The sequence below is a fragment of the Pipistrellus kuhlii genome, unplaced genomic scaffold (assembly GCF_014108245.1).
Source record: "Pipistrellus kuhlii isolate mPipKuh1 unplaced genomic scaffold, mPipKuh1.p scaffold_m20_p_16, whole genome shotgun sequence".
Classification (NCBI taxonomy): Eukaryota; Metazoa; Chordata; class Mammalia; order Chiroptera; family Vespertilionidae; genus Pipistrellus; species Pipistrellus kuhlii.
The window spans coordinates 23,692,144-23,764,232 of NW_023425471.1; the positions used below are offsets into that span (position 1 = coordinate 23,692,144).

At 37.0% G+C, this 72,089-nt stretch overlaps 2 protein-coding genes across 2 annotated transcripts; one reads left to right on the top strand and one right to left on the bottom strand.

The window, feature by feature from the left end:
• Positions 1 to 24,736: 24,736 nt before the first annotated feature.
• On the top strand, positions 24,737 to 26,884 carry LOC118719942 (F-box/LRR-repeat protein 20-like). The gene is given in 4 exon segments (XM_036439824.2): positions 24,737 to 25,127; positions 25,218 to 25,410; positions 25,412 to 25,625; positions 25,627 to 26,884. Coding segments are annotated over 4 exon segments (1,203 nt in total). The 3' UTR covers positions 26,032 to 26,884.
• A 14,001-nt stretch (positions 26,885 to 40,885) lies between these two features.
• On the bottom strand, positions 40,886 to 44,384 carry POU3F4 (POU class 3 homeobox 4). The gene has a single exon (XM_036439825.2). It carries the CDS (start codon positions 44,323 to 44,325, stop codon positions 43,240 to 43,242), a length of 1,086 nt encoding a protein of 361 aa, XP_036295718.1. The 5' UTR covers positions 44,326 to 44,384; the 3' UTR covers positions 40,886 to 43,239.
• Between the last annotated feature and the right edge of the window lie 27,705 nt (positions 44,385 to 72,089).

A 72,089-nucleotide genomic window follows, 5' to 3' on the forward strand; every position in this document is an offset into this window, starting at 1 on the left:
ATGTACCACATCTTCTACTGGGGGGAATATAAACTGGTATAGCCCTACTGTAAAACAATATGGGGGTTCTTCAAACAATTAAGAATAAATTTACAATATGACCCAGAAATGTCTCTTCTATATATTTACCTGAAAAAATTGAAAGCACTTATTCTTAAAGGTATCTGTATTCCTACATTTATTGGCATTGTTTACAACAGCTAAATGTTGTTCCTCTGATGATTGGATAAAAAAGATGCAGTTCATTAATTTCTAGTTTCTGTTACTCTCAATGTAAGTATACTGCCTATTTTTAAAAATTCATAGGTAATATGTTTTTCTCTCTGATTCTTATCAAGATCCTATTATTATATTTGATGTGCATTTCTATATGATGTATTTCAATATAAAGGTTTTAAATGTGGCTATATTTATTCTTCATGGTTTTAACTCATATTTCTGAGTATGTGTGTCTTAAAACAATTCTGGAAAGCCATAAGCCATTCTATGAATATTGCTCCTCCTCTGTAACTCACATTCCATACATGTTGAAATTTAGAATTTTACTTTCTATGTATCTGAACCTCTCTATTATATTTCTTCCCTTTATTTCTTTGTTTTTCACTATAACTTTCTTAGAATTATCATCCAGATCAACAATTTTCTCTTCAGAGACTGTCATACAAGAGACAAGATTATATGACAGGGGCTTCTATTGTAAATCTGTCTTAACAATATAACACAGTCTTTTAATATGAAAACTCCCAGAACTCTGTTTATAGAGGCCTGATTCATGAAATTTGTGCATGGGGGTGTATGTGTTCCTCAGCCCAGGCTGCACCCACTCCAAACTAGGACCCCTTTAGGGATGTCCAACTGCATGTTTAGGTGGGACCAGGCCTAAAAGGGCAGTTGGACACCCCTCTCACAACCCAGGAATGCTGGCTCCCAACCACTTGCCTGCCTGATTTCCCCTAACCACTTCTTCCTGCCAGCTTGATCACCCCTAACCACTCCCCTGCCAGCCTGATCAACACCTAATGGCTCCCCTGTTGGCCCAGTTGCCCCTAACTGCCCTCCTCTTTTGCAGGCCTGGTCACCCTCAACTGCCCTACCCTGATGGTCTTGTCCCTACCAACTGCCCTTCCCTGCAGGCCCGGTCCCCCCAAACTGCCCTCCCCTGCAAGCCTGATTGTCCACAACTGCCCTCCCTTGCTGTCCATCTTGTGGTGGCCATCTTTGACCACATGGGGGTGGCCATCTTGTGTGTTGGAGTGATTGTCCATTTGCATATTACCTCTTTATTATATAGGATGATTATAAATATATAAGTGATTTTGTTTTGATTTCTTCTTCCTCCATATCTTCTTCCTTCCCCCTCATTATTTAATTTTTTAATAGTTTTTGATACAAAAATGAACATAAGTTTGGGTGAAAAACATTGCATCATATATGTCAGTTTTCAGATTTCAAATACATTTGAAATTCAAATTTTTTTTAAAGAAAAGATAGCATTAATTTGTGAAAATGACTCTGACACCTCAGTCTGAGTTCATTTGACAAATAGCTTACTGGGATCAGAAATTTCCCCTTTTTATAGTAATTAGTTTGCATTCAAATCCAGCATGGACCTGTGCTTCCTTCCACCAAACAGACCTCATTGACACCAAGTTCCACAGATTCTGGGCACTTCTTGTATACACCTGAAACCCTAAATCCAGACTATCTAATGTCTAACAGTTTATGTAGTTCTCTGCAGACAATACTTTTTCAAGTGGCCTTATAGAGAGGTTAAATTACAGGTGAAATATGTTCCTTTATTGAGTCATAGGCCACACTCTGAAGTATTATGCTTAAGTCCTGGTGAGGCCAAATCAAGAGGACCCATACATCTCTAGGCCTTTTCTTCTCTTATATATGTAAATTACATTGGTTTATATAAGTTCTCTTAATAAAACCTATCCCTTAACTCATATAGTGTGACATTAAGCTTGTCCCAAATTCTGGTGTAGGTCAGACAAATTTGAGTTGTTTAAATGTTGTTTTCTGGAAATATGTTTTACTTGAAATTGTAGGTTCTAGAGAAGTGGTTCTCAAACTTGTCCATGCATCAAAATCATCTGGAGGGCTTTTTAATACACAGATTATTAGATACCAACCCAAAGTTTGATTTAGTAGATTTTTATTGGGGCTCAAGTATATTTATTTATAACAAGCTCCAAGCTAGTACTGCTGATTCCTGGAACACATATTGCGAATCAGCAATCTCTATAAATCCTCTTGGTAAATTGGGAGTGTGTTGTTTCAGTGAGGTTTAGGTTGCTTCTGCCAAAGAAATGCAGAGATATTAACAGCATAAGGCTGCTTTTATGTTAACTTATTGGTAGTACTTTGCAGATAATCTAAATTCACAATCCCAAATCATGTGGAGGCAGACTTATTGTTAAAAATTTTTGGAGAAAGTTACTGATTTGTGACTTGGTGCAGTAAATAAAACAACAAAACTTCCTTGTTACCTTTGATTATACTGGTGAATAGAATTTTATAGTTTATGCTTTCATTGAGGTTGATGCCCTATATGATTTCTGGCTTTAGGTAGAAATCTTAATTTCAATTATTCACATTCTGTCAGCCTAAGATCATTAAAACTCACACACCTTGATTACTAGGAGCAATCAATTTCCCCCATGGCAGCTGCAGCTTCAACTCATATTTACTGTACTGGCTTTGAGTTTCCTTTTAATTTGGGGCCTAAAGACATTTCTTTATCATATGGGATTTTATATGGAGGACTATATATTATACCCATATTTCTAAATGTATGGTAGAGAACAGATTTTCAAGTTATTTAGCTTGTATATCGCTGGAAAATTAATCATAGGTTTATTATTCAAAGATAAACAATCTTGTCAAATGCAAAACAGTGTTTATAGCAACATTTTTCCTGTAGATTAATCCAAGTAAATGTAAAAGTGCAGTAGTATAGATCAGGCATACAGATTACTATATATATAACTTCCATAATCACACACAATAGGGCTTTCTTCATTAATTACCGGCTCTGAGTATTATTTATTCAGTGGCATAGATATGACAACTAATGTGGAAAAGGAAAGTAGGTTTCAACTGGAGAACCACTCCCAAAAGATTTGTTCTGGCTCTGGACAGAAATTTTGAGATTAAATTTAGGATCACATATTTGAATGTTTATAATGTGCTATTCTAAAAAGTACTTTATATATATTATAATACTTAATCTTTACAATAGCTCTGTGAGATTAGTACTATAATTACTCCCATTTCACACATGAGGAAATTGAAGGTTACAAAAGGTAAAGTAACTTTTCCAAGGTCACACAACTAACGAGTGTAAAACAATGATTAGAACACTATATAACTGTAGAAACCAAAGTATTAATTGCCATACCAAGTCTTTTCAAACTTCATAAATGGTCTCTTTCAAAAGCCAATATTATTGACCAAAACATATATTTAAATGATTTTTCATATTACATTAGTTCTTAATACAGTATATATTCCTTATTATAACTTTTACATGAATATTATAAAAATTATAAAACAAATATTTTTCTAGAATATTTGCTTATTTCAATTAGCCAATTTAAATTAGCCTGAAAACTTGACAACTATTTTACTGTCAAATTTCATACTCTAACAACAATCTTATTTTGCCCTGTAAATATTAGTAGAAAGGATTATTTGCCTTCTTGAGTAGGCCCTGAGCATTCCTGGTGGTAGGCTAGATTTTAGATATCAAAAACTCACTTCCCCACACCATGGGTACAAGACAACTCAAACAAGTCTTGTTGCAGTGAGAGGGCAGCTGCTGTTGGCTAAGTCTCTGTCTGTTACCTAGGTCCTGATTTGAGCTGGGCATGGAAAGTTAAGCAGCCATGGGGGCAGGAGACTTCCCTCAGAAGGGGTGAAGGTTCAGGCCCCTGCAAAGTTGGGGGGATGAGGGTCTGTGCCCCACCTCTGTTGATCCCCAAGTTCTCTCCTGATGGCCCATCTGCAATTATGCCTGTCTTAGGTTGTTCGTTGCCTGAGGAATCTTACCCATCTCTGGCTAACCAGACATTTTCTGGGTGATGTGAGGTTCAGTTCTGTCTCCTTGGTACCCTATGCCCCCATGGCCTCCATGCCCAGCACCTGCTTTGGGATTTCCTCGCCTGCTGGTGGGGCCCCAGCACTGATCACATATTTTGGGGGACCCGGGTTTCTTCTCCAGAGAGGGCCTAGCTCGCCCCACTGGGCAAGAGACAGATCCATGGTACCAGTCATCACAAGGCTTCAACCTCAGCATGGACAGAAAGCTCAGGCAACAGTTGTGGACAATTGGATTGTGAGAAGAGGGTCCCTCTTGGCCAAAAGGGCAAGAGGGACCAATATAGAATGTTCAGGTGCCTCCCTAGGGGGCCTTCTACACAATGGCAGAGATTAAATTCATGTCCTTTTGAAATTGCTGCCAGACATTCAAAGAATTGGTTTGTAAGTTTGCTTGGGATAATTGTATATTATGCTGTTGTAATTCTAAAATATCAAGAGATGTGTTACCTTTGTCTCCAAGGACCAAAAAGATGACTTTTTATTGATTCCCAAGGGTGCGAGGTACTATTATAGATAATGGGGGTAACACAAATATGGGAAAATTTTTAATGACATTGTAGAATAATATCATGTAAGGATATTCTTTGCTCTAGGTCATGGCAATTCCATTTCAAACTGGCTGTCCATTTCTTTTTGTATAGACTGATCTTAGTTACATTTTCTGCACCTCTCCCAGGGGCCAATACCATTAATTTAATGTGATAGATAATGCATTTTGCTTAAGCTAAATAAGAAACTTGTATCTTTTTTAAAAAAAAATCCTCACTCAAGGATATTATTCCATTATTTATTTATTTATTTATTTATTTATTTATTTATTTTAAAATATATTTTATTGATTTTTTAAAGAAAGGAAGGGAGAGGGATAGAGAGTTAGAAACATCCATGAGAGAGAAACAGCCACAGTGACCATCAGTAGAATTGATTAAACAAGTTGAAGTAAGACTTTTTTTATACACAAGTAATAAACTCACAGAAATAGAAACTAAAAAAAACAATCCCATTTACCATTGTAACAAAAAAATGGCAGCTTGTATGGTGGTGGGGGCTGTGGCCTGCACCCCTGGTGGAGGCCAGGGCGGGGAGGTGGAGGGTCTGGGTTGGCCCCGCCACCAAGCCCAGTGCCGCCCAGTGGCCTGAACACCAGGCTTGACTGCCTCTCTGGTTTGGCCCAAACATCTAAAGTTCGAATTAGTTGCCAATTTAAGAAATTAGAACGTTCATGTAAAATCAGGATTCTCCACTTCTCTTTCCAAGGTGGCCGATTGGGCTTCCAACCAAGGGATTGTTGAGGCAAGTATGGGTTTCAGCCATAGAGGCTGGATTTCTTGTACATCTAGAAGGAACTAAGCTGCCTGGTTGTGGATGAGTCAATGCGGCAGCCTCTTCAGGGGCATCTATGCCCTGTGAAACCTTCTATTCAATTTTGTCATTGCCAGCTTCCATGGAACTCATGATTTGATTCCTGGTCAGGGCACATGCCCAGGTTGTCGGCTTGATCTCCAGTGGAGAGTGAGCAGGAGGCAACCGATCAATGATTCTCTCTCATCGTTGATTTTTCTATTTCTTTCTCCCTCTGGCTTCCTCTATGAAATCAATAAAAATATATTTAAAAAAAATCTTGTCACTATATCTTAAATCCTTTCTTTATGAATCCCCAAAATGCTTTTCTCATAACTTCACACGAACCCATTTCTAGATCAGTCCAACAGACTAGCCTTGGTCCTGGTCTAAGTCAAACAAAACTGATAACTATTTTACAAGGGAAGAGATCAGAATAAGGTCAATTAGTTATAAGTATGATGATTTTGACTGGCTCAGGCTACACACACTGTAAAGTGAGAGACAACTGTCAAAATAATTCAAGGTAAAAAAAATTGCTTTAATTATCTGACTATTTCAAATGAATGTGTTTTGAATGGAGTTACCTAATTGCTTCAATTTTTCACTACACTTTGGGTGGAGTGCCAAATTTGCTAGGGTATTGAGCTGATGAATATGCCTACTCAAATCTATTTTTTCCTTTACCAACTTTACACTAGCCTGCCTTTCCAAGAATCAAGTCCTCAGCAGGAATTTTAGGTTGTGCCAGACTTAGAGATTTGAATTCCAATGTGATCTTCAGTGGTTAATGCTATTGTTACAGGATTTCAGGGCAGGAGGAATAGGGAAAACTGAGATAGGAAAGTCAAAACAAGACCAAACAGTGTGGGCAATTTGCAGCCAGCTTGTAATTTACAATCCATTATCCTCCTCAGCCCAGGACACGGAGGGAAAATGATTAAAAACCTCCCTAATGAAAGAATGGGGAAAAAGAAAAGGAAAAAAGGGCAGTTTTACTTCCTAAGCAAGAAGCCAGCAGTCTCAAGGCTTGGCAAAATAAAGCTGTCAGGTGTTTTTCATGAATTCTGGGAAGGCCACAACAAAGTAAAAAAGAGACCTACAGAATTAATCTGTACCAAAATAATTAAAAGAGGGATTTTGAGACCTATAGACAGGGGGCTATACAACACCTTGGACCCCTACCCAACCTGCTCTTCAGATTATCTGTGACCCCATCTGTGTTTCATAAGCCAGATTTACTTGTTTTACTTTTTCAATAAAGGTGCATGCTTTAATAAATTGGCTTTTCACAACACAGTCAAGGTGTTTTGTATAAATTCTTTTCTATGAGAAAACAAGAATTGAGGTTGAGGACAACCCTCTACTACTGACTCAGGGGGCTGCCCGGTAACAACTCTCTGGTGTCAGTGAGAGGTGCGTCTAACTAACAGTACTTTTCAGAATCCGCTGGAAATTTTAATAATCTCATAGGACTCTTTCAGCTCTTATATTCTGTTAATGTTTTTGTCTCGTCAAACTAGGATAAGAGATGTCTGAACAAACAGTAAAGCTTGGTCACTTATATCCATATAGCCAACATCCATGCAAATGCTGCTGGACACTGGCAGTCTTTGGTGGGGTCTTCATGTCCATAGCTTCAATCCCAGAAACAATCTCTATTTTGCTACACAGCCTTCTAACTATGCCCAATTCTGAAAATTTGGCTGGGAAACCACCATAATTTTTGAGAGCAAAATATATCTTGTGTTTGACCATATATACATTAAATTGTCTGATGCTGGTTCTCCTGTAAAATATTTCCTCTCCACAGCAATGACAGGCAAAGGAGATTGGCCACAAGGAACAAGAAGAAAGTGAAAGCTGAAAGAATCTGGTGGAATTGCCTATAAATGTCTAATACTTATTAAATGAAACCATTAGCTGATTTTCAAAGGGCTTTGTTTCAGAGACCTGTTAATGAGTTGAATTCGTTTTCCATGCCAATTACTTGGAATCCACATTTCTACAGTAGCCTGCTTTTAGCCTCTCATGTAAACACTATCAACTACTTTTGTAGTTCCTCTTACAGAACCAAGCAGACTTAAAGCTGAACTAGGTTTCACTTGCAAATGGAAGACTATTGGTAGTTTTTTCACCCTTGGTCTGGGAAAGTTAGTCATCAAACAATCTCTGTCTTCCTTTTAGGTTTAACTTGTCCAGCTAATATGTTAACAAACCTTCTTGATGAGCTATAATCATATTGGTAGAATTTCCAGAACTGAGTTGACAGCCATATCTCTAAGTATTGTCTTAGCTATTAAAATCATTTGAATGTGGAGGGAAAATTAATGGAACATCCCCAGCCTTCATCAAATGATTTATGATGCTACACAGATGGTTGAATATATGATCACTTTTTCCAAACTTCTTGTTTTATTTATAATTTTCTCTAGGTTTAAATGTCAGATTTATAAAAAAGAAAAAGAAAAAAATACAAATTCTCTTATTTTCTGCCCTATTTTCAGACCATGAGACCCAAAGTTTAAAATACTTTTTCTTATTACAAATTAGGGGCCCAGTGCACGAATTCATGCATCTTGAAAGGAACTTTGGGCCATGAGGCTGTGGTGGGCACAGGGATGGGTCTTGGCCTATCCTCCCCTCCCCAGCCTGGCCCCTCGCTTCTCATCTTCCTCATCCCCTTTCTGCCAACAGCCCAGCTCCTGCTGAGGCCACTACCACGTGCTGACAGTGCAGGCCATAGGCAGCAGATGCTAGCAGCAGTTTCAATGCCTGCAGCAGAGGTGCAAACGGGGCCAGCACCGGTGGTGGATGCAAGCAATGGTTCCAGCACCAGCAGCAGTGCGAGTGGGGGCCACAGCCAACAATGGGTAGAAGAGGTAGCTTCTGGCCCCAATCACCCCTCAGGAGCAGGAGGAGGTGGAGAAACCCTGAGGGGCGATCAGGGCTGGCAGTTGTCACTTGCACCCACTGATGGCACTGAGTGATTGGGGCTGCACCAGGTTCCAGCAGCAGTGTGAGAGGGCTCAGCACCTGCAGCAGGTACGAATGCTGGGCAGGACCTAAGTGTGTGGGAGCAAAGTATTTTCAGTAACCACCAGAGGCTCGCCCCAATGACAGTGACCGGCACCCCACCTTGGTCTAATCCTCCCACTCACCTGCTTTACTATCCCACCATGGCCACCATCAGTCACTGTGGAAAAGAGAGATGCCTTGCTCAACTTTTTTTCTACTTCTAGAAGGGCTTGGTATATTTATCCAGTGGTTGGCAGGAGGAAGAACATAGCAGATGATGGACATGCATGAAGTAGTGGGCAGGCGTCTGGCTTGTAGTTAGCAAACAAGTGTCTTCATCCCTGAGTGATTACATTATTATAAGTAAAATAAAATGCACTATGACAGGTCAAGAGCGACTGTGAAAAGGAAGGAAAAAAGCTTTACAATACTTTTTTGGCTTTTAGAATGGAGGTCTTACATTTCAATTTTGTACTTCAACCTACAAATATGCAGCCAGTCCTGATAGGGGGTTAGTCAATTAACCAATTTTAGGTGGCAATCCAAGTGGCTTACTGGAAAACTAAGACACTGTTAAAAGGATTTCCTAATTTGAGCATGCTGTGATAGCTCAAACCATATGTAGAGTTCAAGAAATTTGGATATGAGATAACTGTCAATTACTTCACTCTTTGATTGTAAAGAAGTCTCCATATTTTCTGATCCTCAATTTCTTCATTACTAAATTGAGAAAATTATATTCTGTGTTTTTATTTCCCTTTCAATGTTAAAATTTTGTGTTTTCTGTGATGTTATTAGAAATATTTTTTTTACTTTCAGATAGTACAGTAATTATATTACTTCTATATCAATGGTTTTCAACAGGGACAATTTTGCTTCCAATGGAATATTTGACAATATTTTGCTTGTCACATTGGGGCAGGGGTTACTACTGCCATCAGCAGATAGAAGTGGGAATGCTGGTAAATATATTGAAATGCACAAGTCAGACCCCCACACCCTATGTCAAATAGTTTTCCAGCTTAAAATGTCAATAATGGAAAGGTTGAAAATTTTAGTAAGACATACTATCACTTTGGATTCAGATTAATTAATTTCCCATTTTTTTCTTAACAATGGGTTAAGGCTTGCTAATGATAGAATTATGACACAATAACCAAATCAAAACTGAAGAGATGTTGATTAAGTTATTGGAGCCTGATGTCTAGAAATGGGAACATATGTCTTCTGTAATCTTTTGTTTGCCAAGGTAGGAAAAGAATGAATAAAAGTAGTTATAAAAGTCTTTTACACATAACATACAGAAGCATAAAAAGTTAGGGCTTCATTCTTGGACTAATTATTGAGCAATTTTTTGACTGGTCAACTTTATTGTATTGGTGGAATATTGAAGGTGATGATTTTCAGCTACCATATTTTTACACAGGAAATAAGCAGAGAGCTTTTTATCAAAGCTAGTCATCACTATCATTAATAAACTGTGGAAATACAATAAAGATGCTACTAGTTAACTATAAGATTTATTTATCCATTAATTAATGCATTCAATATTTTTATTAAATTATCATCATTTTCCATTCTTTTAAATAATAATTATTAATAATTATTTTTTTAAAGCCTAGATAGACACTCATTTGCATTCTAATAGTTGTAGTAAGACGTACACAAATAACTAAACCAAAATTTAATAATATGTAGCCACAAAGTAGTATGGAATAAGTGCCATAGGTTGTAAGAGGAGAGAGAGAGAGAGAGAGAGAGAGAGAGAGAGAGAGAGAGAGAGAGAGAGAGAGAGAGAGATCTTTAGAAGTTAAGGGAAGAGAAAGGCTGTTTTGGACTAAAGTGGTCAGGAAGTCTTTGTGCACTAGGTGATTATTGACCTGAATTTTACTCATATAGTAGAATTTGGATAACTGTATTATCTTTATTATAGTGAATACCCAAGTGAAGAAGATACAAAAGGAAAATCCATTATTAGAATCAAAATTCTGTAATGAGATGATATATACACAGGGATTTGGGGAATGTAAGTATTGGAACCTCAATTCAAAGTACTTTGACCCAAAAGAGCAGTTTATATTTAGAGTCCTGGGTATTTCATAGAAACCAAAGATGGAAATTAAAGAAAGAAATAAAAATGAGGCATGATAGCAGAAAAAAGCAGAGACTAGAGGAGTGTTCTGATTTAATTTCAGGCTGTTTCCAGTGGTTCCTGAAACCCAACTAAATTTTCTCTGAATACCCAAAACTGATTGGGGCATTACTTGGTTTTGTGCTCACCCTAAATTAATCAACTGTAACTAGAGGTGGCTATGCACATGGTACTCCCAGCACTCTCAGTTCTTATGAATGGAGTTAGAGTGGGGTGGAAAAGTCCAGAATGAAAGAATTCTGCAGGAATAGGGAGAAATATACTTGGAAAAGGGGGCCCATCAGTTATATTTCATTCTAAGACATTCTTTTAAAAAATATATATATTTCATTGATTTTTTTTTTTACAGAGAGGAAGGGAGAGGGATAGAGAGTTAAAACATTTATGAGAGAGAAACACAGATCAGCTGCCTCCTGCACATCCCCTATTGGGGGTGTGCCAGCAACCATGGTACATGCCTTTGACTGGAATCAAACCTGGGACCCTTCAATCTGCAGGCCGACACTCTATCCACTGAGCCAAAACAGCTAGGGCCTAAAACATTCTTATAGTCTCATGTAATCCCCTTAATAATTAAATAACATACTTTATATTTGTAGAGTGATATATGCCAACCAGTGTGTACACCTATGAATTGTCTCACCTGAACTTCAACATAGTCTTATGAGGAATATTATTATTTAATTGCCACAATAATTGTAGATGAATAAATTCAGTCTTAAAAAGATAAAAATAACTTGATCAAGGTACTATACAAATATGATGTCAAGGGACCAAGATAAAAATGGTTACTCTGACTCAATGACTGCACAATAATTTTGCCTCAAACATTTTTGTGACATGGTTATAAGGCCAACTTCATGGGCATATACCAGTACATTAACTCAAGGCCATATGCTAAAAAAAAAGTTCCCCCATGCTTGGGGTTTAATGGTTTGAGGTCCTTGTCTTAAAATTTTTAACATATTTATCCTTGAGTATATGTTTTCTAAGTGATCTCCAATGGAGAAAGGGAACATGTGCTAGGGGCTTGCAGTTTTGGCTCACATGCGACCCAACCTCATCCCATCTATCTGCTTTCCTATGAATATCTTTATGCCTGAGAGACTGTATCATTCAATAGCAAATAAAAAATAACATGTCAGTCTGTGGAAGAGACTGCAGAAGAAAAGAAAAAGGGTTTTATTTTATTATCTTTAACAGCACTTTCCCCCTACCTCTTGAACAAGGGGCCATGCACTTTTTTATTTTTGCATTGGGCACTGAAAATTACTAGTATGTAGTTAGCCCAGAATAGTTAAGAATATGTCAATGACCAAATAGAGTTTCTGTGGTCCAAAGCTAAATTCCTAATAAAAGGAGAAATGAACTATATATAGTCTAAAATCTCAGATCTCTATTCAAGAAAAAAAGTAAATAATACCAACAGATATAATTAAAGCAGGTGTATTGCATCCAATTACATAACTCTCCAGAAGCATCACAGCATAATATATTGAGGGCATATTTTAGAACCAAATACCTTAGTTCACATCCTATCTTATTATTTTATGTGTGTCCTTGAGCAACTTTGTTAACATCTCTGTTGTCACTTCCTTATCTATAAGAAGGACAAAGGTGATAATAACACATATTTATAGGACTATTATTAGAATTAATTGAGTAGATGTACTATGTAAATATATGTACTTCATGTAAAATATGCTTTGAATATTGCCTGGTACTTAAATAAATAATAAATGTTGTTATTCTGAGTAGCTATGGAGTCAACATATGAGGGCAATTCTATCACATAATGAATGTTATCATAGAGCTTGTGTCCAAAAAATACTATTGACCTCAAATTTGAAGTTTATATATCTCATTTCTAAAAGCTTACTAAAAATGCTATTTTCCCAGAAAATGTTTCTAATGTTTTAATAAGTCATAGAATACACTGTTCCAAAATAATAAAAATTTAATTAGTGAAGTAGTTAATAACGAAGGATCTGTGTGGAGCATGTTCAATTTTGAAAACTTTTTGGACTCCAAGGGAAAATATTTAAATTAGATTGAACTTTAGTATCAGGCTCAGCACATAGGGCTTTAATGATTGTATTTATCCTTGCAGCCCAAGATGCCATGACTATAAATGTACACAGGAAATATCATTGTTTAAATAAAATTACACATGTTAAACATTTAGCATAGTTTCTGGTATAAATTAGATGCTCAATAAATTATAACTATTATCATACTATATAATAAAAGGGTAATATACAAATTAATACTAAGGGCAGAATGACCAGGAAGAACTGATTGCTATGAAACACACTGACCACCAGGGGACAGATGCTCAATGCAGGAGCTTCCTCCTGGTGGTCAGTGAACCCCCACAGGGAGCTCCTGATGGCTGAGTGCAGTGGTGGTGGTGGGAGCATCTCTCGCCTCCTCAGCAGTAAGAATGTCCAAATGCAGGGAATGGGTCTAAGCCATTAGTCAGACATCCCCCAAGGGCTCCTAGGCTGCCAGAGGAATGACTGACTGCCAGCTTAGGCCCAATACACCAGGGAGCAAGCCTAAGCTGGCAGGTGGACATCCCCTGAGGGGTCCTGGACTGTGAGAGGGTACAGGCCGGGCTGAAGGACCCCTCTGAATGCACAAATTTCATGCGCCAGGCCTCTAGTTAGTATTGAAGTCTGCTGAAACCTCAGTAACTAGGATGTAATTCAGCTCTCTGACCACTGGGCATCTCTTGAGAGTGATTGAAACTGAAACTGAAACTCTTTTAAAGGATTCCAGATCATCCATTATCATGCTACATTTTATGGCTGAATAAGTCAGTGGTTATTACCTTTTGGGGAAGAATGTAAAGAAAGGAATGTTATGAGAAAGGTCATAGATGTGAATTTTATGAACAGTTTTATGAAAATACCATTAGGTGGCAACATTAGTTCACAAAGTTGTTCTGCTATTTAATACTATTACCTACATGTGCTAACTTGCAGTGTAAAATCATAGAAACATAGACTCCCAGAGCTTCAGGAACCTGTGAAAACATACAACACAATGTAAGGCAGACAGAAGCTACTCAATAACTGCTAGAATCCTTGTCCCTTTCCTTTGAGATTGTATAGTTCAACCCACAATTTTGCAAATGGAAAAAATGAGAGATGACTTGCTAAGCTTATACAGGTAATTTTATGATTAAGTAGGAACTGAGATGTCTGCAAAATGTCTCAAATCACTCAGCTTATGTTCTTCACCGTTTTGGGGAAAAAACAAAAAACAAACAATTGAATCTGGAGGTTAGAGCTTTGAATATATAACAGCATGAACAATGAGATGTCGTTTTTCTCTTAATAGCAAAACAACCAAAAGCAACATGTAAAAAAAAGCCTCTGCCCCAACATATCTATCCCACTTCTCTCCAGTCTGCTAAACAATATTCCATGCAAGGAAATATCTAAAATAATCATACACACTGCTAGTGCTAGAAGAATTTTGTCCAAACTTTTCCACAAAACAAGAATTCTGTTTTAACCATCCCTAATGGGTTTTATGTTCTACAAGCTAAAATTTCCAGCTCTTTCAGAAATTTTTTTAATGATCATTTTCTAAAACTTCCAAAGGCACTGTAATTAACCAAACAGTGTCGATGTACCCAATTATAACAGATTGGATTATTGGTCATGACGTTTCACTTACTTTTTAATAGAATTATACATGCATACACTTTGACAGGTACATTTTGTAGTCTCTTCCCAATATGGGTGTTATATACTTGCCCTTGTGATTTGCTTTGGTCAATAAAATGATATTAGAAACAATGCCCGGAGTTGTTTAAAATATATGGGCATTGACAGTAAAGCAACAAGCAGACTGTCAAATTATAGCGGGGAGGGTAGGGAGTTCTGGGGGAGATAAGAGATCAACCGAAGGACTTGTATACATGCATATAAGTACAACCAATGGACACAAAACTCTGGGAAGGGAGGGCATGTATTGGGGGAGGGCAATGGTAAGATATGTATATAGATAATAATTTAATTAAAAAATAGGGAAAAGGAGAAACCAAGATGGCGGCATAGGGTAGACACCCGAATGCAGCCTACCACAACAAATTTGAATTTAGAACTGAAAAACAGGGGAAGCATTGCCCTGAAGCACTGGAAGGCTAGCTGAGAGGAGGCTCTGCCATCTGGAAAGGAGAGAGAAGGCACGCTGAACCTCAGGAACTGTGAAGGTACAGAGAACTGCGTGCGCAAAAAGGCGCTGGTTTACTTCCCGCGCCGGAGAGGAAGGGCAGGACCGAGATTGCTGCTGGCTTACTCCCGGCACTCAGAGAGGGCGGGCCGGGCTGAGTTCACTACTGGCTTACTCCTGGCGCCCGGAGAAGGCGAACAGCTAACCCGCAGCTGGCTTTCTTGTTCGAGAGGAAACCAGAATCACCCTATTGCTCTGATAGATGTCCCCAGACAGGGAGAGGCCAGACTGTCAGGCAGAGGGCAGAGATCTCTTGGAGGTGTGTGAAGCCAGAGGCCATTACTGCGGGACTTGGGGAGGAGCTGAAGGGAAAACAAAGTTTGTCTGCACCAACCTGAGACAGAAGCTCTCATGGAGGCTGGCTTTCTCTAAGGAGGGACTGGCCAGAATCCAAAGTTTGTGTGCACCTTTACCAAAGAGGTGCCTGTGCCTGCAACCAATCTACGGAAACTCTCCAGGAACAGGACTTTTCTAAGGCGAAACTGACAGGGAACCAAAGATTGTCTATGCCACCCTGAGATCCCGCCCTATCCAAGCGGAGTACAGAAGCCCTCCTAGCTGAGACACTGCTGATCCTCACAGCCAATTGGCTTGGAGATCAACGCTTCCCAGTGATACCAACAATAAGCAAGGCTTAACAACAAGACTGCACACACAGCCCACAAAGGGCTATACCAAGACTGTGCACCGCAGGTAACTGGGAAGGCTGTGCTACTGGGCTCTACCAGAACACCTAGCACACAAAGCTATTCCATCAAATCAGGGAAACAATTAAAATGCAGACAAGAAGAAGGACACAAAGGAAGGAGATGGAGGAAAAGAAAAGATTGGACATTGAGTTCAAAACTACAGTTATAACGTTATTCAACAATATCCTAAAAAAGGCCTATAAAATAAATGACACCTATGAGGATATGAAAAGGGAGCAACTAGAAATGAAGAAAACATTGTCTGAAATAAAAAATATTATTCAAAGTCCTAAAAACAAACTGGAAGATCGCAAGAATCAAGACAAACATTTAGAACACAAAGAGCCAGAGGAGACTCCTCTGCAGAAGGGAGAAGATAAGAGAATCCAGAAAGTTGAAGATAGTGTAAGAAACCTCTGGGACAATTTCAAGCGAACCAACATCAGAATTATGGGGATTCCAGAAGAAGAGAGAGAGCAAGATACAGAAAGAATACTAGAAGAAATAGTGACAGAAAACTTCCCCCACCTGGGGAAAGAAATAGACTTACAAGTCCAGGAAGCCCGCAGAACCCCAAACAAAAGGAATCCAAGGAGGACCACACCAAGACACATCATAATTAAAATTCCAAGAGCAAAAGACAAAGAGAGAATATTAAAAGCAGCAAGAGAAAAGCAGGTAGTGACCTATAAAGGAGCACCCATACGATTGTCAGCTGATTTCTCAGCAGAAACCATGCAGGCCAGATGGGAATGGCAAGAAATATTCAAGGTGATGAATAGCAAGAACCTACAGCCAAAAATAATCTACCCAGCAAAGCGCTATCACTCAGAATCAAAGGACAGATAAAGAGCTTCACAAATAAAAAAAGCTAAAAGATTTCATCACCCCCAAACCAGAATTATATGAATTGCTGAAGGGGGTTATTTAGGAAGAGGAAGAAGATAAAGATAAAAATTATGATCAACAAATACGTAGCTATCAACAAGTGAATCTAAAAACCAAGGGAATTAAAAAAAATCTGATGAACAATATTAACTGGTGAATATAATAGAATCAGAGGTATGGAAGGGGAGTGGACTGACTATTCTCGGGGAAAAGGGGAATGGGGGTTCAGGAAGAGACTGAACAAAAACTATGCACCTATGTATGAGGACAATGGGGGATGGGGAAAGGACAGAGGGAGGGGTGGGAACCTGGTGAAGGGGAGCAATTGAGGGGGGGAAGAGGATCACATTTGTAATAATCTGAACAATAAAGATTTATTAAAAAAAATATATAGGGAAAAGCTGGGACCGGTTTGGCTCAGTGGATAGAGCATAGGCCTGCGGACTGAAAGGTCCCGGGTTTAATTCCGGTCAAGGGCATGTACCTTGGTTGGGGGCACATCCCCAGTGGGGGGTGTGCAAGAGGCAGCTGGTCGATGTTTCTCTCTCATCGACGTTTCTCTCTCATCAACGTTTCTAACTCTCTGTCCCTCTCAATTCCTCTCTGTGTAAAATCAATAAAATATATTAAAAAATAGGGAAAAATAAATATTAAAAGCTTATAATTTACCCCACCTCAAAATAAATAAATTAAATAAAATGTATGGGCATTATTTGGGGTGTCCTACTGTGATCTATCATAATAAATGTATGCCCTGATGGTGCAAGAAAAAAATGAGGAATATATGTAAATCTAATTTATGGTGTATCCAAGTCCAATCCACCTGGAGTCTAAGTCAAAAGCTTGGCAAAGACCCATGAGTGAGAAATATAAATGTTTTGGTTGCAATTCATTGTGTTTTGGGGGTTGTTTATTACATAATATTATTGAAACAGTAATCAACCAAGAATCCTTATGGCTGACTACTTAGCAGAGCTACAGTTATTTAGAATCTAAGAATGATGCAGGCTTTTAGGTTTCTTTATTTTCTTTATTTAATTTTTTCATTAAAAAGGCACTTTGAATATGTAAAAGATTTTAGTTTTATATATTTCTTTTTTATAGAGGTATGATTGACATACGAAAGCTGAACATATTTTATATATATATATATATATATATATATATATATATATATATATATATATAATCTATATATATATAGTAGAAAAATATGCTAATTAACCAGGATGCTGTAAGGGGTTGACTGGACATGAGGAGGTTGTGTACACAGTGTCAGGGGCAGGGCAGCAGGGGCCTCCACGTACCTGTGCTGGGGGAGGGCCTGATCAGCAGTGTCTATGGATGCTTCAAGGGCCAGAAAGGGAGGCAGGGGCAGACCAGCAACTCGAGGGTGGGCGACACTGCTCGATTTCAAATCCCAAGCTGGCCTCCTAGTGTATGCATAATGATGAATTTGAAGATTAGATATGTTGTCACAAGTGGCAGCATTTCCTTCTTTGTAAGGCTATAAAATATTTCTTTGAGTGTATATACCATATTTCTGTTATCCATTTATCTGTTGATGGATATTTAGGTTATTTCCATGTCCTTGCTATTGTCAACAATTCTGTATTCTACATGCATTGATAAATATCTCTTTGAGATATTTATTTCATTTCTAGGTATAAGTCCAGAAGTGCTAGATCATGTGGTAGCTTTATTTTTAACTAGAGGCCCAGGGCACAAAATTTGTGCACTGGGTGTGTGTGTGTGGGGTGTCCTTCAGCCCAGCCTGCACCCTCTCCAATCTGGGACCCCTCAAGTAATGTCTGACTGCCCGTTTAGATCAGGTCTAAACGGGCAGTGGGACATCCCTCTCACAATCCAGGACTGCTGGCTCCCAACTGCTCATCTGCCTGCCTTCCTAACTGCTTCTGCCTGCCAGACTGATCACCCTCTAACCACTCCCATGCCAGCCTGATTGATGTCTAACTGCTCCCCTGCCAGCCTGTTTGCCCCCAACTTCCTTCCTCTGCCGGCCTGGTCACCCCTAACTGCTCTCCCCTGCATGGTTGATCACCTCCAACTGCCCTCTCTTGCAGGCCTGGTGCCTCCCAACTGCCCTCTCTTGCTGGTCATCTTGTGGTGGCCATCTTGTGTCCACTTAGGGGCAGGATCTTTGACCACATGGGAGCAGCTATTGTGTGTTGGAGTGATGGTCAATCTGCATATTACTCTTTCATTAGATAGGATAGAGGCCTGGTGCATAGGTGGGGGCCAGCTGGTTTGCCCTGAAGTGTGTCCCAGATCAGGGTGGGGGTTCCCTTGGGGCAGCCTGGGCGAGAGGCCTGTGGTGGTTTGCAGGCTGGCCAAGCCCCCCGGCAATGCAAGCAGAGGCCCTGGTATCTGGGATTTATTTACCTTCTACAATTGAAACTTTGTAGCCTGGAGTGGAGCCAAGCCTCCTGCTAGCTCTGTGGCTGCCACCATTTCTGTTTGAATTTGTTTACCTTCTATAATTGAAACTTTGTAGCCTTGAGTGGAGGCCTAAGCTGGCCAGGGTGTGTGGAAAGCTTGGTTTCCTCTATTGGCGGAGAAACCCAAACTTCTCAACTGTTCTCTGTGGCTGCAGGCATCTTGGTTAGGGTTAATTTGCATACTCGCTCTGATGGGCTGGTGGGATTGGCTGGTGGGCATGGCTTGAGTGGAGTGATGGTTAATTTGCATATTACTCTTTTATTATGTAGGATTATTTGAGAACCTCCATACTGTTAATGACTGTACAACTTTAATTTCCATCAACAGTGTACAAGGATACCCCGTTTTTCTCCTCATCCTCAACACTGTTTCTTTTTCTTTCTTTCTTCTTTCTTTCTTTTTTTTAAATAATAAGCATCCTAATATTGATTCAGTTATTTTGTCTATTTTTAAAAATACTTAGGAATAGACTTAACAATCTCTTTCCAGCTGGCACCGAGCTATGGGTATCTCTTGGGACAACTGGCATGAGGGCCGCAAGACCAAGGGGAAGAGAAAGCCCTACCACAAGAAGCAAAAATATGAGCTGGTATGCCCTGCTCCCAACACTAAGATTGGACCCCTACACATACACACAGTGTGAGTGCACGGAGGCAAGAGAAAGTACTAAGCCTTGAGGCTGGATGTGGGCAACTTCTCCTGGGACTCAGTGTTGCATGCACCAAACAAGGATTATTGATGTTATCTACAATGCATCCAACAATGAACTGGTCTGCACCAAGACCCTAGTAAAGAACTGCCTCATGCTGGCTGACAGTACACCCTACCAACAGTGGTAGGAGTCCCACTAAGTGCTGCTCCTGGGCTGAAAAAAGGGGGCTAAGATGACTCCTGAAGCGAAAGAAAATTTGAACCAAAAACAATCAAAGAAATTTCAGAAAAATATGATGAAAGGAAAAAAGAATGCCAAAATCAGCAGTCTTCTCGAAGAGAATTTCCAGCAGGGTGAGCTTCTTGCATGCATGCTTCAATACCAGGCCAATGTGGCTAAGCAGATGGCTATATGCTCGAGGGAAAGGAGCGGAGTTCTATTTGAGGAAAATCAAGGCCCAGAAGGCAAATAAATTCTCTTTCCTTCAATCTTAGTTCATGTAATAAAAGTGTTTATTCTAAAAGGAAAAAAAATAGTTTAACCAAGGAAATAAAAAAACTTGTACACTAAAAAAATATAAAAGTTGGTGAGCAAAATTGAAAAAAATGGCTAAATGAAAAGACATACTGTCTTCATGGGTTAGAATAAATAGTATTGTCAAAATATAAATATTATCCAAAGTAATCTAGAGATTGAAGGCAATTACTTTCAAAATACCAATGGCATTTTTTACAGAAATATAAAAATATTATACTAAAATTCATAGGGAACCACAAGAGACCCCAACTAGCCAAAGCAATCTTAAACAAAGTAGATGGCATCACACTTCTTGATTTCAAAATATATTATAAAGTTATAATAATCAAAACAGTATGATATTGTCATAAAATATATATATTGACCCATGGGACAAAACAGAGAGATCAGAAATAAATCTATACATTTATGGCAAACTTATCTTTGACATGGTAGGAAGTGATACACAAAAGGGAAGGGATAGTGTCTTCAACAAATTGTATTGGGAAAACTGTATGTACACATCCAGAAGAATGAAACTGAGCCTTTATCTTATAGTGTACACCAAAATTAACTCAAAATGGATTAAAAACTTAAACATAAGACCTGAAACTAAAAATTTTAGAAGAAAAGAGGGATAAAGGTTTTTAATATTGACCTTGACAATGTTTTGGGTTTGTTAAAGATGGTCCAAAAAACATAAGCAACAAAAGCAAAAATAGATTAGTGGAACTACACATACTAAAAAGCTCTAACCTAACCACTTTGGCTCAGTGGATAGAGTATTGACCTGCAGACCAGGTTTGATTCTGGTCAAGGGCATGTGCCTTGTTTGTAGGCTCTCCTTTGCTGGGTCCAGGTCAGGGCACATGCAGGAGGCAAACAATTGATGTGTTTCTCTCACATTGATATTCCTCTATGTCTTTCCCTCTCTCTTCCACTCTCTCTGAAAATCAATGGAAAAATATTATCAGGTGAGGATTAAAACATAAAAAAAATTAAAAATAAAAACTCTCTACAGCAAAGAGATCAACACCAGCAAATAAATCAAAACTAAAGTAAAAGGGTAACCTACAGAATAGAAAAAAATATGTACAAACCATATGATATGCAAATTATACTTTTCCTTTTGTTAAGCCTCATCATGTGAAACTTTAGGTGGGCTGAAAAGACCCACTAGTGGGCTCTTAAATTCATTTTGCATAACATGACCTAACACTGTACAAAAAGTGAATTCATTCGAATAGGAATTTTCTTAGGAAGAAAAGTGGTTTATAAAATGAGATGTTGCTCAAGTCTACTTTCAATCTTTCAATGCCCCTTGATAGAGTTTCTGCAGAAACTCGTTTCTAAATACATTTTCCATTGTTTTATTTTTCACTTACATGCTCCAATTTTATTATAGAACAAATTCTTTTTTTTTCAAATTTCCATAAAATCCATAACAATGGAGCTGAGAAAAAATATTAAAATTTGATGGTTGCAAGAGTTAGATAACCAAGAGACAAATTATCAAGGGATCACAAGTAGGTTTCTAAATTTGTTTGCATTTCTATCTCAGGTGCAACTAGTTATAGGTCCCAAAAGTGCACCCATACTTTGTCACTGAATATCCTATAAAGGGGGAAGGGGTAGTGGCCAATTATGTTAGCAAGTGGCTAATTGTGCACACAAGGAGCCAATTGTAGAAATGAAAGTACAGACCCCAAAATTGAAAGAAATCTTTAGTACATTGAATCTTAGGGTGGCTTATATATACTGTGTGTTTATCATGAACAGATATAAAATATTTATTTATGTATTCAGGTATCTATTTAATACTTTTTTGGATTAATAATTGTTTGATGTGCTATGGAAGATACCGAGATGAAAAATAATCTGTTTCTGCTTTCAAGAAATAAAGCAAAAGCAAAAAAGAAACATAGAGTTTTGCTGAGATATGGCATATGTAGGAAACAAAGCCAATAAGTAAAGACAGTACATCAGAGGTTGTCTTTTTACAAAATATGTTTAAAATGAGATAAAATAAACTGCAGTGTCCTAAATCAGCAGCTTCCAATGTCCATTATTAGTTTAATGTTAATACACAATTCATATTCATGGAGAGTTAACCTAAATAAAATGAAAAATAAATTGAAGCCCTTTTGAAGAAGAAAGAACTGAAATGTGATCTGGGATAGCTAGAGGTGAGTATGATATTGGTAGATCATATGGAGAATGATGGTCTACAGTGGAGGAGTTTGAGAAAGAGAAAGGAAGATGCTAAAGAGAAACTTTAGAATACTACTTTAGCGGGCTTCTTTGTCTCCTAGACTATAAACTGAGTGAGGATAAATCTGTTAGCCTTGTTTGTTTATCTTCTTGAATAGATTGTGAGAGAAGATTATAATTTTATCTCTAGGACCTAGCCCAATATTTACACATAGCAGTCACTTAAAAAACATTTGTTGAATGGAAAATATTTCAGATATCTGCTAAAATGATGGATAACTATTTTCCTATCCATTTATATTTAATTATTTGGAAACCCATCTTATTTTTTCCCCCATAAGCAAATCCAACTTATAAACAAAATTTGTTTAGCTAATATCTAATTTTAATTTTCTTTTTTACATAATGCTTCAAAAGTGGCATTCATTCTACAGTTATCACTACTCCTTAAAATCAGGTACTATTGTATGTTTGTCCCCACTTTAGCTCTTTGCTCCAGAATATGTGTGTGTTGCTTTCTCACCTTTTTTTCTTCCAAATTTTTCTTCTATTTTATTCCACAAACATTTTGAATCATTTATTATGTACCAGATCCTATAATAGGCAATTGTATAATAAAAGACACTTTCCCTGTCCCAGGGTAGCTCACAATACAGTTGGAGAGATGGACATATAAATAATTATAGATACCATGTTGTAAGAACACATAGCCACTCATTCCTTTCATCTGTTTTATTTTCCATTTTAATGATCTCTTTTTATTATCTTTTAATCTATCCTTTTTTTCTGGCACTAAGAACTATTTTAACTCAGAAATGAGATAAGAAGCTGGATTAAAATTATTGTTTATCCAGAATGGAAGAAAATTAACCATCTACTCATTCACTCATCCTTGCAAAATGATGTCATGAGAAGCCCATGGTCTTTGGAACATAACATAAGTTTGAATGATGCTTCTGTCGATTAATAATTTGTACAAATGAATTAAACTATCTGAACCTCAATTTCTAATTTGTAAAATTAGGATAATAACTATCTTATATTTAGGTTGTTAAAGTATTCAACATAATATAGTTAAATCATGATGCACAGTGCCTTCTACTTGGTAGGTAATCATTACTAGTAACTCTAATTCACTTAGTCAGTGTACTTATTAAATATCCATTTTATATTACTGGTGGCCCTGTGCACAAATCTGTGCACAAGTAGCTCTCTGCCGCTTGCCTCAGCTGGCCACCCTGCCCACCACTGCTGCCCATCTCAGCTGCACATAGCTGGCTGCCCTGCCCTCCTGGTGATCGGTCGTTATGTGGTGTAACAACCAGTTATATATTACCTTTTTATTATATAGGATGACTCAGCCTTGTCTCTAGGTTTTGAGGAAATAAGGTATAGTCCCTGACTACAGGATCAGATAATGACTATTTAATCTAAGATAACTGAAACTATGAATCTGATCATAAAATAAAAATAAATGTATAACAAATTAAAATTAGGTTATATTTACTTAATCATTAGTATAGAGATCAAAAGTGAATTATTTAAATACAATATTTTAGTTTCAAAATTAAGAAATTAAGAATGGAAGCTTTAAATTTGTTACATTAAATATATAACTCAAATAGGCTTTGGTAAACTCTCAACTTATAGGCTTTTACTATCATTATGAGTCTCAGGAACTAAAACTTTCTAATTTTTAATTTGTTACCTCATTTCTCAGTCCTGGAAACAAACAAATGTTCCCATAAAACATTATTATGGGAAACACACACATGTATACAATATACATATACGAGAAAAACACCACTATTCAAAGAAAAAATATCATCATGTACAGTTGAGAACCCAAATTAAATTGTGTTGGATACACTTACAGTGGGGAGGCAGTAAAATACTGTACTTAAGAGCACAGATTCTAGAGCCAGATGTCCAAGTTTGAAGCTCACTAACACTTAATAGCTATATGTCCTTAGGCAATTTCCACAATTTATCTGTCCTGTTTCCTCACTGTAAAATGAGGATGAAAATAATAATGCCTGCATTTTAAGATGACTGTGAGAAAAAGATGACTTAATGTATTTATAGTACTTAGAATAATGATGCATAAGTGCTACACAAACAGTAGCTGTCATTGTTGCTTATATAAAGCCACATACCTTTGTAAACACCTTATATTAATAATAATATTTTCTATGACTATTCTCAATTAAAGAAATGGCAGGCTTCTGGAGCAAGGAAAGACAGATACAGGGAATCTTCTTTTAAAATTAGAAAAATAAGAGAGAAAAGCTAGTGACCATAAGTCACTGCCGCCGCTGCTGGAGGTGGAGGAGGCCCAGCCAGAGTCCAGATGTTTTTTCTCCAGGCCTGCGGCCCCTGACCGCTGCTCCTCTGCCTCCTCCCAATCCCGGAACTCCAGAGCCTGCTCAGGGCGGGCCAGTCGCACCCACAGGCCTCATGAGGTGGGACATGAACGGAATCACCAAGAGCAGGTTTGAGATGTTCTCAAATAGTGATGTGATCAATAAAAAGCTTCCCAAAGAACTCCTATTACAGATATTTTCTTTTCTTTATGTTGTTACCTTATGTGGCTGTGCTCAGGTCTCCAGGGCCTGGAATGTTCTGGCTCTAGATGGCAGCAACTGGCAGCGAATTGACCTGTTCAATTTCCAGAGGGATATTGAGGGCCAGGCAGTGGAGAATATTTCAAAAAGATGTGGGGGCTTTTTAAGGAAGTTAAGTCTTCATGGGTGTCTTGGAGTAGGAGACAATACATTAAGGACCTTTGCACAAAACTGTAGGAACATTGAAGTACTAAATTTAAATGGGTGTACAAAGACTACAGACAGTACATGTACTAGCCTTAGCAAGTTCTGTTCCAAACTCAGGCACCTTGACTTGGCTTCCTGCACATCAATAACAAACATGTCACTAAAAGCTCTGAGTGAAGGATATCCACTGTTTGAGCAATTGAACATTTCCTGGTGTGACCAAGTAACCAAGGGTGGCATCCAAGCACTAGTGAGAGGCTGTGGGGGTCTCAAAGCCTTATTCTTAAAAGGCTGCACACAGCTAGAAGATGAAACTCTCAAGTACATAGTTTCACACTGTCCTGAACTGGTGACTTTGAGCTTGCTTGCAAATCATAGATGATCTCATTACTATATGCAGAGGGTGCAATATGTTACAGTCTGTCTGTGCCTCTGGCTGCTCCAGCATCACGGAAGCCATCCTGAATGCTCTGGGTCAGAACTTCCCACTACTTAGAATATTAGAAGTGGCAAGGTGTTCTCAATTAACAGATGTAGGCTTTACCACTCTGGCCAAGAATTGCATTGAGCTTGTAAAAGATGGACCTGGAAGAGTGTGTTAAAAAAACAGATAGCACCTTAATCCAACTTTCTATACACTGTCCTCAACTTCAAGTTTTGAGTCTGTCTCACTGTGAGCTGATCACAGATGATGGAATTCATCATCTGGGGAATGGGGCCTGTTCTCATGACCAGCTGGAGGTGATTGAACTGGACAACTGCCCACTAATCACAGACGCATCCCTGGAGCACTTGAAGAGCTGTCACAGCCTTGAGCGGATAGAACTCTATGACTGCCAGCAAATCTCACGGGCTGGAATCAAGAGACTCAGGACCCATTTACCCAATATTAAAGTCCATCCTTACTTTGCACCTGTCATTCCACCCCGGTCAGTGGGGGGCAGCAGACAGCGCTTCTGCAGATGCTGCATCATCCTATGACAGTGGAGGTGGCAGCCATGACAAACTGAATATTTAATGACACTTCTAGAGTTATCGCGGAGTCTCCAGTGAAAGTGACCCAGTGTTCTGGACAAGGGTTACTACGTGAGGCAGCTTTCAGATTCCCAGAGCCACACATACATATACATACCCATCCACTCTAGCTCTGTGACAGGAGACTGAAGATTGTGCTGGCTTTATCAAGTGGATTGATAAAACTTAGCCATTCCTGTTGGACCAGAAGAAAATCATAGGCAAGGTAGGGGGAAGGGCAAACCCAGTGTTACTGCTTACTACTGTTTCTTTATTTTATTAAGGGGTTTATTTGGTGATTTTGGAACAGCAACTACAGTCCTCCAGGGTCAAGGAAAGCATAGAGAAAAACAATATATGTTGTATCCAGAGACCAGAAAGAAAATTTCTTTGCATCCTATAAATGGTAGCCATCCATTGTGAGATGACTACACAGCTTCTGTGCTTCCTTGTTCCCATGCCAACATTCTGAGCATGCTCACAAAGAAGGCTCCTCCATTCTGCCCCCTGTTAAATATTTGGCCCAGTGGTTTCCTAAATGGTCGCATTGAAATTACTGTGGTCCAAATGTGATTACCTATTCACTCAAATTGACACTGTCTGTAGCACACTTGTGCACCTGTTGTCCTTTGTTACTCCCTCTTGCATTTTTGCCCCATCTGTCACCTGTTCATAGTCTGCTTACTCATACTCAGTTGTTACTCTTTTGCTGTTGTTGTGTTTACAGTTTGCATTTTGAATGATTAGTTGGGGTTACCAAACATTTTTAAAAGAGACATTATCAATAAATATTTTTTTAATTCTAAAAAATAAAATAAAATTAGAAAAATACCAAGATGGTATCTGGTCCAAAAATGGTGAGTACATTCAATGAGGGGATAGTCCTCCAAAGGAGAGAAAAAAAGGAAGAATCATTTAGGTGATAGTTAGGAATAGGTAGGGTGTTATGGGCAGCCAAGAGTAACTGCAACAAGATCAGAGATAAGTGCCTAAGATAAATTTTAACATCTTTAAAAAGTTTTTCAGAGGAATCCAGAGGCCTATAGTTTGAAAATTGTTATTATCTCATTTAATATACTAAAATAGTGGCTGGTGCACAAAATTCGTGCACGGAGGGGGGGGGAATGTCCCTCAGCCTGGCCTGCACCTTCTCCAATCTGGGACCCCTCGAAGGATATACTATTGCCGATTTATAGGAATCAGGCCTAAACTGGCAGTCAGACATCCCTCTAACAATCCAGGACTGCTGGCTCCTAATCGCTCACCTGCCTGCCTGCCTGATTACCCTTAACCACTTTGACTGCTGGCTTGCTCGCCCCCAACTGCCCCCCATCGCTGGTCTTCTTGCCCCCAAATGCACACCCCCCCAGCCTGATCACCCCTAACTTTCCCCCATGCCAGTGTGCTTGCCCCCAACTGACCCCCCTGCTGGCCTGCTCACTTCAAACTTCTCCTCCCCCTGCTGCCCTGATCACCCCAACTGGCCCCCCACAACTGCCCTCCCCTCTTGGCCTCTAACTGCCTCTACCTCAGCAAAAAGAGAGGACTCAAATAAACAAAATCAGAAATGATAGAGGTGAAATAACAACAGACCCCACAAAAATACAAAGATTGTTTAAAAATACTATGAACAACTCTATTCCAACAAACTAGACAACCTGGAGAAAATGTACATATTCCTAGAAAAATACAACCTCCCAAAACTCAATCAGGAAGATTCTAAAAATCTCAATAGGCCAATAACAATGGAAGAAATTAAAGCAGTCATCAAAAAGCTTCCAGCAAACAAAAGCCCAGGCCCAAACGGCTTCACATGAGAGTTATACCAAACTTTCAAGTAAGAACTAAAACCTAGCCTTCTCAGACTACATAAAAAAATTCAAGAGGAAAGAACACTTCCAAACTCATTCTATGAAGCCGCCATCATCATAATACCAAAACCAGATAAAGATAACACAATAATAGGGAATTATAGGCCAATCCAATTAAGAAATGGGCAACAGACCTAAATAGAATCTTTTGAAAGAAGACAGAAGGAAGGCCTTAAGGCATATGAAAATACGCTCAAAGTCACTAATTATCCTAGAGATGCAAATCAAAATGACAATGCAGGACCATCTCACACCTGTCAGAATTGCTATCATCAACAAATCAATAAATGACAAATGTTGGTGAGGATGCGGAGAAAAAGTAACCCTGGAGCATAGCTGGTGGGAATGAAGACTGGTGCAGCCACTGTGGAGGACAGTATGGAGTTTCCTCAAAAAACTAAAAATGGAACTCCCATTTGTCCCAGTAATACCATTCCTAGGAATATATCCCAAGAAGCTAGAAACATCAATCAGAAAGGATATATGCACCCCTATGTTCATAGCAGCACAATTTACCATAGCTATGATTTGAAAACAGCCTAAGTACCCATCAGCAGATGAGTACCCAGCACAATTTACCATAGCTATGATTTGGAAACAGCCTAAGTACCCATCAGCAGATGGTACATTTACACAATGGAATACTATGCTGCACTAAAAAAGAAGGAATTCCTTCCATTTGTAACAGCATGGATGGAACTGGAGAGCATTATGCTAAGTGAAATAAGCCAGGCAGAGAAAGATAAACATAAGTATCACATGATCTCACTCATTTGTGGAATATAATGAACAACATAAACTGATGAACAAAAACAGTTCCAGAGACAGAGAAACATTGTTCAGACCATCAAACCTGAGAGGGAAGGTAGAGGAGGCTGAGAGTAAGGGGGAGAGATTAACCAAAGGACTTGTATGCATGCATATGGGCCTAACCAATGGACATACACAACAGGGGGGTGAGGGCATGATTGGGGGGGATGATGAGGTAATGGAGGAAAAGGATGCATATGTTACACCTTAATCAATAAAGAAATTTATTTAAAAAGTAAAATAAAAATAGATAAAATCCTCAAGGAATAAAATAATAATAATAATAATAATAATAATAATAATAATATACAGAGATCCAATAGCAGACTAGAGGATCACAAGAATCAAACCAAAGATTAGAAATACAAAGAAGCAAATAATACCCTACCAGAAAAACAAAAATATAAAAGAATGAAAAAAATATGAAGATAATGTAAGGAGCCTCTGGGACAACTTCAAGCGAACCAACATCAGAATTATGGGGGTGCCAGAAGAAGAGAGAGAGCTAGATATTTAAAACCTATTTGAAGAAATAATGACAGAAAACTTCCCCACCTGGTAAAAGAAACAGACTTACAAGTCCAGGAAACACACAGAACCCCAAACAAAAAAAATCCAAAGAGGACCACACCAAGACACATCATAATTAAAATGCCAAGAGCAAAAGACAAAGAGAGAATATTAAAAGCAGCAATAAAAAAACAGTTACCTACAAGGGAGCACCCATAAGATTGTCAGCTGATTTCTTAACAGAAACTATGTAGACCAGATGGGAGTGGCAAAAAATATTGAAAGTGATGAATTGGAAGAACCTATAACCAAGATTACTCTACCCAGCAAAGCTATCATTCAGAAGTGAAGGACAGAAAAAGAGCTTCACAGATAAGAAAAAGCTAAAGGAATTCATCACCGCCAAACCAGTATTATATGAAATGCTGAAAGGTATTCTTTAAGAATAGGAGGAAGAAGAAAAAGGTAAAGATAAAAATTATGAACAACAAATACATATCTATCAACAACTGAATCTAAAAATCAAGTGAATAAAAAATCTGAGGAACAGTATAATCTGGTGAATATAATAGAATCAGGGGTCATACTCTATCATATGAAGTATACATTTGTGGTTCAAGACAAGGCATTCATACTGGGTAACTATTGTTTGTTAGCTGTTGTCTTTTTTTTTTTTCTTGCAGGGACATTGAGCTTATTAAGCTTAAATGACTGGTAAAGGTATATCAGCCACCTTACACATATTATCTCATTTAATCATTACAGTAATTCTATGAGGTAGTTATTATTATTACCCAATTTTTCTTTAATATTGTCTAAAGTTTTACATATGTCTCCCTTTTTCCCTAACTGACCCCCCAAGCCATTCCCACTCTGGGGTAACCTCCCACACTGTTGTCATTTTTTTTTTAATTTGGCAATCTAAGGGAAAAGGCTCACTGCCATTGACTAAATCTTCAGGTACTGCATGTTTTATAAATTCTTGTGGCACACCTGTTAAAGATCCCTGACTTAGAATATATAAGACTACACAATTTCAGAGAAAACCTTTTGGATTTAAGTTAGAAATGTGTACAAAAATAGAATAATGTGAATTTTTAAATGATGAACACAAGAAATTCCTACATTATTATAGTGGAGTTACTTTTTAATTGTCTTTCTTAATTATAAATAATACACATTAGTCATTAAAATGCTTAAAACCAGAGAATACCTCTATTAGTTACCTATGTTTTAGTTTAAGAAATTCATGGACATCCCTGTGTGCAAATGATTTTCAAAGTTAATGTGCTAACACACCATTTTGTTTAATGTGTTTTGAGGTGTGTCACAAAGGATGTACTACTAATGATAGTTGTAAGAGCAAATTATATGAATTATTTGCTTTTTAAAAATTAAATCAAAACATTCCGGGTAGTCTTCATGATATAAGCTTCTGCACTACAACTGATGTTTAGGGAATTCAATTTAACCCTGGGAAAAACCATCAATTGTGTTGCTTATATAAATGTCAACTGTCATGTGTATTGCAGGGTGGAGGGGTGTTGTGAAGCACTACAGTAGTCAATACTGAAAAGGTATTTCTTTATAACTATAGAACATAGAAAAGGAGGAGAAAAGAGCAGAGCAATAAGAGCTAATATCAAATCAGCACATACTGTGTGTCAGACAATAAGTTAATCATTTGGCATAAATTATATTTTTATTTTTACAACAACCCTGTTAGATGCAATCATTATTATTGACATTTTACAGGTTAGGAAAGTAAACACAGAAGTTAAAGGACTTGTTCATTGTCTTACAGCTAGTTAAGCTGCAGATCTGGATTTCAAAATGAGGTCAAAATTAAGAGGACACAAAACAGATGATCCAAAGCTGTACTGATCATAAAATTTTGGGATGCAGCAGGTGTTCAATAATATTTATTGAATTAATGAATGTTTTTTTAATCATTAAAACCATACCTCCCCACTTGTTGAGGGATTAATCATTGGGTACCTGGTATTTTGTGTTGTCTTTCCCTGAGTTAGAGCTAACACTGGTTTATAGTCATCTGGTAACAGACTATAAAATAAGCAGAAAGCATTTCAGGTAAATCACCAGGGTTTCCAGAGTCAGAGTGTATTTAGGGGCTCTATAAGCGCCAGCAACAGGAACTTATTTCTAGTCCAAGAGGAACTGAGAGCAGGCTGGTTTTATTATGGCACTACTCCCCAACACCACCTCCCTCCCCTGCAAAAAAGGAGAAAAGGCAGGAAAATGAAACATCGATGTTTAAGTCTTGAATTTACTGGATGACAAGAAAATAATTTATACCAGCTATTTTTTAATTGTAAAATTGTGCCTTGGTTTTTGAAAAAAAAATGGAGATAATTTTAGATGTATACGAGGTTGTAGGGAATAATATAGAAAGACTGGTGCACCCTTTACCAGGTTTCACCCAATGGCAACATCTTGCAAAACTATAATGCAATATCACAACCAAGAGATTTATATATATATATATATATATATATATATATATATATATATATACACACACACACACATACATACATACATACAGGTTGCTTTACAACAAACTCAAATGAATTTGCTTAGTCACTTAGGGTCCCATTGGCCCACTGCTTGTTATTACACTTATGTGACTCTATCCATAGTTTATCTCTGTTCCCTACAGAATGTGGCTAACAGTAGTGGCAGTCTGTCTTAGAAGGCTTAGCTCAGAAGACAACATAATCAGGAATTGTCCACTGTGTTCCTAGCCCTTTCTCCTAAGATAAGCATGTCCCTGCATCCTATTATGATTATTTAATTCTGCAAATATAGGCCCATTGAGAATTATTTTCTTATTCCTCTGATTATTTATTTTACCAGTGTTAGAGAATACATTTCATACAGACCATATTTCCCCCAAAATAAGTGGACATTTTAAAATAGTGCTACAAGGCTATTTTGTTGAATGCATTTGTAATAGGTAAATACACATTTAAAAAGGAAAAAAAGAATATAGAATGCATTCTACACTTAGTTTTTGTTAGAGATGTAGTTCTCTTTGTTATTCGAAAATCATCCTAACCAGTAAACTAAGCAGTTACACTTTAAGCATTAATACCATTTCCCCACAAATTTCTAAATTAATAGATATGATTTCATCAATTACTAGTCAAAAGAAAGGAGCACAAAATCCTTTCTTTTGTTTTATTTTATTTTATTTTGTTGTTTAAAGTATTGAGGTTGGTTTTTATCTGGGAATAGTTTGATTACAAAAAGTGACTGCCAGATGTGTGTGTGTGTGTGTGTGTGTGTGTGTGTGTGTGTGTGTGTTTAATTTAATCACAATATCCTTAAATGTTCCAAGAGAAATTTTTGGTCTGGAAATACATTTTTCATGCTCTTCTTTGCTTACTGTTTAGATCATGTCATAAAATCTCATAAAATGAAATTCATAGTGAGAGCAGAATACTTGCACAGAATCTAGTTGTGTTGGAGTATGAATCTCAGCATCTGCTGGCGAGGCTTTCACTCCTTTTAATTCAAGCCCAACTTAGTAGGCGCAGCACCGTGGAATAGACTAATCCTCTAATGAGGAAGGAAGGGAAAACAGGGGAGGAATATATTTTGCATTGCTCATGTTACCTGACATTTATCCCAAGTTTTCAGAATGTGCAAGAGAAAGGAAGCAAGTTTTAGAAGTCTGCCATGTGTTTATATTTCCACACTTTCTCCTTTAAAGAAAAAACAAAACACAACTTTTCTACAAAAATAATTCTAGCTCATCAGGGATAAATTCAATCATAGGGAATCATAAATCATGCTATGATTTTAGTGTGTTTACCTATGAGTTAATTAACAATTTCAGCTATGTGCAGATCAACAAAGATGCACAATATTATTAACCTAGTACAAATAAATGCTGTTTTGACTACAAAACTCTATTATAAAAATTAACAATAGGATGTAGAGTGATAGCACAAAACTGACAATAGTACATATCTCCAGCTCTTATTTAACCATTAGCTGTATACATTTCTCTTATTTTTATTTTCACAAGAGATTGTTAGCTCCTCAAAGCAAAATTCATACCTTACTACACATTCTTTATATTCCACTCCAACAATGTCTTCAAAATAGTATACACTTGATAAATATGTTTGTTAAATTAGATGTTGTTGTTTATTTATTCTACAACTTCTTACCTATTTTTATTTAAAAAATAACTCGGTTTTGAAAATCATACGTGTGTATGTGGAAAGGTGGAGAATAGCTTTAAGCTATTATTATTCTGCCCCATTCTTGTCACTTTTTAATTTGTCATTGATCTTTAAGCAGGCTCTGCACAGTTCTGACAGCCAGCAACATGCAATAGGGTCAGGTCAAGCACAAAGAGTTTAAAGCAACAAATCGTTTCTAATAAATACTACGCTTCATTTTAGGTAGGTTGATATTTGATGTGTTTTTCAGAAAATTAAAAAAAAATGTTTGCATGCTATCAGAAAGTAATGGCTGTATAGTTTGCACTGTTTTCATTTAAGAGAAGTCACCATTTATACCACGTATCTCATTGTCAAGAGGGTTAAAAGTAAGCCAGAAAATAAATTAAGCATTAGGGGTCTTTGCCCTCAAAGTCCCCTTTACCTTTATACATTTAAAACATCAAGTCTGCCCATCCTCTTCATCTAAACAGCTTGGTCATTTTTACAAAATACAGATTGAAATGTGGGTGGTGTTAGTGGGCATTGGAGGCGTTTCTTACATGGATGTTATTATTAGCTTAGGAATAGTTTTGATGATTATTTTTAAAACAATAAGTCCAAAGTGTGTGTTCTAATTTTATATGTCTGTATGTAATTAGAAGTAGCCAAGAGACTGTGATTTTAAGATAGACTATTTATCCTTTTAAGTTTTTTCTACAATGTTTATAACAATTGTAATTTAAAATATTATACATCTTAAATACACAATTACTCTTGAATATCACTGATTTCTCATTGACCAAATAATTTTTCTTCAAAAGGCTCAAAACTAATTTAGCCAATATTATCAAATGTATGTGAGTTCTATTGTCTTTATTTCTCCTGTATCACATGAGTTTAAATATAAGATTATTTCTTTGCAGTGTGAGCCCATGTACTTTTATGCTCTCACATAGCAATGAATGCAACCTCTGGCATATACTGCCCTTCAATTGTGCACAGTAATCCTATTGATATTAATGAGTTTTTGCCTGGACTGAGTATGGTCATTTTATATGGCCTGAAGTGGTCGTTTTCTTGTGATTTGCATATTGGTTGTTGCAGAGTATAATGTATACATAATTTCTAAAGTGCCTAAGGATCTTTACAGAGGAAAGTTAGATACATAAATTAAGAAGATTATTGTTGCCTTTAAATTATTTTATTTGCAAATTTTCTAAAGCATTCATTAACACAGTACAAAGTGCAAATGTGGTGCAAGAGAAACCTCCAGAAAATAAAATTATTTCTGATCAGCAATTCTAAAATTTCCACTTGTGGACATATTTTCAATCCATTTAAAACAAAGCTAATTAGCTTTCTAACTCTACAGAAGGTATTATAGGAGACGTGCAGAAGCAGAGCACTAAGCAACAGAGGAGACTATAGGACTTGAACTTCCACAGTAATTGAGAGACTGAAGCCCTCAGGGTGAGCAGCAGGCCCTTTGTCCTGCAATCCCTTCCATACAACTTCCCTACATCTGCACAAAGGAGGTCAGTGGGGAGCACCTGCAGAGCTAACCCTGTCCACTCATTGAGGGACAGTGATGGAAGGAAAACTCAAGGTGGCTACAAGAGCTACTTTGAAATAACACTTTAGTTTCACTTTTAATGTTAAATCTGGAGAAGCTCAGATTTTTTTCTCCCAGGATATAACATGACAATGAAAGTGAATAAGGAAAATGTGTTTATCTAGCATTTCAACCACTCTCATAAAAAAAAGGTCAGAATTCAGAATTTTATGTTAGTACACTTGGTTCCTTTTCCTATGATGAAATAAATTCATTTGTAGAAAATTGCTCTTCACTGTTGACCAAGTCAATCTTTATCCCTTAGCAGTTGGCTATTGTACACTGTTCTAAACAAAGTCCTTGATTATGCAAATATATCTCACAAATTTTATTTTTTCTTTCTAGTCAACGACAGGCTTAAGAATGAAATACAATTATTTCTGATCAGCAATTCTGAAATTTCCACTTGTAGACATATTTTCAATCTATTGAAGACAAAGCTAATTAGCTTTCTAACTCTACAGAAAGTATTATAGCAGGACATGCAGAAGCAGAGCACTAATTTTTTTTTAAATAGTCTGACATTTTCTACATGTGTATATACATGTGCTCCTGAGGCAATAAAAAAAACTGATGTAATTAAATTAATACTACCAACACCTCCACAGGTAGACTGTGGATAGTAAAACATTAAGAAAAATAATATTTCTCTGTGAATTGAGTTCACTCATGTAGCTAATTCTTGACTGATTGTTTTAGAGACCAAGGAAAGGAGAGGGAGAGACAACAGAGAGAGAAACATCGATGTGACAGTAAGAGAAAAACATCCATCAGTTGTCTCCTGAAGTGCCCCAACCTGGGATCAACCCACAACCTGTGCATGTACCCTGACCAGCCTGGGCAAGTGCCCTGACTGAATTGAACTCCTGACCCTTTGCAAGAGATGATGCTCCAACCAACTGAGCCACACCAACGAGAGCCCCAGGTAGCTTTTTGTCTGCAGTTGGGAATTATGTTTCATTTGAAGTCCAGTAAACTACTACCTTTGTACATAGCCCTCTATTTTCAGTGATTTAAAAATATGAACTCAAGTAGTAATCTTAGCAGGTGGTATGTATATGTATGTGATTTTCTGTATTCAGATTGCAAGTATTAGGTAAGGGAAAATCCTTAACCAGATATAAATTCTGTGGGGAAAAATGATTTTTAATATTGATCTGGGGGGTGGGGAGAGATATACTAAAACCCAGTTTACATGTTCACTTTTATAGCAGGATTTACCCTGACTGTAAAAAAGAAGGTAGAAGAGCAAAAGCTAGTCTTTGATCTGGTAATATCTGGGAGATAATCAGCCATATTATTAAGACATTTTCCAGTATATAAAAAATAACTGAAAACACAAGAAAAAAATTAATATTAAAAATGTTTATATGAACCCCATCTCAAGAATCAATGCTGATATATAACAGAAATTGGTTACAAGATGACAATGCAAGCAGTCAGTTCAGTGTGTGTGTCAAGAATTTGGGGGAAGATAACTCAAACTGTTTTGTTTTGTATTTTTGTTAACATTATTCAGATAAAACAAGAGTTTTATAGACTGATATTTTTTTTTTTCAATTGACTATGCCAGAATACTGTGGACTCAGTGTAAGTAGCTGGAGAGATGAAAAGACATACCTAATGAATTGGCCAATGAGTTGATTTCTTTTCTTTCTTTGAGGACAATCTGTTTTCTGTTAAATCACCCTGTCTTTGTGCCAGGGCAGGGATAAAGAGAGGGGGAAGAGGGAGCATGTTTACAGTTGTTGATATGTGTCTACACATATATATCATATATATTAAATACTTAGAGTTTCACCCAAAAGCAAATTGTCCTGTGATTTCCTCCCTTAGAGATTGAAGTCACCTCACACAAGGCCCCTTTGAAAGTTGAGTAAACAAGCCCCCTTGGAAGCCATCCAAAATGAACTGACCTTATATTAAATGCTCATTGATAACAAATAGTATTATAAAGAGATCCTAGTTTTCTAGCCAGTGAGTTAGATCATGTGTGAATGATTATGATCTATACTCATGTTTATGAAATAATGCATAGTGATTTAATGCATTTTTCACCGGAAGGCACAAGAGTTTAATTTTTGTGAGTTCCCTTTACAGAAACAATAGTTGAAGTCCTTGTATGTGTTACTCTAACCCCTACCTTTTAGATATAATAGAAGTTAACTGAAATTTGTTTTTGAAACTTTATTCTTTTAAATAATTTCCTAATGTTGGAAATGTTCTATCAGAAGTGCTCTTAAGAAAAGATACATTTATTTGATCTCATGAAAAAACACCTTAATTGATTTTAAATATATTTTATATTCAGTTTTAATAATGTTTTAAAAATTTATATATATATACATACATACATATATATATATGTATATATATATATATATATGTGTGTGTGTGTGTGTGTGTGTGTGTGTGTGTGTGTGTTTGTGTGTGTGTGTGTGTAAATTGGAAGATTGTTATTTTTAAAACTACTATCTGGGACATGTATAAAAAGTGTTCTATCTTTTTTATTTTACAGAATGGGTGAGTGTGAGGGATATCAATTTACATGGTATTGTTTTTCATTGTTATTCTTTCTTCCTTTTAAGACTTTTTTGAAAGGGTCACATGTGTGGATTTTTACATATCATATCATAGATATAATATCTCAATTCTGAGGTTCCAAACATATCTTTATAAAGATCTGACAGGTGGAAAAATACATTCTTTTCTTTGGAAAACTCTGTCTTAACCTCTAATAATTTCATACTTCTTCATTCCCCTTTTAACTCTTCCCTTCTTACTAAAAATATAATTTAAATAAAAATAGAAATTTATGTTAAGACTACTTATAGCCTATGGACAATTAAAGCAACAGCAGCATCCTGACTAGGGAGCACAAGAAACATCTAAATGTTAAATACTTACAAGGGAAACAGTGTTTTATTTTATGAAAGACAAACACAGTTCCTGTACTAATTTAGTCCGTGGTTTCCCCTAAACTTTTCTTTTTAAAGATAAGAAACCAATTTCCAGGCATAAGATTTCTTTTCTTGTTAGAAGGCTACCTGCTGGAATTTAATAATTCATTTCCTTTTTGTTATGCATATATAATGTCACAGACATATAGATTATCAATTCATGTCTGTTTACATAAAAATATATATTTGATTTGCATATGTGACTTTGTTTACATATCTGTAGCACCTTAATGCTTACTCTTTTCACATCTCACCCCACCCCTCAATATATTCCTTTTGTGTTGCTCTGTTAGGTGATAAAAGTGGAGCTGTTTTACTTTTACCCCATCCAATAAGGTAAATAATTATTGTTATGGGAGAGGGAGCCTCTGTTACCTGGACCTGAGAGAAACAGGTTAAAGTCGCCTCTCCTACAAAGGCCTTGGTTGGGATTGAGGTGGTGGCAACCTCAATACAAAGAAAGTCTAAGGCAGAGGCACCACATATCCTAAATTTTAATGAAAATGTAATTCTACTGATAAAATGAGGTTGGTTAGGCAGTCATCATAAAAGCCAACTGGACTTTGTTTATATTTTAAGAAAAATAAGTGAGGCCGAAAAGGAAATGTCTCATAAATATGTATAAAATATATATTTCAGTAATAGCTAGAAAAAAATACTGAAAGTGATAAATGCTTATGTATATTGATCTAAGTATCTCTTAAATTATCTGCTTATGGTTCCATTAAAGAGTTCAGAATACATTGCTAGTTGGTTTCTGTATACTTTTATAAGATCAGCTATAACTTTATAATCAATTCAAGACAAATTTATAGATACAGACAACAGACTTATAGTTGTCAGAGCGGAGGAAATTGAGGGACTGGTTGAAAAAGGTGAAGGGATTGAGGAGTATTTATTATTAGTTACAAAATATTCTTGGGGATGTAAAGTACAGCAAAGAAAATATAGTCAATATTATTGTGATAGTTACCGTATTTTTCGGACCATAAGACGCACTTTTTTTCCCCCAGAAGTGGGGGAAAAAGTCCCTGCGTCTTATGGTCCAAATATAGCCTACACATATACTTTAAAAAAAAAGTTTTTTTACTTGCCCGGCTCTGTGTAGTCTCTGTGTGCTTGCCCGGCTCTAAAATGGTTCTACATGCTGCTGTTTACTTTACAGGGTTGATTACATGTGTTTATGACTGTGATGTTGGGTTTTAATGCACATAAAATATTTTAGGACACAATTTGTTTCAGAATCTTTTTTTCTTCATTTCCCTTCTCTAAAAACTGGTGCGTCTTATGGTCCGGAGTGTCTTATGGTCCGAAAAATACGGTATATATGAAGTTAGTTGGGTACTGGAAATATCAGGGGGAATACCTTATAAAGCATATGATTGTCTAACCACTATGCTATACACTTGAAACTAATACAAAATAATATTGAATATAAACTGTAATTGAAAAAAATTTTTAAAGAGTTATATGATATTGAAAGAGAAAGGTTAGTTGGTATGAACCAAAAGAGAACCAACAGGTTTAGGACTATGAATTTTGTGTTTGTTTATACATCTCTATAAAAATCATTATTATTTATAAAGAGAAATATGCCTATGAGTATACACACAACATGTAGTATATTTTATATATAATGCTCATATATATGGTGAATTGTGCAACTATAAATGATGACAATCTAAAAAATGGAAGACATTACATGTGATAAGCATTACCTATTAAAATGAGTAAATAATTTCTTTTCGTCTAACAAAAAATACTTCTGAGTATGAATTGAGGAAAATTTTACTGTTGGAAAATTATGGGCTTGTGATGAAATAACAGAAGTGAAATGGTATGTAGAAGTAAGATGAAGAGTGATGAATCAAGCTTTTCCTCCTAATGTCTCTTTGTAATATTTTTCCTTTCCCCCAAACTCAGATAGGAATGAATAGGAATTAATTTAGCTTTATTGGGCAACATAAAGTGGACAATTTACTGGAATTTCTGCATCCAAGGAAAAGGAGAGCACTTCTTTTAAATTTTTAAAACTTCTAGTCACCTTCTTAACCCTTTTCAGGAGAATTGGGGCTCACCTACCAGAAGGATACTGAACAGGAATGGAAAAGAAAAAGAAGAAAGGTGGTTGCAACTAGATGAGATAAATGCCACATGGAAAGTCTGGGTCAATTTCAGGAGGCACAGTTTCAGAGAAGTCTATCTTTTGGACTAGAGAGACAAACGCTCTTTTAGGAGAACATTAAAAAGATAGCACCTCTTGATATAAATGTCCTTCCTTAAGCCACCGTGTCTCCCAACATTTGGAATGCGTTTTGCCTGGGTGTGGGTGTAGGTACGGGCATGATAATGGAGCCCTGCTGTGTGTGCAACTATATGAGAGGCAAAAAGTTAGAAGGAGAGAATCAAGAATCAAAACATTGACCAGTGATTTCTAACCTGAAGCAAAGCCGATGCACTGTTCCCCAGGAATGTGCCTGTTTAAACGCTCCATTTCACACACTACCACACAACACAGGCAGGAGGAGGGGGGGGGGGACAAAGAAAAAAAAAAACACCACAGATTTTTTTGAAAAAACGTTTTATTTAAATGTTTTTAATATTTTACAACAATAAAATATTGTGTCAATATAAACCCCTTGACTAAAACTGTTCACATCAGACATTACAGTGAATTGTTTTCTTTTTTGACACCCAACTCATCTTTGAAAGTCTCCTTTTTAACACAATGCAGAATTTATTGAAAATAAATAATTGCTGGCAACTGCAATAGGCAATTTGAATAAAATAGTTGAAAAAGCAACTCTTAATGAAAATAGCATTTATTATACATCAGTTACTAAATGAATAAACTAAATGATCTTTTTTTAAATTAATAACTTCAAAAACATTTAATATACAAAACTGTACAATTATAAAGTCAGCAGAAATATTTGGGTTAACTCAGGTTTGAACCATAGTGCTGAACTGCAAAGAAAAAAATCCAAACAAACAAACAAATAACCCCAACAGTTGTAAAACATGATCTCAATGTGTGAAAAAGTCCCAGAACTAAAACCCAATTACCAACAGAATGCAGAGGCTTCACACAAAAAGAAAAAAGGGTCTGGGATTTTAATTAACTCATGCTCTTGAACCTGCAGCTGGGAGACACAGTGTGGTAGACCAGAGTCCTGGCAGCCCATACTAGGGCATCTTCCACAGGGGGCACTAGGGTATCTGGTCCTTAGGTAGTTCGAAGCTTTGTCTTCTGCAGCTGCCCCTGGAGGCCCAGCTAGGCGGCTAGCCGGGTCATACAAGCTCCCAGGTAGTACAGGAGGGCAGTGGCTAGGTATTGGGTGCTTGCGATCCAGCAATGTATGCTCCTTGGTTATGAGGTCCGTGGACCAGGTATGTGGACTTGAGAGCTAGCAGTAAAGCCACAGCAAATGCATAATTTTTGGATCTCTACATAGTCTAGCGATATTTTTTTTGTTTGTAGTTTTTGTTTCTTGTAAAGAGTAATAATATACACACAACTATCTACACACATACGTTTGCACGCTAACCCACGCGCACGTACACACACAGAGAGACGCATACACACAGAGAGATAAAAAACAGAAACCCAGCCGCCCAGGCCCTCACTAGCTAGCTCAATCCTCGCAAGTGGCATTCCACCAGCTGTGCTTGTCCAAGGCATGGAGATGGCTCCCGGTGTGAGCTCACTCGGGGACAGCGGTATATACACACACGGAAAGGATGTGGTAAGAGGCTAGACCCAAATCCCTGTGACCTTTGCCAATCATTTCATTGTAGTTCTGCACAAAGCAGAGAGCGCCCTCACCATCCCTTCCCGAGGATTTTTTTAAATTATTATTATTCAAGGAGCAGGCATTGCACTGGAGGTGAACCGAACTGGGAGGCACTGACTGTCCCCAGAATCTCTGGGTCCTCTACTCCAGCGAAATTAATAGCCTTTGAAGGCAAAGTCCTTAGCCTGGGAGGGCCGAGGTGGGGTAGCGCTGGCCGTCGGTCGGTCAGCCTGGATAGGCTCTGGGCCCTTGGGGAGCTTCGAGTGCAGGCATTCCAGACCTCCGCAGGTTCCTAGTCCTTTCAGCTCCTCAGGACTACCTCTATGGCCCTAGCGCTGCCACGGAATTCTTCTCTGGCACCCAGATCTGCATTGTAAAAGTCCAGCAAGGGCTCAAGCAGTTCTGGCAGGGAGCACAGAATCTTTCAAAACAGCCTCTCCTACTTCGCACTAGTTTGCAAACCCAATCAGCTTGCCTATTCTGCCCATTCTAGGCACTCCGCCCACGGGGGAAACAAAACAAAACAAAACAAAACAAAACATATACGTATATATTACCACCAAGAACTCTTTCCATTGTACCCTTTCCTCTTCTTACAGATTTGGGAGAGGGGCCATGAGTGAAAGGTAGGCACATCTTTCCCCCTCCTCCTCCCAGCCTCCTCTCGCTTTTATAAGCAATTAAAAAACCATTAGCTCAACGAAGGAATAATAATAATAGCAATAATAAGGTGGAGTGGTCGATTAGATACAAATTATCTCACAAATATTGTGTACAGCTTGTAGCAAAACACCGCAGACATTTAAAAAGGCTATTAGAAGTTTTTTCTTAAAAAATGCAAAACTAGTCTATTGTAAAACAGATTTCACCTGAAATACAGCTGCTATAACCAAGGCGCTGAAAGGTTATTTAGAGGCACACATCTTCTGTCTTCCCCTCTCCCTCCCCCAATCCCTAACCCGCCCCCAAGTTTCCCCACTCCTTGCTCTTCCTAGAGAGGAGCAACCAAACAAACCTTACTCAAAGTAAACAATATATATTGATCTGCAGAAAAGGTTGTAGAGAAAACTGTTGCCAGACCGCAGGGGATTCGAGGATCCCGCTGGGAGTGCTTAATGAAACTGTGTATCAGCGTTAAGAAGCCTGAAATGCATGAGTGTGTTTCCTTCCTTAATATAAGTTAGAATCCCCTGTTGAAAGGGTGAGGGATAAAGAAATAAAATATAAAAAGAAAAAGAGGGAGGGAGGGAGAGAGAGAGAGAGAGAGAGAGAGAGAGAGAGAGAGAGAGAGAGAGAGAGAGAGAGAGAGAGAATACAAAGATAGCAACTATGAAGCTGGAGTGAAAGGAAGGGAGTCAGGAGAGAAAGAGAAATCCGCGCTGCCCCAGTTCCTTTGGCCGGTCACTTGCTGGCTTCCTGCAGTCAGAGATCATGGCAGGACGTGTCTGTTTTCACGGTATGCGCATAAACCTCATGTGGCTGCTGATCCCCTGGTGGAGTCATTCTTTTCTCTTTCTGTCTTCTATTACAGAACCAGACACGCACCACTTCTTTCTCCAACTGGAGGCTGTCTGCCAGCGAGGAGATCTCCTGTGCGGCCGGCTTGGGACACTTGAGGAAATGCGTCTCCAGAACACCTTTGACACTCACCTCGATGGAGGTTCGCTTCTTGCGCTTGCGGCCTTGCGCTGCGATCTTGTCAATGCTGGTCGGGCTCCCTGTGGACGAGTCAGCCTCCTCCAGCCACTTGTTCAGCAGTGGCTTCAGCTTGCACATGTTCTTGAAGCTCAGCTGCAAGGCCTCAAACCTGCAGATGGTGGTCTGGGAGAACACGTTGCCATACAGGGTGCCCAGCGCCAGCCCCACGTCGGCCTGCGTGAAACCCAACTTGATTCTTCTTTGTTTGAACTGTTTGGCGAACTGTTCCAACTCATCCGAGGTTGGTGTCTCCTCGTCGGAGTGGTCCTGGCAGTGGTGAGAGCCTAGATCGCTATGGTCTGGGGGCTCCCGGAGCACTGGGTGCAGGCTCTGTGCGGTGGCAGAAGCCGGCGGTGGGGTGAGCCCCCCGTGCTCCAGCATGCCGCTCACGGTGAAGCCCGGCTGCGAGTACACGTTAAGGGGTTGGCTGCTGGACGTGATGGACGGGTTGGAAGCCGGGGTCGATCCCCAAGCATTGGGGTGGTTAGTGTGCGGAGAGTGGTGGGCGACGTGAGGCGAGCGGTGATGGATGATCGCGCCCAGCTGCAGGTCTTCGCGCCCGGGTTTCACGTCCTGCTGGTCCAGGGGGCTGGTGGCCAGGGTGGAGGACCATGGGCCTCCGTCGCTCAGACTGGTCACCCAATGGTGCCCGAGGGGATGCCCATTGCTAGGAACTCCCTGCAAGTAATCACTTTGGAGAACTTTCTGAGGATTTCGGAAAGGACTCCCCTGCTGCATGCCCGCAGAGTCAGCATGGACCAGAGAGCTGGAACTGAGAATGCTGTAGGGATTCGAGGCAGCTGTGGCCATGGTCGGTGAGGATCCCCTACTAGTTATAATGTGGCAAAAGGAGCAGCTTCAGCCTTTGACATCTATCCTGCGGGGGAGCCAAAGCAGCCAGAGAGTTACTGACACCCACTGCGGCCAATCGCAGTGCGTCTCGGTCTGGCCAGCGTGCGTTTGGCCAATGGGTGTGCGAGAGGCTGGGCTAGCTTTCCAAATGAAGCTGGCGAAGCTCTGAGAGTCGCAGTGAGACCCAAGCAGGAAGTGAATCAAATCTTTCTGATCGGTTGGCTGCCTCGCGCTGAGTGGCAGCAACAGATTAGTTGGTTAACCCACCACCGCCACCACCACCTCCACCACCTACTTCGCCGGTGTTTGTAGTGGAGCTGGAAAAATGAGAGGGATGTGTATGTTTGTGTGTGCGCTTTTAGGCTGATAGGGGCTGAGGCTGCAAACTGGCTTTTACATTATTTGGGTGAACCCAAATAGAGAACGAAAAAAATATGAAGAAAACAACATCACTCGCTTGAATGTCATCTATATCTTAGTGGATAAAGATTTTGCTCAAATTCGTTTGACTTTCTGGGTTAGTTGTGTGTAGAGGACTGCAAAACAGAATCTGGCTACAAACTTTGGGCAAGGGAACTTCTTTGATAGGAACTGGAATCTAGACTAAAGTCATTGGTTCCAGGAAGAGTTGTTTTGACTTATTTATTTACTTTATATTAATAAGAAACACAATACTAAGGTCAGAAAGCATCTAGGAAAGAGATGCCTAGTTTCTTCTGGGAAAAAAAATAATTTAAGGTATGAAGAACTTGACTATTCTGGAAAGTAAAATCCAATGTGATACTGGCAAAATTCAGTTATTTTGAAGTTTGCCTTCCAATCCAGTTGGTCACTTGGAAGACTTGGTTTTTATTATGGCTCTATGTCAGCTCCCATCAGCGGTCTGCAACTTCTGTCAGAGGCAATGCTTGCGGAAGCTGGCAGCCCTTCCTCACACTCACCCCAGACTCTCAGCAGACCAACTCCCAATAGGCACACAGGAGAAGTTTCCGCTGCCCAGCCCCCAATTCTGTCCTTTGGGGGGAAAAATTTAATGTATTTATTCTCCCCCACTACCATTGCTGATCAGTTGAAGTAAATAAGAGTAGTTTAATGTACTCTAGAGAGGGAGAGGGAGAGGGAAAGGGAAAGGGAGGAGAGGGAAAGGGAGGGAGAGGGAGAGGGAAAGGAAAAGGGGAAGGGAGAAGGAAAGGGAAAGGGAGGGAGAGGGAGAGAGAGATTGGCATTAAGTACCACTACCCCCATCATCCTCATCAAGCTTGCATTTGTTCAGCTTGAAAGAACGAGACTTTTAAATTTTGGTTAAAGGAAAGGGAGAAAGATTTGTACCCCTCCTAATCTTTTAGAAGTTAGGGAAGGATAAGTCCGAGTGCTCCAGAGACCACACAACGGTTTTGCTTGTAAGCAGAGTGGGGTGAAATACAAAGATTTGCTTTAGCCAGGATAAGGAAACACTGGATACACAATGCGATCTCTGAAGTTAAAAAAAAAAAAATGACCTTTCCTTGCATAATTTTGGAGGTACTCTAGCTGCATAATTATATTTGCATTTACAGAAGACAGCATTAGAGTTCCCTTATTGGTTTGAAATTCCATTAAATATATTGCAAGAGCTCCTAGGTTAAACTTGATTTAAATTTGCATACATTTTCATATATTTAGCAGAAATAAAAGAAGGCTTGCAGCTACTGGAAAGTCATTAAGGCATTAGTTTCCCTAAGAAGACAGATCTGAAGAAAATGCAAGAAAATGAGAAAAATAAAAACAAGGTGAGCTTATTCTGCCATTCCTTTATATAGCTAAAGAGATCTATTTCCTGTGAAATAAGTAATTACTTATGAGAGCACAGAGCAATAGGAGTTTATGTTGGTAAATGTAAAATTGTCTATTAGGCAGGAAAATCTGGTTGAGATGTATTTGTTTCTTTTACTCTTTCTTTTAAAAAGGACAAACACTTAATAATTATTGGCAGATAGGATTGATCATTTACCATCTTATTCCCTCCTCATCCCTCACTAAAATTGTGCTTTTATTTGCTGGTGTTCTATTGTAAAGGTTTATCTGCTTTTAACCTAGAACTAACTATCTCTCTCTCTCTCTCTCTCTCTCTCTCTCTCTCTCTCTCTCTCTCTCTCTCTCTTGTCAAGGAAGGTCATTTCTTTACCGCCAACTGTGTGTATCTTCCTTTGCAAGAACACAGCCTCATTTGTGCTTGAACTCTTGTTTCCTGAAGAAGAAAAAAACCTGTTAAAAATCAAACAAAATACAAGTTTTCAGGTGTTCTGTTAGTCTGTCTGTTCAAGGATCCATTTGCCAGTCTGTGTCAGGTCACTTTAGGGGTCAGAAGGAAGCACAGTGAAGAAACCATACTAGGAAAAGATCATGATCATTGCCACGTTGGTTGTTGTTGGCTGTGGCGGTGGGTTCCCCACCCCCACCTTGCAGCTGCCTTTGGGTGAAAGAGTTGCTAATCTTAGTCTGACCATTCAGGGCATTAAGGCAATTATCAATTGATAAGGCTTTTGCGTGAAAAAGAAGGGGTCCTTTTCCCAGTCTGATTTGGCAGAGTTCTTTACAATCAACCTTCTTGCCCTTGGCCTCTGCTCTGGGCAACTGGTTTGGCCAGACACACAAAAAAGGTTCAGACAATTTGTTCCCAGGCTTGTGTGGGGCAGGTGGGGGATTACAGAGAAGGAGGCATCTGTGCCCAGGGACAAGTTTTTTAAACCCTTGTTTTGCAGTCTTTTAATGTAAGAATACCTTCTGTCAGCAGCAAAACCCAACCGCAGTCATTTTCCTTTCCTTTCCTTTCCTTTCCTTTCCTTTCCTTTCCTTTCCTTTCCTTTCCTTTCCTTTCCTTTCCTTTCCTTTCCTTTCCTTTCCTTTCCTTTTATCCCTTCTTCCCTATTCCCTCCCTCTCATTCTTATCTCTGTCCTCTTTCTATTTGTTTTAAAAATTACTTCCCATAAATATAGAGTACACCTATTAGATTCAGGTGCAAGCACATCCTGGAGCAACTGTGATAAGAATCTTCTCTTGCAAGTAAAGTGTTTTGTTTTTTAGTAAAATATCCGAATATAGTCAAATCTTCTTGCTGTTCTAACTGATCTACTGGAGAGGTTTCCTTGGCCCTTTCCTGTCAGTCTAACTTCCCAAGTGTAACAGATGCTGCTCTCAAGCGTTCCTTTCTGCGGCTTCTCTTTATTCAGCTTCGCATATTTCTCCCCATGATCTGGGTTTCCATAGAGAGAGGAATAAAAGGGGGGACCATGGTCACAAATCCCCTGCCCCATACAAAATAAAAGAGCCTCATTCAATAGCCGACCCCATCTGGACATGGGAGAAAATTAAGTCCATGTGAAGCTACTGTTGCAAATAGTTGGTAACTTATTTTTCATGGACTGAATTTTGTCTTAAACTCAATATTACCACTAATAAACTGCTCTCCTGCATGGCTGGACCATATATACAGCTGGTATTCTCACATTGATCTTGAAGTCCACTGCTGGGTCCTCGGATCTGATTTACCCCATCCCCTCTACAACTATGGTTTTAATATAATAATAGCTACCCCAACACTACCAGGTTGGGGAAGCTAAATGGTCCCCTGGAGTGGAGCCTGATTTACAAGTGGAGGAAATGTAATTTTAGCAAATCCACACACCCATCCCCAGCAAGGCAACACAGGTTTTCATTCCCTTGCCAGGCTAGTACCACACACCAACTCCCTTTCCTCTTTGGGTTGCCTTCATACCCCAATTTGCCACCTCACACCACCCATCCCATTCTTGGTTTCTAAGAGGGCAATTCAGTTAATTTCAAAAGCAAGTCCAATTGGCTTGATTTACTTGTATGTTTATTAAATGATTTGCAACCTAGCAGTTCATAGTGGCTCTCCTTCCTCATAAAACTTAAGGATATATAACAACTCCCAAGAGTCTTCCCAGGACACTTTCTCCTCCCTTTCCAAGCAAGAAAAGGATTCACAAAAGAAATTAAGCATATTAATGTGATTCAGGTTGCATGACAAGAAAAGAGAGAGCATGATTGCAGCTGGGCAGCCTGTGCCAGGCTCTTTCTGAAAGTGCCCCAGCCACAGGGATTATGCCTCTTGTATATTTCTTATATGATTGTGGATTAGGGAGAATTCTCATTATCCCTACAAATTGGAGGAATGGGAGGCAGTCTGGAGCTGGGGCTGGTGAAGGTTGGAGAATAGGGTCAGGAAAGAAGTCTAAAAGGCCAGATTTGAATGTGTATAATACAGCATGAAGCTCCCGATCATAGGACATGGCACATAGGCATGACCTAGAGATAGAAAACTTCATCTTCAACCTAGTTCACTTTGGAAACAGGGCAAGTTAGATTGGGCTTGCTAGAGAAAAGTACACATTTTCTTTTTATAACTCGGTGCTCATAAGGGAAGGGAAACAATTGGACAGCTTCTGAAAGCAGCAGAGAAAAAAGCCTTTTTCTTAGTGTTTGTACATTGAGCTCATGAGACTTTCTTTGGTGTGAGACTCAGCTGCCCTTCAGAGCATCAGCCCACTCTTATAGCTGTCATTGTTATCGTTCATTATTCTTTTTCTTTTAATTCTTGAGAAACTGTGTGGGGGAGGGAAGGGGTTCATAATATTCTTGGAGAATTTTTTTTTTATTAGCTAGCATTAGTAGACATTAGTCAATATAGATTCAAGCGCAATTAGCTTCTTTTTAGATCTCTATTGGCTTTCCTGTAAATGTGAAGAAAAGATTATTTAGAGGAAAGGGGAGAGGGAGGGAAAGGAGTGGTAGCATACAGTGAATGCCACATAAAATACAGGGTAATTTAAAAACAAAATATTCATCATGACAATACCCAGATCTTCAAGAACACTAATCATTTGCTAGCAAAACTGAATGTCAGTGGGGGAAGTGCTGAGGCATTGTGTGGCTGAGGCTTCTGACAGGGTGGTTAGAGGACAGACAGGGACAATAGAGACCCTCCCTGCAGAGAGAAAGGATGCTAGCTCCCACCACTGCTTTCCTAAAGTCGTGTTGATCCACTCTCAGTTTCTCTTCTGAGGTCACTTCTTCTCTTGCCATTGCCATTGTCAGTGGGTGAACCCTACTGTTACAGGGTTCCAGGAAAAAGATTTATAGAGACAAAGCTACTCTGCAGTACTCTGTGTGGCTATCACACAGCACCAGTATTTGGGGTGTCTAGGAATTATTGTGAGCATTTGCCAGTCATTTGTTTTGCATTGTAAACAGAGCTTGGTTTTGAAGAATCTAGTGAATGGTTTTACAAAATGTTTCCATGTGGAATTGCTTTTTTTTTTTTTTAATGGAATAGCAGAATGTTTCCAAATTTAAATTGTAGTGGTGGTTCTTATTTGTATCTTGATGTTTTTGTTAAGGTCAGAAATGATGGTATTTGAAGATGAGAAAAAATTACAGCTGTGTGATCGATTAGAGGGCATGTAGAGATGATCTATTACTTTAAACTCTGTGGATCAGTATTTGAAGCATCACTAACTCACCTAGTTGAACAATAGAAGCTTTTTATAAGCTTTTTATAGTAAATAGAGGTGCTCAAAAATGCAATTCTCTTTCTTCTTCATGGACAGATTGAGGTTTTATTGTGCAAAATTGTAAGAATGCTCCAACTTCATTCATAATTGAGATTTTGTTTTAGTTACAGTCACTTCCCCCTTCCTTAGCAAGTAGTATTTATTGAATTAGCTGGTATCTGCATCACCTTGCAGTAATGAAACTATGGAAAATATAGGCTCCTTCTAAGAAAATAAGTAAGTAATCTGCTGATATTGGGGATTCATGTTAATATTTCTGGGTACCACATTGGTAAAGAACATATATCACATTTGAAAATGAGCAGGCAAGCAGATTTAACTTGAAATAATTATTTAGAAATGTCTATTATTTTTATGGGTTTAGGTAGAGGAAGAGGGCTAAGGATTCTGAGAAAACCTGATTAAATAAATAAATATAATATCTAGAGCTATCTGTCTATATCCACGTATTCATGACGAGAGAGAGAGAGAGAGAGAGAGAGAGAGAGAGAGAGAGAGAGAGAGAGAGAGAGAGAGTTTAAGGGAAAATTCACTTTGCAAATACATTTCTTTTTTCACAAGAATGTTAGTGTTCCCTATGTTGTGATTGTTGTGTTAGTTTTTGGGGCAGGGATGCTGGTTTCCAATGTGCTCTTAAAATCTCCTGTAACTGTCTTTCAGATATCTCTTGCACTTTGCCCCACTCCCCATTGGGGCAATCAATTTGGCTTTCCTGCTGAGAAGGATATCTACTTGAGCTGGTATTTGGGTTTTCTGCTGCCTGGAGATACATGCCATTGAGAGTGTGACTGTGTGTGAGTGTGTGTGTGTGTGTGTGTGTGTGTGTGTGTGTGTGCGCGTGCGCGCGCTCGCGCATTTTATAGCCAATAACTTTTTGGAATGTCTTTTCAAGTTACTGGTGCTCAGAAAGCCAGCAAAAGAACCCAGCTTCTTACCAGGCTTTTCCCTTTTGTGGGTCTGATACTCAAGCCATTTATCCCTCCTGACTAGTCTGTCTTGATTGATCCAACCTGCAGAGTCACACCCAGAGAGAATCCAGGAGCTGATTCCAAAGTTCAGTACACCACCTCATTGGTGAGGGGGAAGCTATCTGGACAATAACAGGATCTCTCACCTCTTGAATTGCCTGGCTAAATCCTGGGATAAATCCCAGTGACTGGAGCAGAATTTAGCCTTTTAAGTAGAGGTCTTTGAGCCAGGACCAGGGTGGCAGTGTTAAACCGAGAGTCTTGTCTTAAGATAACTTTGTGGATTACAATTCTTTGGGCCAACTGGGTCCTATTTAGACAAGTAGGCAGTTGGTGAGGGGAGCTAATTTTGCCAGCCTCCTGGCCCTTACAACCCCGCCCTTCTCAGGCTTTTGTCCTCTATTTGGAGTAGGGCTCTTATGATGGAGGTGAAGCTGAATTTCCCCTGTTAGAAGTGAAAGGAGGGAGTGAAATTCAAGAAGAGCTGGAACAAGGGCAGCTGTGTGAGCTGTATGAGATTGGGGACCCTGCTAGATGTGAGTCTCTTAGAATCCCCTGGGCCTGGTCAGTGTGGCCCAGTATTCTTGTCCCCGAGCAACCCTACCTCTTGCCAAGTGGGCCCCTTGACCATTCCTAATCCCAATGTCCCCCTTTCTAGACAGGTACAAACTTAAGGTAATTTAAGGAAACCCTTTCTCAGGAGACAAGGCCCAGCCCCTTCACTGCCAAATGTTGTATGCTACCACAGCTCTGCGTCAGTGACACACTCCCTTGGAGTGTGCTTAGAAGAACAACATCACCAGGACTTTTCTTGTGTGTGTTGGAGGTGATAGTTACCCTGAAATATTTTGTCCTGGCACTAAGATGTTAACTCAGATCACATTGAGAACAGCAGGATTTAAACCTGCCTAATTCTCCTCAAAAAGAACAAATTTCTTGTTTTTAACAATAACAAGGGCAAGAGAAACCTTAGGCTTCTAAGGAAACTCAGGACAATCTAAATACTAACAACTCACATTACTTTTGTACAGCCAATATCTATATCTATATATCCATATATCCATATATCCATATATCCATATATCCATATATCCATATATCCATATATCCATATATCTATATATCTATATATCTATATATCTATATATCTATATATCTATATATCTATATATCTATATATCTATATATCTATAATCTATATATCTATAATCTATATATCTATAATCTATATATCTATCTATATATATTAATATATATATTATTATTTTTTTTTTTAACGTACTCAAATGATAGTGAAAACGAAGCTCTCTCCCTAACCTACCATCTTTCTACTATTTCTACTTTTGGAGAATGATTTGGGTTTCCGTTTTCTGTTAATCTAAAATCCAGTCATATCTGCTCTCTTCTTTATCTTTAAATACAATATTTCCCCAGGCACTTGATGTAAGCATTAGATATGCTAGATATGCTCCCCCCTCCTTAAACCAATGGATCGTGAACACCTTTATGAAAGAGAGAGAGAGAGAGAGAGAGAGAGAGAGAGAGAGAGAGAGAGAGAGAGAGAAGAGAGTCTTTACATGGCTGAACCTTTGCATATTGGAAAACAAATAAGTTTTAGTGTAAATTGCCTTCAAAAAAGATCTGAACTCTACGTATGGATCTGAACTCTGCTGAAACTGAGTCTTATAGCTATGGTAATTTAGTTTTCTTTGAACATCTAGTTGACAGCTTTGTAGAAAACTAATATTTGTCCTATACAAACACCCACATTAGTGATGGAGAGAAATATTTTTATCCCCCATTTCATTACCCCTTAAAGTACAGAACTGCATTATCAAATATATTCCTTTGGCTGTTATTAATATTATAAAAGAGTCTGCAAAGTTTTCTAAAAAGGAGGAAAATAAGTCACAATACATAAATAGGAATGTGTTAGGAAAAATAGGATGTTTTTTTTCCTGAGGTTTGACTACTGGAAATGGAAAGTGACCAAGCTTTTCAAAAACATCTATTGAGTTGCATCAAATTATGTACTCTTTTTTTTTTTTTATCTCTTTAGAGTAAGTCTCTCCCATACAGTTAAATTTAAAACTCTATTTTATAATCTATCCTACCATATTTTAAGAGGTGTGATACTTGTACATGTTATTAAAGGACACCAGAATAGAGTTATTAGATGGTGTGGGGAATGCTGGGAAACAATATAATAAAGTTCAGACTTTAAAAAGTGCAGTTAAATTTTAATAGCCTTTAAGCATTATTTATAAATTCTTCCAAATACTTGTTTGGAAACAGAAATCATCCCTTCATGTACAATATATCAGATAGCATTGTGTCTTCATGGGATTGTGCTTAATTTTGGAGTTGATTGTTGAAAGTAAATAATGATTATTAAATAAGCTAGTTCTGATGAACGATGGAGGTTTGTTTAAAAGGATATGTTCAAGTATTCCTAGCTTACATACTTATAACTGGACACTTCTCAGATACGTTGGAATATTCCTGGTTTAGTGGGTTTGCAAACTGCTTTGAAATGACTGCCAGTGTATAAGTAAATTGCAAGTAAATCTAGTGAATTGAGATGATTCTATATCAAGTTTATTTCATGTTTTATAGTTAGCTTAGCATTCTGATTTGATTGCCTTAGTAATGTGAATTGCCTACAGCTGCTGATGATACAGCTTTAATTCTGTTTTAAAGGTCATGTAAACGTGCCTGTAGCATAAGGAATGCAAATTCAATTCTCTTTTAATGTTTCTTCACATTCACTTCACAGGCTTCACCTAGAAAATTAGCAGGATTTAATATAAAACTATTTTAATGTTATGATTTCATTAAAATTCGTTTTCAATGTTTTACTTTTCCTTTTGCAGGGCAAAGAAGTCTCCCTCCGCTTTGCAGTGCATAGCTTATGCAACATTCGTCACTCATACTGAAGGCAAAAAAACAAACAAACAAACAACAACAACAACAAAAAACACACACAACAAAAAACAAAAAATACACACATAAACATTTCTGTTAAGATCTATTTACTTTTCAAATGCTTTTTACTGACAAAGTGTTGAGAACTTAATTTCAGTCTCCCTGTAGCTGCAGGTAAAAAGAATGCAAAAACAAATTAGATAATCTAAGCAAATTTTTAGATTGCAGTGGAAAGTCAGAACATTGTGCACGTATGTGTGCAGGAGTTCCTAATCACAGGGCAGTTTTACAATATGAACCATGATCGAAAATGAACTGTGGAAAGTATATATAGAGGGGAAAAAAACATTCAAAATACAATTGACATAGAGAAGAAAGCTTTAGTTATTCCATATTAATATAACTATGGCTGCAACTTTCTATGACTTAAATATTGTTTGGTATGGCAAATTATTTTTTAAATTACTTTTAAATATATTAAAATTTTCAGACTTATGCAAGATTATGCCATTAGATCAAATTAAAATTTTTAAAAATGTACTTTAAGGAATTGAATAAGTCTTTACAAAATATGCAATTGTCAGTTGAAGAGACAGTTATGTGGAAGTTGAGAGAAGGTTTGTTTAAAAGGATATGTTCAAGTATGTAAACACAGAGGTTGAGATAAAGTGGAAAACTTAACCTAATGCTGTGGTGGCACCATTGGGCGGTTTTAGTTTATATCTCTGATGTTCATAGATCTCTGAGCTAAAACATGTTCCCACTGAATTTTAGCTGGAGATGAAGTTTTCAACTATCTTCCTCCTTAAATTGGATTGTCCAAGTGATGGGAGTGCTAATATAAATTGAAAATAAATGAATGAATTGTTAGCATATTGTTAATATAACAAAATTAAAATAAAAGCACATAAATGAAGCCTGAACATGATCTCTCTCAAATGTGGATTCATTTGACATTGAGGAATAATAATTTAAAAATTTGGAATTCATCTTCGAAAGAACAAAAGAAATGAGTTTTGTTTTTGTTTTAAAATTGAGTGTTACCCACAATACATGTGTAACCATGAAAATCAATAGAGGAAAAGAGCTATAGCCATAAAAATCTTAGGTGTTGATATTAATGGTTGAAAAATTTTTGAATTGCCTATAGTTTGCTGCTTAAACTTTTCAAGTACTGTTTTTTTTTTTGTTTTTGTGTGTGTGTGTGTGTGTGTGTGTGTGTGTGTGTGTGTTTTCTTTTTCTTAGTAGCAGGGAACTCAAGAGACAAAATTTATATTTAAAGCCTGGGAAAATTGCTACATATTCATTAACACTTGGGACTCTAGCAATGTAATAATACTGCAGAGATAGCTGATTGGTGATAAAATCAGTATGAAAATAGAGTGTTTTCTCTGACTTGGCCCTCTTGCCTTATGTCAGTATAATTAGAATCAAAATTGAATGGAGATGAATTTAGTTTTTGTTGTTAATTTTATATAACATTAGTATCAATATACTGTATATGTTCTCAGAATGAAAACACAACTGGAAAAGCTGTATTACACACAAATTGTAAAAATTCTAAGTGTGTTTGCCTTTAATAGAAAATCTTTAGTTTAAATGAAGATTTTTTTTTTTTTGCTTATGAAAATTGAAAGTGAATAACAAGGTAAGCCCTACATTTTTGAGAATTTGCATTTCGAGCAATAGGTTTTAATGGGAAAATTTCTAGTTTTCATCATGAGTTAATAGTTTAAGGACTCTACTGGAAAAGTGTCCCTTTAAATGGAAATAAAAGTAAATAAAACTAGACCACTGAATAGAGGTCTATGTTGTGTCTGAGACTATGATCATCACTCACTCATTTGGTTGTGTGCATTTGCTATCACCTTAGTGAGATGATCTGGATCCATAGGTATCAGTTTTAATGTATGTACACATTTTCCTTTGGTGGTACTTTCAGTTCCGATTTCCTGTCAAAAATTTTAGAGATACTCTCACAGGTGAAAATTAGCTATTTCATGCTTGCATATTTTTTCATCAAAGAGAGAATCTTGTTCATATGTGAGTAGCATGTATCTCAGCAAATTGCTTTTCCTGGAGTAGCTGGTCTAAAAATAATATTTAAAATGGAAAACCAAACAAATAAACCTCAGCTTTATATCTAATTCAGACATTGTAATCCACTTTCTAAATAGTTAATAGCCATGCTTCTTTAACTTGTGTTCATTCACACACATCCTGAAAACAAGCTAGGGCGCTTTATCTTACAGTTAAGCTTATCATCATTAATTTTAGATTTCTTTCAACTACAACCTGTTTCCACAATTTTCTAATATAGTTTCTTCCATTGAATAATGGCACTTTCTATTTTTATTCTGAGAATGAGTGATTTCAATACCCACAGGTTATATAAAAGCAGTTTGTGGCTAATTCTATTAATGTTGCCATTATCTGCAAATAGCTTCAACTATGAAGAAGTTTAAATTACTTCTATTGAATTAAATATAGCATTACAAAACACCTATCTATAGTTAAGGCACCACTTTATATAGTAATACACATGGAACTTCTGTGCTATGCGTATTCAGAGAAAGTTTATACATTTACTTAAAATCAAACGTTATTAGAACGACTGAGAAACACAATGTGTTTGAAACAATGAGTCACAAATTGACATTTTCTAATAATGTATGTTCTCGTATGTTCTATGTGTTTTTCTTTGTTATCTTCTTATATATGAAGTTCTATTTCTACCCCCTTCCCTCCACCCCATGTATTTGATCATTTCTCTAAGTCCCTTGGCTGAACCAATCTCTTTTCATGCAGAGGATAAAAAGAGAAAAACTTCAAAGTAGGTTCAGGTAATTAACAGCTGAGGGGAATATAATCTAAACCATAGGCCCTGCCTTGCACCCAGGCTGGCTCTCTGAGCCAGCCGGCAAGGGAGTGCCTATTCCCTATAGCATCTAAATCTGCTTCCTCTGAACAGCACTGCCAGGCCTCCAGTTATCACATCTGCATTTCAAACACCATGGCTCTGGCATTAATTATTAATTAGCCTACAGTCACCCTAGAGGATTCAAGTTCCAGTCTGCACATACTTATTCATTGACCTCTATCTTAGATTTTGTTGGGAAAAAAACACTCAGTAGAATGCTTAATAGTTTCCTTTCTCTTAGACCTTCTGTTTAGTTTCATGGAAGGGAAACAGTATATTTTTCAAGTGGGAATAATCACACAGTGGCCCCCAAGTTTGTTTATACTAAAATGCTTTGTCAAAGGTGGAGGGGCATAGAAGTGCAATGATTTATAGACAGTATTGAGTGATCTAATACACTTTTAAACAGTCAACACATTGACTATCTATAGATTCTTCCAAAATGGAAGATATGATAATGGGACAAAGCTAAATATTCTTTAGTTCTCAGTGAGAACAACTGCATAGAATAAGAGTTTCATTGAGTTGAACAGAGTTAGACAGACCCAGGTTCTATCTCAGTCCTGCCACTTAATAAATGAGCATAAATCACATATAGTTTCTGAGACTCTGACTTCCATTAGAAAAATAAGAATAGCATTAGAACCTACTTCATGGGTTTGTTATCAGTATTAAATAATATAATGCATATAAAATGCTCATCATTGTGCCTGAGTTACAGTAATGCTCAATGAAGGTTAATGATTTTTAAATATATATTTATTTCATTATTTTATTATGAGATTTCTATAGTTCATCTTAATTTGATTTTATTTAAGTGAAAATTCCACATTTCATGCCTCTATCAATATGGGTTTTCTTTAAATAACTATGTATAAGTATAACCCTTGTTGTCCTACTCAGAGACTACTATCACTAGTGTCCCTACTACCATTCACTTGCCATCACCATTACCCTTTTCTCCAGTCCGAGTAACATTTTCTATTCTTGCTTTGTATTCTGACAGTTCTTCTGGAACCTAGTCATCACTGCTGCAAATCTTTCCCTTTAATATAAGAGCCCTATGGGACTTTCACAAACACTTCAACTTTTATCCTTGGCATGTGGAGCCTTATATAGAACCACAGTTCTTGTTAGATGTTTCTTTTCCCTGGAATTTATTCAGGAACCCCTTCCAGAGAAAATGTAACAAGAATAAGATTGGGGCACAGGTCTTGCTACTTCTGCCAAGATTGCAAGTCGGCTTCTCATACTGAAGTGGAAGAAAGTGTTTTCCTATTGTCCTGAGTTTAAATTCAGAAATACTAACAAACACAAATAAAATTATGAATGATAGTTAAGGCCTGGTTCTATGAAAATGTACAATGTTTTAATTATTTTGCCACTTGTATATGAAAAATTCGTGTTTTGCTCAAAGATTTATAAATTTTAAAATTATTATCTTATGGTTTTTATTGTCACTATTTACATTGGCAAAATTAGGTTTTAGGCAAATAAATAGATCAGCTGAGGGAAGAATGTCAATTTTTTTTATGAGCAGATAATAATGTCAAAGTGGATTTTAAACAAATAACACAAGTACGGGTATAGAGAACCACCAAAATTAACACCTAAAGAACAGCTGTATTGTGCAGATTGTTAATGGCTAGTGAATCATAATTTTCTAGGAGTGTGGGGTAAGGCTCTGTATCAGGCCTTGCTCCATTCTTAGTTTTTAATGAATTACTGAAATGTAAGCATAGATGCCATATTTAGAGATTTATAAGGATAATTACTATATTGTATGGGAATTAAAATTCCAAGAGTTTTTAGCAGTGTTGAATGTTAGGATGAAATTTTGAGACAGAGCAAGTTGGAATTAAATGGGACTTCAAAAGTCATCTACATTAATGCAGAAATATCATCCACAGAATTCCTGAACAATGGTCCTCTAGGTTTAACTGGAATATGTCTACTAATAAGGAGCTGACCACTTCCAAAAGCAGTTCGTCCTATATGGGTACAACTTTGTTAGAATTTTATTTTTTATATTGAACCTGTCTCCCAACCTTCTAGTTTGCAAATGCATTTTTGTTTCCACATGACATGTCATTTAATATCTGAAAACAATTTATCTGTCCCACCATGCTCCTCTTTTTCCCCATTCCTACCACTCCCATTTAACATTTTGGTGACTTTTTTCTTTTTATTTGTTTTGTTTTTAAATTATGTAAACTTGTGATAATACTTTATGAGAAATTTTATCTGCTTATTTTTCAACTTATAATTATGTTATATGAATTTGGTATGTTATTATAAATTCTTCCTAAATATAAATTTAAAGCTTGCATATAATTTATTTTGAAGGTGTACCACAATATACTAAGTATTTTTTCTACTTTTCAAATACAATATATAGTATAATTTATATTTGAACTCAAATTTATTTGTAAAATATTTTATAATTTTTTTTTTTTAATCCTTAGTTTCAGGCTATTGGCACACAGGTACACGCACACATTGTTGTTTTGTTATCTCAAATACTAGCTATTCTTTTTTGATTGTGTCATATATGTCAAAGATCCTTCTATATCTAGATCTAAACTGAAAAAAAAAATTGTGGCCCTGCTGGTTTTCTTAGTAGATAGAGTGTTGGCCTGAGGGCTGAAGGGTCCCGGGTTCGATTTAGGTAAGAGCACATGCCTGGGTTTTGAGCTCTATCCCCAGTGGGGAGAGAGGGAGTGCAGGAGGCAGCAGATCAGTGATTCTCATCATTGATGTTTCTGTCACACTGCCTTCTCCCTTCCTCTCTGGAATTAATTAAATGTATTTTTAAAAAATAAATAAATAATGTGGAAAAGTTTAAGGTTAAAGATGCAACCAGTTTTAGCACTTGAAATTTCTGTCCAGGTTTGCAAAGATCCACTAATCAGCATTCTAAGAAAACTTGTATATGAAAATCATGAATCAATTATTCCTCAGCAAAAATTTAAGTCATGTTTACTAGGTAAAACTCATGGGATTTTAAGTAAAAAAAAGACCTTATATAATCATATAATCAAGGCCAGTAACATGAAATTTTTAATGATTTTTAAAAGGCGACTGTGTGTATTGTGGTCCCATCTAGTAATCCTATCAAAAAATGAAATAGTATTGGTTCTACATGATTAGTTTTTGGTGAGTCCATGAAGACTATCAATGCTCATCTCTGGATTTTTTTATAAGTTGTCACAAAAGTTTTTAAAAATCTATTTCCAATGTTAAGCTAATTGGTTCATAGATTCTTCAATTTGTCTTTTCTCTCTAGTTAAGATTCAATTGTTATCTGCTTGATGTCTGACTCTTACTTTAATCAATAATATGCTTAAATTAAATAATTATTACTTTATCTTGATAACAGATAACAATATTTTTGGGAAAATATTACATAGCTAGCTTTGGAGAGTAAATATACAAGAATCACAGGCTCCTCTAGTTGAGACAAGGCAATAGGTAATGTGAGAAGCATGAATAGAAATAGGGGAGAATGGAGTGAGATTTTACCAGATAACTTTTAAGGCCTTCAATGCACCAATTCTATAAAAATTGTTAGCTGAAATTATTCTCAGATTAAGACATGTTAATCAACCCAACATTATTTACAATAGCTAAAATATGGAAATAGCTCAAGTGCCCACCAGTAGATGAGTGAATAAAAAAGCTGTGGTACATCTATACAATGTAATACTATGCAGCTGTTAAAAAAGAAGGAACTCTTATCCTTTGTGACAACATGGAGGGACCTGGAGATTATTATGCTAAGTGAAATAAACCAGTCAGAAAATGTAAAATATCACATGTTCTCACTTTATGTGTTATCTAGTGAACAAAGTTAACTAATGAAGAAAATAAGACCAGATACATGGGATAGCCTGATATATCCTAGAGAGGGTAAGGGAGTGTGGAGGGGTACTGGAATAGATTAATTAAAGAACATATATGCATATATGCATAGCCCATGGGCACAGACAATACTGTGATAAAGGCCTGGGGAGGGGTGAGTAGTGGGTGGAAGGGGCAAAGTGGGAGGAAATGGGGGACAGCTATAATACTGTCAACAATAAAAAAAAGTAATTTGGCTCAAAAAATAGACTGGTAGAAATAAATTTTAAAGATTTTTTGGTTTTGGTATCCTTTTAAAGTGACAAATTCCATTTGCAACAAAAAATAAATTATTTTTATAATCACTGTTTTAAAGCAGCAGTATTTAGGATATTAAGTTCAAATTGTGAAATAGCTGTAGTGGAACCTTGGTTCTTGAACTTCATTCGCACAGGAAGGCTGTTCAAGAAACTATATGTTTGGAAAACAAATCATTTTTTTTTCATTAGAAATAACGTAAATTGAATTAATCCATTCCAGAACACCTAAAGGAAACAAACAAAGCACCCAAATAACTTGTATATAGTGATAGAACAACTTCCTGAGACATTAACAATGCAAGGTTTACTGGTAAACTGACTCATACTAATGCATTCTCTCATTTGTTTGTGGCCTGAGAGATGCTTGACTGATCATACAGATATCAATCAGCATGAAAAGGTTGTTGGATGAGAAGTGAAGCTTTGTATGACAACTGGGGATTTTTTCCCATAAACATCTTGGTCCAAAATTGAATTATTTGAGATGGGAGACATCAAACTGAGGTTTGATGTATACTGTTCAAAGATTCCAAATATTTATTAATCCTCACCAGAGGATATATAAGAGAAAGAGAGAGAGAGAGAGAGAGAGAGAGAGAGAGAGAGAGAGAGAGAGAGAGAGAGAGAGAGAATTTATTGGACTCAGACTGGAACTTGCAACCTAGGTATGTGTGCTGACCAACAATAGAACCCGCAATCTTTTGATGTACAGTTTGATGATGCAAACAACTGAGCCACACCAGCCAGGGCAATTTAAAATGTATTTTTGAAAGCAGTTTAAAACTGCATCTGATAAAATTTTAAATTATTTTACAAAAGAAAAACACAAAAAACAAAAAAAAAAACCCTGAAAATGCATCCTAAATTTGGTACTTGGATCCTAAATCACCTGAATAAAAACACCCTATGTGGCTTATTTAAAATGATAACAACATATCTATAAGTAACAAAAGAATCAATTGTTTAAGACGTGAAGACTTTAACATGATTAATAAAAAGTGTCACATACAAATGGCCAATAAACATAAGGAAAAATGCTCAATGTCACTAATCATCAGAGAAATAACTTAAAACGACAATGAGGTATCACCTCTCACCTGCAAGAATGGCTACCATCAATAAATCAATAAACAACAAGTGCTGTCGAGGATGTGGAGAAAAAGTACCCTAGTACACTGCTGGTGGGAATGCAGACTGGTGCAGCCACTGTGGGACACAGCATAGAGTTTCCTCAAAAAAAATTAAAATAGTACTGCCATTTGGCCCAGCAATCCCACTTCTAGGAATATATCCTAAGAATCCTGAAACACCAATCAGAAAGAATATATGCACTCCTATGTTCATAGCAGTGTTATTTATAATAGCTAAGACCTGTAAACAGCCCAGTGCCCTTTAATAGATAAATGGATAAAAAAGCTGAGGTACATTTACACAATGGAATTCTATGTAGCTATATATATATATCTTACTCATTTAGACAGCATGGATGGACCTGGAGATAGTTATGCTAAGCAAAATAAGCCAGTCTGAGAAATATAAATGCCATGTGATATTACTTATATGTGGAATCTAATGAACAAAATAAACTGACAAACAAAATAGGACCAGTGGCATTAACACATGGAATACATTGACAGATCTCGGGGGGAAGATTGGAAGAGATTAACCAAAGAAAATATATATATATATATATATATATATATATATATATATATATACACACATAGTCCATGGACACAGACAACAATATGGTGAAGGCCAGGGGGTGGGGTCAGGGGCTGGGCAAAGAGGGACAAAAGGAGGAAAATGGAGGACATTTGTAATAATGTTAAGAATAAAAAAAATTAAAGTGTCTCTGATAACATTGCTGTATGGAGTTAAATAAATTAATATATAATAGCACCTGGCTTTGTATCTGGCCCCAGAAAGTACTTGTTCCACCCTAGGAAGCATATGATCACATTTGTCATGTGTGATTCTCAGTTCAAAGATGGGAAAATATGGGCTAAGGAAAGTTCAGACACGTGACTGAGATTTTACAGTCCAGATTCAAGCTGAATTATTTTGATTAAAGACTGCAAAATGTATTTTGACTAATTAGATAACTTATGTTTACATTTTATTGCAAATTATAACTCACATGCTATATATATAAATACTAATTTAAAATCATTGTAAAGCGATTCCCTGTGTATTTTCTCCAGGTGAAAAAACAAAACATTGTCAATATTCTAGAAGTCCATGTGTATCCTTTCTTGAATATAGTCCTCTCCTCCATTTGGAGCTTATTGTTCTTCTAACTTCATTGGTTTCCCTTGTAATTTCACACTGATGTTTACTTCCTAAATCACATAGTTTCATTTTTATTGTTTTTAACTTTATATAAAGGGAATCAAACTGTCTGTGATATTTTGTGTCTGGCTGCTTTTGTTCAACAGAATATTGATAAGATTCATCTACACTGTTGTACCAGTTATAGAATATTCATCAACATTGCTGATATAGTATTCCTTTGGGTGACTATATTAAACTGCATTTATCTCTTTGTATTGTTGTTGAACATTTTTGTTGTTTTTAGTTTTGACTATGTGCAATGATGTTATGGGAATTCTTACATATGCATTAAGCATATAGAACTGGAGTTGTAAGATATTTCCAATTTTACTGGATTACTCCAAAATGACTACAAATTAACCACTCTGATTCCATACCATGTTCAGGGTAGAAATTTCTTATAATTCTATATTTTATTTTTTTAATATTTAAATTTATACAATTAATATGTGCATGTGGGTATTTCATTACTTTAATTTGTTTTTTCCTAATTATGAATAAGGTTAAAGGAATTTCAATGTGTTCATTGGCTAAGTGGGTTTCTTCTTTTGAACAGATTTTAACTCATTTTCACATACTTATTGAATTGCCTGAGTTTTTCTTATGGCTTTGGAATAATTTTGTGAACTGAAAAAGATACCTTTGTTAGCTATGTTTTTTCAATTATCATCTATCATTCTGTGCCTTCCCTTTTCACTCTTTTAATGTGTCTTTTAGTAAATATAAATTTTTAGAAGTCAAATTTATTCATCTTTCCATAAATGGTTAGTGCTTTTGATGGATTAAGGCATAGTTTCTTATCCTGAGGGCAAAAAGACAATCTTTCTTGTTATCATCTGAAAGCTTTGTTCTTTCTGTTTTACATTTAGGTTTTACATTTGTGATGGTATGAGATTGGGCTCCAATTTCTATTTTTCTATATGGATACTTGGTTGTCTTACCATTGTTTACTGAAAAGACTACAGTGCTAAAATTGCTTAAATCTATTCAAGATTCTCAATTCTGTCTAATTAGTATTTTTGTCCAAATATTTTATTATTTTTATTATTATACTTTATTAATCTTATTAACAAACTTGTTCCAATTCTGCATAATGGGTATCTTGCCTATTAGAATTTTGTGTTGCAATGTCAATTTTAGAATAATTGTATCAGTTTTCACAAAAATTCCACTGTCATATTGGTTGGGATATCATTATATTTATACATGTTTTTATACCATATAGGGATCTCTCAATACATAAACTTGGTATCATTATATATTTTTAAGTCTTTAAATTGTATTATTAAAGTTTTATATTTTTTCATAATTTTTTATTATTATTTGTTTATATTTTGTTTAGGATGCTCTTTTGCAACAATTATTTTATAAACTTTTGTTACATATAGCATGTAAGTTATAATTCATAATACATATAAACATATTGTATAGAAATGCACAATAAAATATATAATTCACAATAAAATGTAAACATATTGCATAGTAATGCAATATTTTTTTCACTTTTTATTAATATTTCCATCAATGTTATTAATATTTAATGTATTTAAACTTTTACATACAGATTCTGTAGAATTCTTTAGGAGCACAATCATATGACCTAGACAAATTGAGGTATTTTTTTAAATTATTTACTGTTTAAAGTATTACATATGTCTCCTTTTTCCCCTCATTGACCTCTCCCCAGCCACTCCTCCTCCTCTCCCGCCCCCCAGCACATTCCCTTACACCCCTAGTGTCTGTGTCTATTGGTTATGCTTATATGCGAGCATACAAGTCCTTTGATTGACCTCTTACCTCTCCCCCCACCCTCCTTTGCCTTCCCTCTGAGGTTTGACAGTCTGTTAAATGCTTTTCTGTCTTTGGATCTATTTTTGTTCATCAGTTTATGTTGTTCATTATATTCCACAAATGAGTGAGATGATGTGATATTTATCTTTCTCCAGCTAGCTTATTTTGCTTAGCATAATACTCTTCATGTTAAAAAAAAAAAAAAAAAAAAAAAAAAAAGACCCCAAATAGCCACAGCAATCCTGAAAAAAAAAGAACAATCTTGGAGGGATCACAATACCAGATAGCAAGCTATATTATAAAGCCACAGTTCTCAAAACTACCTGATACTGGCACAAGAACAGACATATTGACCAATGGAACAACCAGAGAACCCAAAAATAGATTCAAAACATTATGCCCAATTAATATTTGGCAAATTCGTACACTGGGCCTCTAGTATTCTTAGAAGTGGGGTTACTGGGTCAAATGGAAGTTCCATTTTAAATTTTTGATGAAACTGCATACCGTTTTCCATATTGGCTACACAAGTCTTCATTCCCATCAGCAGTGTACAAGGGTTCCTTTTTCTCCATATCCTTGCCAGCACTTGTTTGTTGATTTGTTGATGATAGCCATTCTGACTGGTGTGAGATGGTACCTCATTGTCATTTTGATTTGCATCTCTTAGATGATTAGTGACTTTGAGCATTTTTTTCATATGCCTCTTGGCGTTCTGTATATCCACTTTCAAAAAGTGTCTGTTTAGGTCCTTTCCCATTTTCTGATTGGATAGTTTATCTTCCTTTAGTAAAGTTGTATGAGTTCCTTATAAATTTTGGAGATAAAACCCTTATAGGATGTAACATTGTCAAATATGTTCTCCCATGAATGAGGCTCTCTTGTTATTTTGTTGATGGTTTCTATTGCTGTGCAAAGGGTTTTGTGTGTGTGTGTGTGTGTTTTGTTTTGTTGTATTTTGATGCAGTACCATTTGTTTATTTTTTCCTTAGTTTCCTATGCATTAAGAGATGTATTGGTGAAAATATTGCTATGAAAAATGTCTGAGATTTTGCTGCCTATAGTTTCTTCTAGGACTTTTATGGTTTCATGACTTACATTTAATTCTTTTAACCATTTTGAGTTTATTTTTGTGTATAGTGTTAGTTGGTATTCTAGTTTCATTTTTGCACATATCTGTCCAATTTTCCCAACACCATTTTTTGAAGATACTGTCTTGACTCCATTGTCTGTTTTGCCAAATATTAATTGGTCATAATGTCTTGGATCTATTTTTGGGTTCTCTGTTCTGTTCCATTGGTCAATATGTCTGTTTTTGTGCCAGTACCAGGCAGTTTTGATAACTGTGGCTTTATAGTATAGCTTGCCATCTGGTATTGTGATCCCTCCAAGATGGTTCTTTTTTTCTCAGGATTGCTGTGGCTATTTGGGGTCTTTTTAAATTACATATACATTTTTTTGCAGAGTTTGTTCTAAGTCTATGAAATATGCCATTGTTATTTTAATGGGGGTTATATTGAATCTATAGATTGCTTTGGGTAGTACGGACATTTTAATGATGTTGATTCTACCAGTCCATGAACATGGTATTTAGTTTTCTGAGTTCAAGTCTTTTATCACCTTACTTAAATTTATTCCTAGGTATCTTAATTTTGTTGTTGCATTGGTAAATGCGATTGCTTTTTTAGTTTCTCTTTCTGTGAGTTCATTATTGTATGAAAATGCCATAGATTTCTAGGTGTTCATTTTGTATCCTGCTACATTACTGAGTTCATTTATTAAATCTCATTTTTTATGGAGTCTTGAGGGTTTTCTATGTACAATATTATGTCATCTGAGACTAAATACAGTTTTATTTCTTTTCCAATTTGGATAGCTTTTATTTTTCCTTCTTGTATGATTGCTATGGGTAGCACTTCCAATACTATGCTGAACGGAAGTGGTGAAAGTGTACATCACTGTCTTGTTTTTAGGGTAAATGGTTTTAGTATTAGTCCATTTACTATGATATCAACTGTAGGTTTGTCATAAAAGGCTTTTGTTATATTAAGGTATGATCTTGTATTTCTACTTTGCTGAGATTTTTTAATCAAAGGTTGCTGGATTGTGTCAAATGCTTTTCCTGATTCAATTGATAAGATCCTGTGATTTTCATCTTTCAATTTCTTGTGATGTATTATGTTTATTTATTTGTAGATATTGTATCAGCCTTGCACCCATGGAATAAATCTCAGTTGGTCATGGTGTATGATCTTTTTACTGTATTGCTGGGTGTGATTTACTAAAATTTTCGTGAAGATTTTAGCATCTATGTTCATCAGGGATATTGGCCGGTAATTCTCTTTCTTTGCAGTGTCTTTACCTGGTTTTGCGATTAGGGTAATACTGGCTTCATAGAAAGTGCTTGGAAGGCTTCCTTACTCTTGAATTTTTGAAATAATCTGAGGAGGATTGGAATATGTTCTTCTTTGAATGTTTGGTAAAACTGTCCTATGAAACCTTCTGGACCAAGGCTTATATTTGCTAAGATATTTTTATTACTCCTTCAATTTCATCAGTAGATTTGGAATCTTCAATTTTTTTTATTCATCCTGACTGAGTTTTAGAAGATTATATTTTTCTATGAATATGTCTGTTTTGTCAAGGTTTTCCAGTTTGGTGGAATATAGTCATTCATAGTATTTTTTACAATCCTTTGTATTTGTGTGGTGTCAGTTGTTACTTCAGCTCTTTCATTTCTGATTTTGTTTATTTAAGTCATCTCTGTTTCTTGGTGAGCCTGGCTAGAGGTTCATCAATCCTGTTTATCATTTCAAAGAACCATCTTTTGGTTTTATTGATATTTTATATTGCTTTTTGGTCTCTATGTCATTTATCTCTGCTCTGATCTTTGTTATTTCCTTCCTTCTACAAACTCTGGATTTTTTTGTTATCTTTCTAATTTTTAAGTTGTAGAGTTAGTTTATTGAACATTTTCCTTGTGTGCTGAGGTAGACCTATAATGCTATGAACTTCCCTCTCAGTACTGCTTTCACTGTGTCCCATAGATTTGGGGTTGTTGTATGTTGATTTTTATTTGTTTCCAGGATGTTTTTTATTTCTCCTTTGATCTTTTTTGTAACCCACTCATTATTTAGTAATATGCTATTTGTCCTCCATTAGTTTAAATATTTTGAGTATTTTTACTGTAGTTGGTTTTTAATTTCATGCCACAGTGGTTCTAAAATGCTTGAAATTATTTCAATCTTCTTGAATTTTTAAGTATTTAATTTATGTCCTAACAGTTGGTCTATCTTTGAAAATTTCCCATGTGCATTTCAGAAGAATCTATATTCTGTAACTTTGGGGTCAAATGTTCTATAAATGTCAATTAATTCCATCTAATCTAGTGTGTTGTTTAGGATTGCTGTTTCCTTGTTGATTTTTTGTTTAGAAGAGCTATCCAGTGATGTCAGTGGTTTATTAAAGTCCCCTTGACTCTACCACTGTTAATCTCTCCCTTAAATGCTCCAGAAGTTATATATAGATAATTTTCTCTTTATTTCTTCACTTTCATTTGTGTGAGTCCTTTGTTTGGAGGTGAGTCTCTTGTAGACAGCATATATATGGATAATGTTTTTTTATCCATTCTGCTACCTTAAGCCTTTTGATTGGAGTATTTAAGCCATTTACATTTAATATTTTCTTGACACATACTTATTTTTTGCCTCTCTTATTATTTATGCCTGTATTTTTCTCATCTTCTTTCTTTCTTCTTTTACCACAGTCCCTTTAGCATTGCTTGCTGTGCTGGTTTGGTTGTAATAAGCTCTTTCAACTTTTTTTTTTTTTTTTTTTTTTGTCTGTGAAGCTATTTATTTTACCATCAATTTTAAAATATAGTCTTGATGAATAGTTGTCTTGGTTTCAGTCCCTTGGTTTTCATTACTTTGCATACTCCCTGCCATACCTTCTTGCCTACAGTGTTTCTATTGAGAAGTCACTGACAGTCAAATGGGAGGTCCCTTGTAGGTAACTTTCTCTGTCTTGCAGCTTTTAAGATTCTTTCTTTGTCTTTAATGTTTGCTTTTTAATTATGTTCTTAGGTGTGGGTTTGGAGATAATTTTAATTGGGACTCTATGTGCTTCCTGAACTTGAATGACTTTTTCCTTCACCTGGTTAGAAAAATTTTCTGCCATTATTTCTTCAAATAAGTTCTCTTTTTCAGATTCTGCTCCTCTGAGACCCCTATAATGCAAATGTTGATATGTTTCATGTTGTCCCAAAGCTCCCTTCGACTCTCCTCTGCTTTTGATTTTTTCCCATTAGTTTCTCTGAATGGGTAATTTTTTTCTACCTTCCCTTCTAATTCACTGTTTCTGTCTTCAGCTTCTTCTAGTCTACTGTTGAATCATTCTGAAGTGTTGTTTATTTCAACTATATTATTCCTCTTTTCCACTTGATTCTTATTTAATTTTTTAACCTCACCTTTCAAGTTGGTGTAGCTCTCATTGAGTCACTTATAACGCTCTTTAAGTTGCTTACAGTTCACACTAAATTGTTTGAGCACTCTTATTACCATTACTCTGAATTATTTATCTGACAAATTGCTTGTTTCCATAACATTTAGTTCCTTTTATGGTGGTTCTTCCTTTCCTCACATTTTTTGTTTCCCCATTTTTGCTCTCCCTTTGTTTTTGTTTCTATATACTAGATAAAAATACTATGCATTCCAGACTTTTTGGGGTGGTCTTAAGTAGTAGGTGTTTTGTGGGACCCTGTGGTTCAGGGTCTTAGATCTCCTGAGCTTGGTACTCTAGGAATGTACCTTACATGGGTTATCTTGTTATCCTGTTGTAGTAGGGACTTGAGTTTTATTGTACCATTCATGGATGGAGTCTCCTCTCAAGATGGCTATGTGGCTTACCTCTGACCATGTTGTGCAAGCTGTTGTGGAGGTGCTGAAAGAACAGAACAAAATACAATACAACAAAATATTAAACAAAATAAACAAAACTAAAACATACACAAGACTCCTTCAGAACCAACAAAAGCAAGCAATTAGTGAAGAGAGAATTAGGCAAAAGTAAATAAGCAAGAGTGATGGAACAAAAAAAAGAAAAAATATATATGAGGATAAAACAAAATAAACAAAAAAAAGCACACCCCCTCCAAAAAAAAAAGGGGGGGGTGATAGAATATGTAGATGCATATCTGAAATTAACAAAATAAGAATTAAAAAATAGGGGAATAGAAGAAGGAAAGTGGTTTAAAAGAAACCAGGACAAATAGACAAAAAAAGTAAAAGAGAAGACAAAAAATTGAAAAGAAAAATAGAGAAGAAAGCAGGTGGACCTAAAAATAAAAAAAAATGGAAAAAATAAAAATAAAATAAAAAAGGGAAAAAAAGATGAAAATGTAGGAGAAAGAGAAAAGAGAAATGAGTAGTGAAAAAAGGAGAAAAGAAAATAAATTGTGTAGGGAAAGGAAAGAGGATAATTAGATATATAATATGAATGAAACATCAGAGACTAGAATAATAAATCAATAAAGCGGATAGATTAAAAATTTTTAAAGGGGAACAAAGAAATAAAAGATCAAATGAAAAATGAAATAGAAGAAAAATGCGGAGAAAAAAGAGGAAAAAAGTGATTTAGCATTCCTTTCTGCAAAGTTTGATACCTCATGTTAGCTCCCTATGGATCCTACTCTTCTTTTCTGTCTGCCAATTCTGAGTTTCCTGTGAGGTACTTAGGTGCTAACCAAAGTTAGGAACTGATCGCCTTTGTTTTTTAGCAGCCTATTTGAAGACCAAAGCATTCTACCTATCCACCATTTCTGTCTGTGCGCTAATACACAGGCCTGGGCTGCAGGCAGGAGGGACCAAACTGTCCTCTAGTGTAGGTTTGTTAGTACCATGGAGCCCAGGTCTGGGTCAGCAAACTTCCCCTGGTTTCCTGGGTTCTTCCTTTGCTTGCCTTTACCTGCTGGCCATCTGTCAGCCTAATAACTGAAAAGTCTGTTTCTGAAAGGGCTTTAGGTGATGGGGTGCAGTTTAGCTTTCAGGGAATGTGTTGGGTGTGTTTCCATGTCCCAGAACTATTCCTTTGCCACTGCCAATGGCCCAAAATATTACTAACCTAAGACTGAGCAGAGATTCTTGTATGGATACCAGTGGATTCTTCTGGAAACCTGGAGTTTCTACAGCTTTCCAGTCTGAGAAAAGTACCAGTCTGGTACCAAATAAAGTGGAGTGGGTAGCCCCTCTCCCAATCCAGTTATTTATGCTCCTGAGACTGTTCAAATCCTTAGGCTTGGCCTCTGCTTTTGTTTCTTCTGAAAAGGCCAAAATGTAGGGTGTGGCATGTAGGGCTCCTAAGGTTGGGGTGGGCTGTAACACCTAGGGGGAGTTTTTTTTCTTTTCCTACTCTGAGGCTACTGGAAGCAGTGGCCATTTTGGTTTGTTGGTCACGACTTAATACTCCTGTTGCTTTTCCATGTCTCCCCACTATGTTTCCTACTCCAGCCTCTCCTTAGGCACCTTGGGTATGTGTCTCCCTCCATGCACCAAATCCTTGGCTGAGGAGCTGGAAATGAAAACTGTGTTCTGGCTTTAAACACACACACACACACACACACACACACACACACACACAAAAAAAAAAAAAAAAAAAAAAAAAAGCCCTGAAACTATGGCTTTCTCTCTGACCAGCTCTGGGCTATCACCTCCAGACTCCACCACTTCTACTGGCTCTAGACTCCTTCTGGGCCAGTAGCCCTGCCATCTTTCATGGCTGGATGTTATGTGGCCATGTGGCCTGCTAGTCTTGACTCTGGTGCTCTGGGCTGTGAAGCTCAGCCCAGGCTCTGGGCCTCTATCTTCTGAGCGATCAGATCATCCATTAGCTGGGAGTTCCCTCTTCACTCTCGGCCTGCTTGCCTGCTTCCCTAGAATATGCATCAGCTCCTTTTTTTAAAAAAAAAAAATATATATATATATATTATTGATTTTTTACAGAGAGGAAGAGAGAGGGATAGAAAGCTAGAAACATAGATGAGAGAGAAACAT

Coding starts and splice junctions, on each gene's coding strand:
- POU3F4 (XM_036439825.2), bottom strand. CDS start 44,325: ATGGCCACAGCTGCCTCGAATCCCTACAGCATTCTCAGTTCCAGCTCT.